This window comes from Euprymna scolopes, chromosome 18 (genome assembly GCF_053919585.1).
Source record: "Euprymna scolopes isolate OS-2025 chromosome 18, ASM5391958v1, whole genome shotgun sequence".
Classification (NCBI taxonomy): domain Eukaryota; kingdom Metazoa; phylum Mollusca; class Cephalopoda; order Sepiida; family Sepiolidae; genus Euprymna; species Euprymna scolopes.
Genome location: NC_136499.1, coordinates 73,112,500 through 73,184,588, shown reverse-complemented (window position 1 = coordinate 73,184,588; position 72,089 = coordinate 73,112,500).

The following is a 72,089-nucleotide window of genomic DNA, read 5'->3' as shown; positions in this document are numbered from 1 at the left end:
AGCAAGGATAGTACAATATATTTATTTTTATTTAATTTAATGAAAAAGTGACACACAGAGGTTGGATAACTTCGTGAAAATTGAGATACTTTCAATTTTTGTAAAATTTTAGCAATAGATAATAAACATCAATTAATATTCATCAAATTTCAGTTGCTTTTGCATGTTTAAAACGATTTCAAGGACATAATGTCGGAACAATCTGCAATTGAAAATTTAAATATTTCAGATTTACATGAATTCATAGTTATTAGACAACACTTGAGCAAGATCTTCTGAATTTCAATTTCTTCTTAAGACCCCTTAAACTTAAGCTTTAAATTTGAGAAATTTTCCAGAATCAAAATCAGTAATAGATTTAATCAAAATTAAAATAAAGATATAGAGGATGGAACGATAAAATTGTCGTCCTAGAAAAGACGATATGATTTCATTTCCGTTTGATGAAAACTGGTTTTCTTTTATTTCTTGGAGACCATCTACTAGTTGGCCACTTGTATACAAATCCCAAGAGCGATAGGAGCCTTTTATCATGTCTGAAAGTGACACAATGTTCAATGAGCGAGATTGAAAATGTGTCACTGTACAACTCATGCTCTTTACCGATCCAAGTTATGACAACAGGACCATTGCCAGCACCCTCAGAATGCATCGCTAGATTTCCATGAATAACAGGGACGTGCCCATGGTGATGAAAACAAAGTTTCCAGCCACAGTTATGGTCTTTGGTGTGGTTTCAAGTGAGGGCCAAATCATGCCACCTCACATCTTTGAAGTCAGCTTGAAAATCAACACCAAAGTGTACCTGGATGTGCTAAAGACTGTGGTGATCCTCTGGTGCAATCAGGTGGCTGCTGGCAGACCCTGGATGTATCAGCAGGACTCAGCACTGGCTCACAAGTTCAAAGAGACCCAACTTGGCTTAAGAAGGAGTTCTACGACTTTGCCCCCTTCTCTCACTGGCCCTACTCCTCCCCAACCTGAACCTGCTGGACTACTTCTTTTGGTCATATGTTGAGATCATCACCATCATGGACTCCCACAACACCAAAACCAGCCTGATCGCCGCCATCTGCCAAATATTCACTGAGCTCCCGCTGACCTCCCATAGGTGTTTGTGGAAAAGGCATGCTCTCAGTTCTAGACCCGTATCAAGGCGGTGATTGAGGCTGAATAGATGTCAGCTCTATTACATAATCAAGTTACCTGAATTGATGTTTGCAATAAAAGTTTTCAAATAAAGCTGTAGTGTTGTTTTCGTTAGGGCAACAATTTTTATCATTCACCCTGTATATTGCTGAGCACTTATTGTTGAGCACACTTTACGTTGAAATCACTTATCGATCACTTAAGCCATAGTACGCAGATCATAATGTTAAAATCACATGATCATTCTCTGTCTTTTTGAATGACATTTACGATTTATATGAATGTTTACTATATTGTCATCAAGTTTAACATTGGCTGAGTGGTTTGTTCCTTTCTAATAGAGTCAGAGATGGCTTTGTGTCCAGATTTGATTTTGCCGACTGGCAATAATCATGATTCTCTGCACTGATTATTCCGAAAAGGATGAAACACTAGTGTCTGTAGATATTAAAAATAATTATAGTAATAATTATGTCGGCCCTTTAAGAAGTCGGTTCTTTTGGTGAGCATTAATGTTGTAATAAAATAACTTGGTCACTTAATGCCACGCGTGCTGATCATGATATTAAAATCCCATGATCACTCTCAGCCTTTTTGAATGACATTTACGATTAATATAAACGTTAATTTCAACTATATTCTCACCGCGATTGACGTTGGCCGAGCACTTTGTTCCTTGATAATGGAGTCAGAGATGGCTTCATAGCCAGGGTTGAATCTTATGACCAGTGGTAATCATGACTCCCTGCATGGATGATTCCCAAAAGGATGAAACACTAGTGCCTGTAAGTATATATATATATATATATATATATATATATATATATATATATATATATATATATATATATATATGATGATAATTCCCGAAAGGATGAAACACTAGTGTCTGTAGGTATTTAATAATTATTAAAGTAAATTATTATGTCAGCCCCTTTAAGAAACTCATTTCTTATCGTTGAGCACTTTCAGTTGAAATAAAAAGTCGGCCAATTTAGCTATTATGTGCAGATCATCATATAATGATTAGATCACTCCGACAGACGTTAAGAAACATTTAAAAAATCAATGTTTAAATTTCAACAATATTTTTCGCGGTTAACGGTGGCCGAATGGATTAGGTCCTTGCTAATGAAGCTAGAGATGGCGTCTATTGCCGGGTTCGAACCTATCGACTGGTGTTAATCATGACACTCTGCACTAATGGTTCCAGAAAGGATGAAACACTAGTGTCTGTACGTATTCAATAATTATTATAGTAAATAATTATATATATATATAAGTGAAAATATCTGTGTGTGTGTCTGTCTGTGTGTGTACATTTCTCTACCAAATAACTCTGACAATTTTAGGTCTACAGACTCGAAATTTGACATAAGGGGTATTGACATTTGAGAAAATGTTTTTCATCGATTTTCGGACAGAAATTTGGCTGTTAACGGGTCAAAATTCAATGATTTGATTTTTGAGGACTCTACTAAACTCCTTTGCCAATTTTGGGTTTAAACACTTGAAATTTTAGATATAGGTTATTTGGGTAGATATTTTAGAATTTTAGATATAGGTAACTTTATAATTTGATTTGAGCCCAAAAGAATAAATGTTAAGGGGTCATAATACGGGTCAAAGTTTTAAAAAAATTGACTTCTGCAGTCTCTACCAAATTACTCAGCCAATTTATGGTCTAAACATTTGAAATTTTACATGAAATGTATTCAAACATAGGGTAAACTTTTTAATCGTTTTTTTTTTCTGCAAATTTGTTTCCAAGGGGTCAAAGTTCAAAAGATTTTACTTTTGCGGTCTCTAGCAAACTATTCAGCCAATTTTGGGTCTAAATATTTGAAATTTTACATAAAGGGTATTCAGACATACAGCAAGCTTCTTAATCAGTTTTGGGGCGAAAATTTGGCTGCCAAGAAGTCAAAGTTGACAGAGTTGACTTTTGCAGACTCTACCAAATTCCTTCACCAATTTGGGCTCGAAACACTTGAAATTTTAGATGGAGATTACTTGGACATGGGTCAAACATTTAAATTTGATTTTAGCCTAAAACAATAAATATTAAGGGGTCAAGATTGGGGTCAAAGTTTTAAAAAATTATACCTCTGCAGTCTCTACCAACTTTTCTCTATGGTAGTTAAGGATGCCTAGAAAGGCATTACGGTATATATTCACACTTTTAATATATACATATGCACATAAAGTTATGAACAGTAAGAGTCCGAGCAAAGCCAGGCTGAACTGCTAGTATAAAATAAAATCCTTTTTTCATAAAGGACGGAATGAGGCTATAATTTAAAACTTAAAAGATTCAAAATATTATTTTACAATACAATTTTAATAGTAAAGTTTAAAACTAAATTTGGAAAGAAAATAAGAAAGCGTCTTTGTTGCTACTCTTCATTTGTTGAATTTGCTCATTTGTAGGTTGGCTAAACTCTGGCTGAAAATAGATTGTATCTGCATTAGATTTGTATGTTTGATTAAACTTTCTTAATGAAATAAAATGCAAAGGGAGTTGCAGTTACTTCGAGAAAATCATTAGATTAATCACGCAGACATCAAATGATATGTCAACATAATAAAACTAATAATTTCACTTTGTTGGAAATTGGTCTGTAGCGTTTCTACGGTCTGCTAACTGTATCGACCATTGCCATCAAAACATTATATCGATGACCTAGCAACTTTCAATATCACAGAAATACAAATGCTGCCTGTTGGACGATATATTCTAATATTATCCATCTACTTATATAAATAAATATTTTTATTTTTCCCATATATTCCGAATTCTCTATAACGATAAGTGAAAGATATAGTGAAATTTAAAAATAAATAAATAATTTTATTAGAGAAAAATATCATATATATTGTCTCTGCTGATTTTTTTTCTATTCATCTCTTTTTCACCATTTTGAGCTCTACCACATTGCAAGCAGCATTATATATAAAATCCTTATATATTTAAACTAGTATGACTACCCAGCGTTGCCCTAGAGCATAAAAAAATACAAAATAGAAGAGGTTAAATGTATGTATAGCATACTTATATTGAAACTTCTACCTTTCTAGCTCTCTCAATCCGTCTCTACATCTTTCTCTCTTACCACCTTCTCCATTTTTCCACATCCACACCTCCCTTACTCCACTTTCGCCTCTGCCCAACACATTCCATTATCTTGCTTTAATCAATTGCAAATTATAATTTAATTCCTTCAACTCTCCTTTATATAATAGATAACATTGGAAATGGATGAAAAAATCAACCACCATGACGAAACCTAACCCAGTTGATAACTAGAAAATTGGTAACTTTTTTTATTTAGATATTATTCATCCACAGCAATGCTGATAACAAATATACCAATCTTGTGGATATTTTTTGTGGTTTTTAACTTTTAGACGAACATACACACATACATACAGAGAACTTGAACGCCTACTATACACTATCCTCAAGTGTCTAAGTTCTCATATATCCAGACAACGATCCTTTATATAAATAGATAACTATAACTATAGACATTTTTTTACAAAGGAATCACCACTTATCAAGGCCCAGAGGCCACTCAAGGATAAGGGTTAAAGCATGTACAATGGTCAAAAGGACAATATCATAGTAATCGTTAGAAGTGTAAATTTGGTAAATTGGATTACTTAAGGGGAACGGCTCATCAAGAACTTGTTTAAATTGGACTTGAAGACGACCCTATTGTAGTCAGCTGGAAAATAAACGGAAGAGAGTTCCACAGGTATGCAGTTCTAAGACAGAAGCTTTGTTCACGGAATCTACATTTAGGTTTAGGCATAGATAAAGAGTGGGGAAAATTATTGATAGTGTTTTCAGTCAAACTAGTATTTCTAGTGAATGTTTGGCGAGGGGGGAACATAGATTGGAGCTCAGACAAGCACTCGCCATGAAAATGACGATAAAACAAAGACAGGCTCGCAACGTCTCTTCTGTGAGAAAGAGGTTGCAGGGAAGAGAAAAGGCCATCCCCAGTAGGCTAAGAAGTAAAAGTGTTTTTACTTAGACAGGCATTCACGCGCGGTTAAAATATATCTCCACAATGAAACTTCAACCTAATTTTCTTTTATAAAACTAAACTGTGATAGTAAATTTATATTTTTATTATTAGCAACAGAATAATATTACAATTGTTATTATTTCTTCTAATTGGATCTTTTTGCTATTAAGTGCAGCGTGTAAAAATACAACCTTAACTCAAACGTGAACTTTTTAATGTTATAGAATAAGTTGTTGTTGCATAAATGTACAAAAAGTTGAAGATAAAAAGATACAAGAACATTATGATTAAATGTCAAAAGAATTTATTCCCCACAAACTTCTGAAAACAAAATACGAATCGGTATTTCACCCTCTCTCTACCAATGATTGCAATATTGCTGTTTTTTATGAGTTAGTTAATTTATAACAGGACATTCTGCTAAGCATATTGGTTACGCACACACTAATCAGCTTGCAAGGCGCAGTAATTTCATCTTTCCTCTGAAGGATTTCTTCAATTCATTTGAGAATCACGGTTGGTGAGCAAAGAAAACCTTGGAAGCAACTAGGAAAGATGTCTCTTTTCTCTCTTTCTCGTCTGTCACCTGGACGCTCCAGCATTGACAATCTTTACCTGAATTGACATGAGAATTCCCCTTTCTTAACTTTGACACCGTCAAACATTCTTCAGTTAAATAGATCCTTACGTTGTTGGGTTAAAAAAGGTTTTGTTTTTTCTTCAGTGCAACGTTTTCGTTTACTACTAATATATAGACGTGTATCTAGTATTCCTATTAATTCATTTTATGCATTTGTTTACTTTCGACTGTAACAATGAAGTGTTATCATCTTTGAGACATGTGATCTGTTTCACATGTTGGATACTCGATTTTTAGTTGAAAATACACCTGTGTTTGTAAGATTCATTTGCATATGAGGAAAACTACTCAGAACTTTGAGAAAGGCGAATTGAGGAAAAAAAACAGTTGCATTTTTGGCAACTGATAGAGAATAAGAGACGTTGGAGTCGAGATTTGCCAGCATTCATTGCAGTGTTATTGAAGTTTCGCAAATTTCCTTATGGGCTTACAGTTATTGTAAAATGATGCTCTAAAAGTTGACCAGTTTAAGGAACTTCTACTGAACAATATATTTTCTAAGTGAGTTTAATAACAACAATAAGTGTATGAATGAAGAACGAAGTTTTCAAAATATAAATAAAATTATTTACATGGGGATATTTGAATATGTAAGTCTTTCATAGAATAATAACTCGTTGCAGAATTATATCAACTGTTGGACATTCTCTCGTTTTTTGTTCTTTTTTTTTGTTTTTTTTTCATAACTCATAACTTGGGAGGTGATGATGGCTCAGTGGTTAACAGCAAAAACTGACAACCTGGATGTACCAAGTTCGAATCCAGTTTATTTCAGAGAAACACTTTGACTTAGAATGTTGGCAACTTTCATATAGTCACCTAAATGTAAGTACCCAATGTCTTTCTAGAAACCAGAAAGATATTGAGGAAATGATATCAGCAATAGAATCATATGATTCATACGAAATGAATGACCCATAAGTTTATTTATTAAGGACTTTTAAAAAGTTTGCAGCGGTTCTGTAATTGGTGGCCATTCTACAATAAACTTACATGGCAAAATGAACACTCACATAAATATGAAATGAGTTTTTTTTTTTCAAAAATGTTTTTCGATAATATAAAATGTTTGCGCTTATTCGAGATTAATTCATGTTTTAAATGACTCACAGATAAGGATTAATTCGATGGATGGTTTGTCGTTGGAAAGGTGAAGATTTATTGTGAGACGTCTGAAAATTATTCATCAACTGAATAAATTTCCATCATTTCGAGGCATAGGAATAATACTAATAAAAATAACTTAAAAAGAATAACCGACATCATCTTGAATAAATTTACAAACGTTGGAATGACAATCATTTTTTAATGCATAAACAATAGTAGTAAAATATCATTTTTAGGTTATCCCATTTCAAAAGAAACTATATCATCAGACCAAACCTTAATATAAAAAAAAAATATTTAAAATATCTATACTTACAAATAAAAAATAACTTTAATCTAAAGATTGGAGACTGGTAAATTTTTACCATAGATAGTTATTAAAATATATAGACCTGATTGAACCGTTTGCTAATTTAAAGAAAACGATTATGAAGTCAAAGGAACCAAAAAAGCTTTTGATAGATTAAAATTAATTATGGCAAAGAAATCAGTAGTCAAAATTTTTTATCTCAACAAGAACATCATGTTAACTATAGATGCAAACAAACATTGGAATATTATCACAAGAAGGACATCCAATTAAAAAGATTAACGGACACTGGATTTAATTATTCAAATATAGAGAAGAAAGCACAGATTATTGTGTGGACAACGACTAGAGGCTGACAAGTTTTAATTGAAAATAATTATTTTGAGAAATAGACATAGAACAATAAAGATTTTTTTTCAATCTAAGAAAAATGACATAAAGTCACGACATCGAGAACATATCGATGGGTAATAAGATTAACGGAATTTCGCCTTGATATAAAATATGTCAAAGTATATTCAATTCCACACGTAAATGTGTTATGAAGGTTGCGATTTTGCCAGGAGTCAAAAGATAATATACACAAGAATTTGAAGATACATTCTAACATTGGATAGTAACTGATCTTTTATCGTTAGATAGAATGTTTACGAAAACTTGATATTACTCAATACTAAATAGATAACATCTAGAATAAAAAAAAAACAGAGAGAAATTGTTCCAGCGCAGAAAGACCTTACGAAGAAATAAAGCATAAATTAATGATAGAAAATGGAATTAATTTTAATGGGGATCTGATAATTTCTTCAGAAACACAAAGAAAATTGGTGATAAATACAGTATACATGATGATACGTATTGTGGATACAGACGGCCACACAAAAACAAAAAAAAAACAACAAAAAAAAAAATGGAATTAAAAACATGGTGACCGGAATATTCACAAGACGTCAAAGAAAAAAATGTAAAATTTCTAAAGTATTAAAATTTTTACATTCCTGGAGAAGTAGAACAACAGAATCGTGCGCATATGAATCATGCATACATTATTGAAATGATTCATGCTAGTAGACACTTTTTTAAGTTAGCCTCAAGTAATCCGTGTGACAGGCAAGAGAAGTTCTATGACAAAACAGATACTAAGATATTTATAGAAATAGCAAGTAAAAAACTTGGTATCCAACAGTGCACCAGAGTTTGATAATGAAGACCTTTGTTTGTGTTTGGCAAAATAGGGTGTAAACTTTATAAGACCGTGCTATGTCATCCTTAATCAAAGTTAGTAGAAAGGATGGGCAGACTATATAAAACGAACAAAAGCATGTTCTCAGCAAAAAGAAAAAAACAGAACATTTTCTACCAAATTACTTTTAAGCAATCGCATAATACCACATTTTAGAAGAAGGCAAATGATACAAGCACAAACACAGTATTGGAAAATGAAAATCACAAGATCCTATGAGACATAGAAATACAAATGGACGTCTCATCCAAGCAAAAAGAGAGAGAAAAGTCATCGGCTTTAATAAGAAGGCAAATTGGAACTCTGCTAATGACGTTATATTCCATAAGTGACAAAATGTGGTACGAAAAGAACAAATAATTAAATCCAGTAAATGGCAGAATTTATCATGCGAAAAGGCCACAATGCAGCCATAATAAATAGAATAATAAGCAGAGAAAAGGGAAACATGCGAACCAAATAAAGCCCCAGGGCGAATGTAAAGAGCAAAATGATTAAGAAATCTCTGCGATTCATTCTGTTAATGATTTAGAACAGCCTTTACTAAATGGAACGCCAGAAAACGAAATAATGCGTGATGAAAGGAGCCAGAATGAGTTTGAAAATTTAGATGAAGATCAAATAATGTAAGGAAACGACCTTGGTTACAGTGTAGCGAAAGATAGATTTAGATCTCCCAGAAAAAGAAATACTTAAGAGAGAGAGAGAGAGAGAGAGAGAGAGAGAGAGACAGACAGACAGACAGACAGACAGACAGACAGACAGACAGGGAGACAGACAGACAGACAGACAGACAGACAGACTGGCAATTAATCTGCCTGATTAGAATAAGTGGAAACTTATATAATTCTTTCTCGAAGAATAGTTAAGGTAGATGAATCTTGATTAACCTTTTTCTTTACATAGGGGTTAACCACTTATCAAGGTTCGGAGGCCACTCGAGGATAAGGGTTATTGAGTGTACAGTAGTCAATGGAATAATATAGTAATCGTTAGTAGTGGAGATTTGGTAAATTGGATTACTTAAGGGGACGGTTCATCAAGAATTTGTTTACGTTGAACTTGAAGACAACCAAATTGTAGTCAGCTGGAAAACAGGCAAACGGAAGAGAGTTTCGAAGGTGTGCAGGTCTAAGAAAGAAGCTTTATTCGTGGAATCTACGTTTTAGTTTAGGCACAGATAAAGAGTGGGGGAAATTATTAACAGTGGTTTCAGCTAAACGAGTGTTTTTCGTGAAAGTTTGGAGAGGGGGACCATAGATTGGAGCTGAGACGAGCACTTGCGATGGAAATAATGATAAAGCAGAGACAGGCAACCTTTCACATTACGAAAAATACTAAAACTACTACTACTATTAATGTGGAAGCCTCCGTTCAGTCTCAAAAGACAACGGGTATACTTGTAAGGGTGGTTTCTCATGTAATTGTGAGGCAAGGGTTGCGCAATCCCTCAACCACACCTCTCCTGAATCGGCACTGTTTGAGTCCAGTAGCAAGAAGTCCAGAACGGCTGAAAGCAATGTCGAGATAAGCAGAGAGCACATACAGTACCCGGAATTTCCAAATTATCACCCATTTTAATACTGACCAGGCTCAAATTGGCTTAATCTCGGGGATCTAATGCATCGTGCTCGTTCTTCACAGGGAATTCTTCGAAGGATCTCTTGGCGCATCAGGATTCATTGATCGATTTGGTCGGAGTCGATTTTACTTTCGGGTTGATATGCCGCTGTCATGCTGGAAGTGAATAAATAGATTTTCATGCACGCAAAAAAAAAAGACAGACTCAGATATATCTATTCTACTTGGTTAATTCAAGTCAGATATACAAAATATGATATAAACATATATAATTGTTCAGGTGTTGATTTTTAACAAACACTATTGAATCCCAATTAGATTTCATTACTATCAGTTTTGCGGTGGTGATGGACGAGAAGAGAAGGAGTGGTGATGACTCTTCAATTAGGATTAGATTCGCTCAAAACTCAGCTCCAACTACTGATTTTTGGCGCAGGAATTTGCTTATGTACAGAGGTATCGGGGTAGGTTCGGTTGCTCCCTAGATCAATCGCCAGTAAGTGCGTCATCCTCGGGGGATTCCTGATTCCCTGCATGCACCTGCAAATCTGCAAACGCTCTCAGTTGTGTTTCTCACGATCGGAAGAGGTTAACCCCATGACCCCCTCGTCTGGCATTATGCTCAGAGGCCAGACGTCCCTGAGTTGGGGTTTGCTGGTGTCAGAAAGGAAATTATATTTCGTTATGTTTCTCAAAATGACATCAAATTGTCACTTTCACCAAACAATCGGATTTATATGTCAGTTTCATAAAGAAAAATGAAATTTGTAACTTAATTCTTCTTTTCAGCAAGGTCGGCCGCCGTTGCTCGGGCATACAATAATAACAGATAACACAAGCATAGCTGCCCAGCATTCTCCAGAGTTTCGGAAGTCTCAACTTCCCTCAGATGGGGAGCCCTACCACTCCTTGGGACGGTCATGTCACAGTAGAAACAAAATAAAACCAGGAAATAATGCACAATGTGATGAGACTAATGGTCTCTATATAAAAAAAAAATAAAATGGATAAGTACTGGTAAGTATTGAAGACTTCTTGAATGAAGCAATGCAAGAACTATGAAACTTTATAACACAAAATACAAAGAGAAAGATTATCATCAGTAAAAGTATAATTAAGATGAAAAATATTGCAACAAAAAGGTGCAAAAAGCAAAATAAAAGGCGAAACAGTTACATCGACAATTTACAAGATTGACCCCCAAATGCATGTAAATATATTAACATTACTAGAGAAAAGACACGTGAAAGATTGTCTATAATTTTCGTGACTAAACGATTAATTCCTATTTCAGTCAAGTAAATATTTTTGAGTTCAAAACAAACTGCACACTCGAGTCGGATTTTGTCGTTTATTCATCTAAGAAGCAGCAGTTTTCTTTTTTTTCCTCTCCCAACTGACAATAAAATCACACCATTCAAAACATCCCAAAACGAAAGACTTGTGTTAAACAAAACATCTGTCTTTTTTATGATGTCTGCTTAGACTTCCAACAGTGCCTAAATTTGCATACTTTATTATTTTTGTACCGGAAAGAGTTTCAGGTTCACGTGCCAGTGCTTTTCTACAGCAGGCACACGTCAATCGTGGGCTCTTATTGCTATACCTCTCCACACCATTACCTCAACACTTAAACAGAAAAATAAAATTCCTACTAACAACCGCACAAAACAATGCGATCAGAATGAACTACATAAAAACTAAGGTAGAGAAAACCCAGGATAACAGTAAATGTAAACGCTATGGATAAAAAGACGAAACTTATAAACCACATAAGTGAATGCTGCAAATTCACCTAAAAGGAATAAAAAAAAAACATAACTGAACTGTGAAGGTAGTTCACTGGGAATTATACATTTTAACATGCAGACAAATGGTACAAAGCACAAACCACCAAACGCAATATTGGAAAATGAAAATCACAACATCCTATGAGATATGGAAATACAAGTGGACCTCATCCAAGCAAAAACGCCTGAACATGATAATTGTAAAAAAGAAAAATAAATCTGATAAATAATGGATTTTGTGTTTGTGCTTGTATCATTTCCAGAGAGTTAAAGGGAATGTAAAACCAACCCACATAATCAGATAACACTGACCAACCACAGGTAGGATTACAAAATAATAAACAAAATTACATGAATCCAAGGGAACTGAAACTGCCAAGGTAAATATATAAAAAAAATTGATAATGTAAAAAGTTCGTCACATCAACATACAAACTAGTAATGAAGAATCAGAGAGGATAGAAAGATCGAGGAGACAGGGAGCACTGGAACTCTGAGGAGGCTTATTATTTACCCAAATTCCAGAGAAAACCAAAGCCTGACATCAGAAAAAAAATCAAAGATAAACAACTCTTGCAAAAATGCAAATATCGAAAGAAGTGGAAATCGAGGGAGACTTATTATCACTCAGATTCCAAAGAACACCACTTGTTGGCAGTGAGCAATCACTGATGAAAACCAATATGAGAACTCCTAATGAGTAAAATAACAATAAACACTAAAAAACTATTGGGCAAAATGTCACTAATTACACTGTCTGTCCCTTTTGTTAAAAGTAAAATGTGCCATCTGTTCTGATACTATATCTCATCTTTTCTGTTTTCAGTCAGGCAAGGATAAATCCTTCTAAACTGAGGTAATTTTGTATTTCTGTGTATTCGTATTCATATTTTTTCAAATGTTATTAATTTAAATAAAAATTGTCTTCTCAAGTCAAGCGTTTAAAAAAATTAAAATATCATGTTTTTTAATTTTTGAGATGAGGTTTGGTGATTCATATGACTTGGATTATTCAGACTACCATGTTTATATTGCGTGTTATTTTTAAAACGTTTTGCCAACGTTTTAACCTCTGACTTTCTTCAACTGCTTGGTTTTGACTATGTGTGATTTTAATTAACACTTTTATCGGGTTATAGAATGATAGACTGAGAACAATTATCCTCTGTTGATTGAATAAATGGTTCAGTTTGAAATTCCATACAGATTGCCGAGTTTGGACTTGAAGAAGGTTGGAGATTATATTAACCAAAACGTTGTAAAAATAACAACCAGAATTAGAATAGTAATTCAAATACGGCGAAAAATCTAATTATGATGCTTAAAACTAATTTGTCTTAGTTATCCTCCATTCTATAATAAAGAGCTACATGTATTTTATTTTTGCAAGGGAGTCACCACTTATCAAAGCCTGAAGGCCACTTAGAGGATAAGGGTCAACAGCATAGTTATTATTAGTTGTGGGAATTTGGTATGATTTTATTATTTAAGGGGATGGGTCAACAATAACTTCTTTACATTGGACTTGAAGACGACCATATTGTAGTCAGTTGGAAAGTAAGCCTGCAGAACAGAGTCCCGGGCAGTTCTAACAGAGAAGCATTGTTCATGGAATTCATGTTTAGATTTAGGCACGGATAGAGAGTGGGGAAATTGTTGGTAGTGTTTTTTATTTGTAAATATGTATCTGTGCCGTCACACAAAAGTTTGTCCGACAAATAAGAGAAGGAGAGATGCAAATCTATTTCCATGATGAGACCATTTCGTTTTTTCTTTTTCTGCTTTCTATACCGATTCATAGGTTTTTATTTTCTTTACCTTTTTTGCTTATTTTAAACTTTCGACTTTGAAACGTTTTATTTCTTTCTTCCTCCCTTATGTCTGTTTTTATCTTTTGAAAAAAAACTTACATAACATAAATGGAAAGCCAGTTCTTTTTTAACTTCAGCTAATGGTTTTGATCTTAAAAAGGCTGGCATTAGATTTTTTATGTTTAACCGCCACTCTTTATCTCCTAATTATCAGAGGACTAAAACTAAAGGAAACAAAGTAAAAACTAAGCAAAGTCAATGTTTGCTGTTTTTTCTTTATGTCATTAGAAATGACTCGTATTTTTTTTTTCAACTTGCAATAATGCAGCCCCTAATTATTCTAATAAAATAAGAATTTAATAAATAAAGCATTAGAAAGCACTGGGAATCAAATAGCAATTCAGACAACCCCCGCTATCTGAAATGAATTAGAATTAGATAAAAAGTAACTCGTAGACGTTTTCTTTATGTCATTAGAAATGATAACAGTGAAGCATACATGGTCCTCGGTGAGTGCACAGTGGACGAGGCATAAAAAATTACTAAGTTCAGCATTGCCCCCCCCCCATTTAGCCCCAAAAGTCTCCAGGAGACGTCAAATCCTGGTGAAAATGAACAAACGGTGCATTTTTAGACCTTAATATATGTAAATTTGAGTTCTGCACCATGCAAAAAAAGAAATGACGAAGTCCATCATTTGCTTCCACCCTATTAAGCCTCAAAAGTCGCCAAGACCTTAACATATTTCAATTTGAGTTCAGCACCATGCAAACCTATTAAATAGACATACACAGAAAATTTTGGACAAATATGGTAAAATAGTCCCAAAAATGGAGTGCTTTTATTAGCCCTTAAAGAGCCCCTGGGGCACACCCAAAAGTTATTGTGAAGTATAGACAAACAAAATTATATAGAAATCAGTTAGTTATAACTTTTCAGGAAGTTTTATAACAATCTAAGGCATCAATTTTTTTAATAAGCACAAAAGTGTCAATTTTAACCATTTTAACCCGAAAGGCACTCCTAGGGGGTCAACCGGAGTTTTCCCGGAAAATCCGTTCTGTTATTTTTTACTCATATCATGTTTAATGTTTGTGCAAAATTTCAAAAAAATTTCAAGGCGTAATTATTGAGAAAAGGCAGACAGACAAACAGGCAAGGGTGAATTTACAGGTCCAACCTCCTTTTGTCTGGGGACCAATAATAATTTGTATATGAAAAAATAAATTACTGACATAATTTTATATGAATATTAGTACAAACCCTTACAAAGCAGAATTTTTTCTGTCATTTTTAATGGAGAGTGTGCAATAGTTATCAATAATATGCTAGTAATCCTTTCATATAATCCTCACATTTTCCATATCATTTGAGTTGTTGAAAAGTAGATGATGTACTTTTTAGTTGTTTAATTTTGTTTTTTTATCTTAAGTTTTCTTAATGAAATAAGATGCAAAGGAAGTTGCAGTTAATTTACTTGGCAGAAATAATTAAATTTATCACTCAGACATCAAATGTCAACGTTATGAAATTAATAATTTCACCTTATTGGAAACTGGTTTGTTGTATTTCGATGGTCTACTTCGAGCATTGAACTAGTGTCACCAATCTATCAACCAATCGATTCCAATATCACAGTGTCACGAGGCAAGATTTCTATTTTGAACTGAAATATTTAAATGCATTTCCACAGAATTTATTTATAGAAATCGTTTTTTTTTTATTATTATTTAATTATTATAGTTATAGATGACATTAATAGCCAATAATTTTGGACATTTGTCTATCTGTCCTGAACATTGTCCCAGTCTAATAACGCTAAAAAAATAAGTGATGATAGTATATACATAAACAATTCTTTTAATTTGTTCCATTCGGCAATTTTACTCTTTATCACTTCTGCTCATAACTTCTTCTCAAGTTAGCCTTCTGGTTGGGATCAAAGTGTACTATCTGTTCAGCCGATGAAGGAGATATATTTCTAAACTAAGGCAATTTTTATTTTTGTCCTCATTCAGGATGTTCCTTTTTGGGGGAGATGGATTTTCGCCACAAAAAAAGCCGACCTTGTGTTTAACTCTGGCCTTATGAGAAGGCAACAAATAGGGACTTTATTTTGTGACATTTTGTTTTTTAAAATTTCCTTTCTGTTTTTCTATCGAACATATTTACAAATACTTATCTTAAGATCACGTACTTAAATGCATATTTTATATTCTATGTTTCTTCTTCTGTTGTCACTACTGGTTTATCATTTTCAGACTGGACTAATAAAATATAAAAAGATATAAAAGAGATAATTAAATAACAAACCTGCCTTGTTTTGGACGAGTAATTGAAAATAGTTAAAAAAAAAAAAAAAAGAAAAGAAAAAATAAAGGAGATGTTAAATTAAAAGGAAAAGGTCAAACATTTCAAATTTAAATTTATAGTGCATGAATAAACTTTGTTATTTTAACTGGTGGTCTTTTCAGTGTAATTAATACAATTGAATAAAACCTGCTGAGCACATCGCTTGATGCACATAAGAAACCACATGTCAGCATTTTTTTTATTTCCTGTGATTTATCTTTATCATATCTGTATATCTATAAAACTGAAATTATCTGTCTTTGTGTGTGTCTCTGTGTGTACATTTCCCTACCAAACTACTCTGTTAATTTTCAGTCTACAGACTCGAAATTTGACATAAGGTGTATTGAGATTTGGGAAAATCTTTTTAATCGGTTTTCGGCCAGAAATTTGGCTGTTAAGGGATTAAAGTTCAGCGATTTGACCTTTGAAAACTCTACCTAACTCCTCCACTAATTTTAGGTCTAAACACTTCAAATTTTAGATGTGGATTTCTTGGATATGGATCTAACTTTATAATTTGATTTGAGCCCAAAACAATAAATGTTAAGGGGTCAAAATTGGGGTCACAATTTTTAAAAAATCTGATCCCTGCGGTCTCTACCAAATTACTCAGTCAATTTTTAGTCTAAGCATTTGAAATTTTACATAAAGTGTATTCAGAGATAGGACAACCTTTTTTATCGGTTTTTGGCCGAAAATTTTACTTCCACGGTGTCAAAGTTCAAACGAATTGACCTTTGCGGTCTCTAGCAAACTATTCAGCCAATTTGGGGTCGAAACATTTGAAATTATACATAAAGGGTATTCAAACATACAGCAAGCTTTTTAAACTGTTTTTGGACGAAAATTTGGCTGCCAAGAGGCCAAAGTTGAAAGTGTTGACCTTTGCAAACTCTACCAAACTTCTCTGGCAATTTTAGGTCTAAATACTTGAAATTATAGATGTAGATTACCTGGACATGAGTCAAACTTTTTAATATATATATATATACATATGCATATAAAGTTATGAACAGTACATTGGGCCCGAGCAAAGCCGGGCTGAATTGCTAGTAGTATATAAATGCTAGGCCAGCATTAGTGTCATCTTTCATATATTGCTATAATTAATCAATTAGAATGAATACATGTAATAATTGACTAAGGTCACATATTCGGCCTACATAATCAACTATTTATTTATATCCCTCCCATGGCGGGATGATGTGATGCAAGGGTCGAAAAGTATGATTTGAAAACCCATCACTTGAGAGAAAGAGGACCCTAGCCTACATAAAAATGCCTGGGATGACTTACGAGCATTCCCCAGTAGGGGTTCAGGCGATTAACAATAAACTAACTTCTTCTCAAAGTGAGAATGCAAAGTCTAGATGAGTCGATCTCCTAGAACTGCACAGGACCAAAGCAATGTCAAAGCCAATGATGAAATGTGAATTAATCGATTGATGTGTTTTTAATGAAATAATAAACCCAGACAAAATATCAGAGTTAATATTTTCGCAAGAATGGGGACATTATGCTGGTTACAATTATAAAAAATGATTGTCTAAATTGGTAACATATCCAAGAATTATGAAAAACAAAATAATCGACCCAAACAATACATCAAAGTTATTATTTTTGTAAGGAGGGGGTGTTTAAATGTGGGTTGAAATTATTAAAAACAAACGATATTTCCGTAAGGAGAGTTGCGATAATGTGGGTTACTATTATGAAAAATGTTTGTCGAAATTAGTAATATATCCAAGAATCACGAAAAAGGATGAAATGTGAATAAATTGATTGATGTGTTTTTAATGAAATAAATAACTCACACAATATATCAAAGTTATTATTTTTGTAAGGGAGGCGGGTGAAAATGTAGGTTAAAATTATGAAAAATGATTGTCGAAATTAGTAACATATCCAAGAATTATGAAAAATCATAAAATATTAATTTATTAATTGGTGCGTTTGTAATAAAATAATCGGTCCAGACAATATAACAAAGTTATTTTTTTTTGTAAAGGGTAAAGCGATAATGTATGTTACAATTATAAAAAAAATAATTACCAAAATTAGTAACACATCCAAGAATTATGAAAAATGGTGAAATGTGAGTTGATTGGTGTGTTTGTAATGAAATAATTGGCCCAGAAAATATATCAAAGTTATTATTTTAGTAAGGGGTAGGCGATAACGTGGATTACAAATATCAAAAATGATTGTCGAAATTAGTAACATATCCAAGAATTATGAAGAATAAATCGATTGGTGTGTTTGTAATGAAATAAACAACCCAGATAATATATCAAAGTTATTATTTTCGTAATGGGAGGGTCCTAATATGGGTTAAAATTATAAAAATTGATTGTCGAAATTAGTAACATATCAAAGAATTATGAAAAATGATGAAATGTGAGTTAATTGATTGGTGTGTTTGTAATGAAATAATCAACCCAGACAATACATCAATGTTATTATTTTTCGTAAGAGGGGGCGATAATGTGGGTTAAAATTATGAAAAATGATTGTCAGAATTAGTAACATATCCAAGAATTTATAAAAATAATGCAATATGAGTTGATTAATTGGTTTGTTTGTAATGAAATAATAAGCTCAGACAATTTATCAGTTTCTGTAGGTGATCAACAATATTTTTCTTCTTATGTTAACTTCTGGGAATGACGTCACAGTTGCAGTAGTGAGTAGAAAGACACATGATTATGTTGCCTTTTAACGTGCTCTGGAGTTCTCTATGAATTAACAAACCTTCAGTTTTGGGGTGGGGCCGGAGAGAGTAATGTCCATTTTGGGGTGGTGCAATCTCCCACAATGTCATATTACAAATATATGGAATAACTATGGAATCATATTCCGGAAATGACATCGTTTCTCTTACTAATGTGTTGTTGGCGGTTGTGGTAGTAAGGGAGGGGGAGAACTATATTATATTGAAAATTGTAGTAAAGTAAAATTTGCCTAATGATAATTCGCATCAATGTATTTATGTAGTTATTTGGAAAACCTAAGTTATGGTCAAGAAATTATATCATTTCACTTAAAATGATGCTGTCAGTAGTAGGGAGGAAAAGAGCACAGTAATGTGGAATTTTGTAGTGAAGCAAGGGTTGCCTAATCACAAAGCTTCTCAACGTATTTGTTTATTTGTTTGTAAAGCCGGCTGAGTAATCTTCTAAAATTGACATCTTTTTTTCCAAAAAAATTTTGATTGTCGATAGTGGTGAAAAAATGAAACAGAGTAATGTGGAATTTGATAATGAAGCAAGGGTTGTCTAATCACTTAACTTTGTCAATGTATTTATGCATTAATTTTAAAATCCTGCTAAGACATCTTCTAAAAATTATAATTTATCTTACAATAATAGTTCCGTAAGTGAGGGAGGAAAGAAACGCAGTAATGTTGAGATTTATGATGAAGCAAGGGTTGCAAACTCATAACCAACACAATGTATTTATGTATTAATTTGGAAATCCTAATGATCCATCTTCTAAAACTGATTTCAATTTTCTTAAAATTATGGTAGCTTTGGTAGAAAGAGAAATTATTTCATATATGTTGTACAATACCTGCTGAGTGTATGTTAAATTGTTTCATATATGTATATAAATTACCCGTCCGAAGGTAGGTAAACATATTTTAAATATGTGTTGTAAATTACCCGTCCCAAAAAGGTAAAATTATTTCACATGTAAATTACCTGTCCTAGGGAAGGTACAATTATTTCATATGTGTAATAGCCGTTCTAGGGTAGGTAAAATATTCTTTTGTTCGAAATAGCAAATGATACATACACATTAAAAATTCCTCTCTCCAAAGAATAACAATTATATTCAAAATCAACTTCAATTTTCTCATTGTTTATCTGGTCCCGAGCCATGTCGGGTAGTCCAGCTAGTATTCATATAAAATCATAGAGTTACATGACTAATTTAATTTTTCATATAGAAATTATCATTTCTAATGACATCTTTTTTTACAAAGGAGTCATCCTTATCAAGGCCCGGAAGCCACTCGAAGATAAGGGTTAATGAGTGTATGGTAATCAATGGGACAATATCGTAGTAATCGTTAGTGATGGAAATTTGGTGAATTGGATTGCTTAAGGGGACAGCTCATCAAAAACGTGTTCATGTTGGACTTGAAGACGACCATACTGTAGTTAGCTAGAAAGCAGGGAAAGAGAAGAGAGTTTCACAGACGCACAGTTCTAAAACAGAAGCTTTGTTCATGGAATCTATGTTTAGGTTTAGGCACAGAAGTCTATTTTGAACTCTGTCAAGGAAGATGTGAGATACTCCCTCCTTGAACGTACTTGGCTCTTATACAGGTAGAAAATCGCAACAGCTATGAGATATTTACTGGAACAGTAGAATGACCCCACCATTTTCCAACGACATTGGCAATGAATCCATTGCCAATGTCGATTTAGGATGAATCATGTGCTGAATTCAAAGATCAAATTGGTTTTGCTTAATCAAGTCAAGTTTTTGAGCTATGGTCACATGTCGTTTTTTATGTTTTTGTGCAGATGTACACAATGATTGTCTTAATGACAATAAGTATTCAGATCAGAAAGTTCTGGGTGATCATATCAAAAATGGATCAGTTTGAAGTCATAAAACCTCGAAATCTTCCAAAAATTGGTGCTTAGCATACATGAAGAAGGACTGGCTTGTGCGGGAGGAATTGGTTCCTTGCAACGAAAGAAACATCATCAACAATCCTCTGGTGGACAGAAACAGAATACTCTTCGCACCGTTGCACATCAAGCTCGGCTTAATCAAGCAGCTCACTAAGACTCTGGACAAGGATGGTGACTGTTTCACTTGGTTGTGTTAGGCTTTTTCAGAATTGACCAGTTGTAGAAATCTAGACAACATTCAAAAAGTAAAAAAAATATTACCCAGTGATCCAGTTATTGTTCTCATCTTGGATATTATTGAGCTGATGTAATCTCCAATCTTCTTATCGTGATTTGCATCAAACTTAGCAAGTTGTATAGAAATTGGGAATAGAGCTCTTTATTTAATAAACATGGCTAGATTGTTCTTATTCTGTCAGCCACAATCAGGTAGATACCTTAAGTAATTCAGAATTGTATTCGTAGTATCGCTCATACTGAGTTCAAAGTGACAGTCTTCTGAAGGTTGAAGGTTCAAGCTTCAGTATGGGGGATATTCAGAATACAATTTAAATATATCTTTGACTGTGGTTTCTGTGGACACAAGCAAAAGGTGTACAACCATTGCTTTTGTCAGTCTCAATAAAAGAAAGGCAGTATTCTCTATCCATGCTTTTACTCTGTGGGACAAGCAGAGATCATGATTACTACATTTAAGTTTAAAGTTATATTGGACAAACATTCAGATTTTATGTGTTTATAAATACTTTTTACCTTTTTTTTTTTACATCGTTTGTTGCACTTTACTAGTTTTTGCAATATAAATGTCGTTTTACTTTAATATGGTTTATTACTGTAACGTTGTACACCTGTTTTTTAACAGTCGCATTCAACACGTAGACTCCATCGCAAGGAAACCGAAGAAAGGAAAAAACTCGGCTCACTTTTTTTTTTTTAACAAAAGTCTTTATATTTGGTATTTCCAACAACACATTTTTTCTAAATATTTGAACAGTTCATTTCTCTTTCTCGGCAATGTGTGAATTTTCGTCTTTGCTGTGACTTGTGTCTTGAACACATGCTTTTCCAACACCGTTCATGCCTTGAACACCTCTCTTTCTCTGAGCACATCTCGAAAACTTTTGCTTCTCCGAACATGTGCTTCTCTGAACACCCTTTTCCATCCACTTGTGCACTCTTATTTCTGCTGTGACATCACATCGCGCAGACGGCTTGGTCATTTGCATATATTATATATTGCTGTTATTAACAGCGCTAGCGGCTCTGTTATATTAATACATATTATGGGTATTTGATTATTATAATATCTTGTAAATATTGCATATAATGATGCATGAAAAGTAATTTTCTATTTTAGCCATAAATAGTATTAGCATGAGTTTATACCTTTAACAATGGTATTAATGTATTTATTAAAAAGTAGGACGACCTACAAAAACTGGGATACTAACGATCAACAACAATCTCCAACATTTGGAATATGGATAGATCAATCATGAAAACCAATAAGTTTGAGAATTATGATTTCAAACTGTCAGAAAACGTCAGATCCCTGATCAAGGGAAATAAGATAATAAAATAGATATGTATGTATGTATGTATGTATGTATGTATTATCAGAGATTGGAAAAGCAGTTGTCTCAATGCTTGTAGTGGGGGATTAGGGGCTACAAATTATGAATGCATATTATTATAAAGCATATAAGTAAACATTTACAAATTATTGGTATGGTAGAATCGAGCAGACAATTCTATATTTATCACCAAATCTACCGGTATTCTCTAGATATATAGATAGAGAGAAAGAGAGAAAAAAGGAGAGAGAGAGAGAGAGAGAGAACACGGTCATTTGGATACACTCAGTTGCTAGTAGCATTGGTAGCTTGAGTAGACATCTTAGCGTTATGCAAATTTGAACACTGTCCAGAAAGAAGTGATGAATGTGTTAAGAGGTTTAGTTTGACAGATTTTGACCTTTTCATCCAAGGATAAAATCATTAGAAAAGACAGAAAATCGGAAATGACATCTGCCTTTCCAAGCAACAGTCAACGTTTCCAGAAACTAATTAAACATACAATGTCAATATTGTGTGTAAAGTGCTGACATCCAACTCCAGATGCGGAGTTACCATAGCAACGCAACATTAATTTTAAGATTGTCATTAATATTTGCTGGCCATGTGATTATGACGGAGACGTTTTTCTTATTTGATGACGAAATAATTGTCTTGTTAAAGCGAATAATGGATAAAGAATAATTACACTAGTAGAGCAATGAGTTTTGAGTTTTGAGTAAATAAATATGATTTTATTCTTAAAAAGCAGATCCCTTGCATCTCTTTACAGGGCTTTCTATTTCTTCTATATCAATGTTTTCAATTGTATATATTAAAATATTATAATAATCATTTGTGATGAAAACCTTGGAAAACTGAAGACAACATATAATATGAACGTGTGAACGAGAAAATAATTGAGAGGCAAATAAAAAGTCAGATAAGCATGGATAAAATGCAGTTTGATTTTTTGCCTCGACAAAATACCACTGGTGCTGTATTTATTCCAAGAGGAGTAACTTGGCAAGAAGAACCTGTATTTTTTGCTTAAGTTGATCTGGAGAAAGCTTTGGAAAGAATAACAAGAAAGGTAGTCTAGACGGCATTGCTTAAACTAAGGACAAAGGAGTGGATGGTGTAGGTTGTTCAAGCAATGTACAAAAATGTCAAAATTAACAGCACATTTAATGACAGCTTTAATATTAAAGTAGGATTATACCAGGGTTCTATTCTGAGTCTGTTGCTTTTCATTTGGGTTTTCAGAACATTAACCAGTGAGTTTTGTATGGGCTGCCCGCACGAGATGCTGCATGCTGATGATGATTTAGTATGAGTCTGGAAGAACTACATTTAAGTTAAAGACATAGAAATGCTATGGAAAGTAAAGGTCTGAGAGTGAATGTTATCAAGAGCAAAGTGATGATCAGTGATGGTCAGTGTCAGAAAGCTTCCAAAAAGGAGAAATTTCACAAAAAATTTGTTTGTAGAAAACGAGTCATGTGCAACTCAGTCTTTTGTAGTACTTCTAAGCATTGGGTATAGAAATGGTACAGTGGAAGTATTGATTATAGCCAGTTTATACGCAAGACGTGTAAGGCTATGGAGATGGATGAGAACTCCAATGTGAAGAAAGTTTATTTGGATGATGAAGCAATTGGAATTGTGGAGAAGTTTTTTTTTTTTTTATCTTGGTGATACCATTGGAGCCCAGGGTAGAGCAGGTGATCATGGGATGGCAAGAATTAGGAGTGGATGGAGTAAGTTCAAGGACCAGTTATCCATGTCACAATTACCTAAAGGAACACGCATCCATGTGCAGCATAGTACTTGAGAACACCCCAACATTTCAAGCAGCTATCCCTGAGTTCGGTCTGCTGTGCTATCAAAAAGTACTTTGACCTAACTTTTATCAATAATATATAACGGCCTTTATTATTTGTCAGTTTTCAGACAAACCAAGCCTGAAGATGAGACTTCACCACCAGTGTTCAATACCGCAAACTCCAAACAGGCTAGCCAAAAGGTAAATCCTTCAAGAGCATAATAGGGAAGGAAAGGGTTGCAAAGTTGATTGACAATAGTGACTGACCAGAAATCAGTGTTTTTCATTGTACCATCATCACCAGAAAAAAATACATACATCCCTTCTTTTTTTGTTTTAAAAAAATTGCGACACTGAAATAAACGACTTACTTGTTCTTCATATCCCTGCAAAGTGAAAATGATGTAAACTACAGTTCAATTACACAACACTGGGCTAAATCTCAAACTTGGTGATGTATTCAGATCATTTTAAGACATTCTGGTGATATTTTCTTTTAAACATTTTGTTAATATTGTTATTGATATTCAGTTCAATGTATGTATCTAGTTAGTATATGGATATGTTAGAATTAGCTTGGGCAAATGCATAAACTTAGTAAATAGATTAGTAAGGTTATGAGATTATTAAGTTAAAATGAAGCCAACAATTAAATTGATTAGGTAATTCTCCAAAAAAGTTCGACTTATCTGAATGTGATTCAGGGAAAGATAACAGTTAAAACAGAGTAAAGTCAGGGAAAACATTTATTAACAGCAAGAAGAGTAAGGGCATTTCTAATTGTTTTTTGCCAACAGAATTTTCTCAAAATGAGCTTCTTGCTTCTAATAGTTTGTTTTAATGTTGATGTGTGTAGCATGAAGTTTTCATGGAGTCAATTTAGAGTTGCTATCTGAGCTGATATGATGTAGAACTCAAGATCGCCAGTCATAAAAAATCACCTTGATACACCTATAAAATGTATTTTGAGATTAAAGACTAAAAGCTGAATATGGATCATATGTATATTGTAGGTACGTGCAAAATGAATGACCGATCCCTAAAATGCATAAACATTTTGACCCCTTCCTTCATTTAAAAATTCATCAAAATTCAGGAAATCAAGTAATTTCAATGAAATTTACAGTATTATTAATTAACAATCACAGAATATAAGAAACCCATTATTTTTCTTTTAAATTTTAATGAAAATGCATTAGTTTTGTCAACAAAAAGCACCTTTGCTAAAGTTAAAGTTTTAAGTACTAAAAAAGACGCATGAATTTATTTTTTTTACTTTTCATTTTTATAAAAATGAAGCATTGTAGATGTTAAGAATTAAAAAATCATTTACAAAAAAAGTCCCTGTAAATGAAATCAATGTATCACGAAGAAAAATTAATTTCTCGAACTATCGATATTATCATTAATTAAGCATTGTTGATTCAATATTTTTACCTAAAAAATAATATAATTGAAAAAAATATTTCATATGATTTTAACGATAACAATTCTCATAAAAATTTTTGAATTTTCCGAATGGGCTTGGGGGAATTGAATCCGTACGGTATTTATTATGTTTGCGCAAATAAAATCCGTATTTTTGATTTCCTGCAGGCCCGTGGACTTTTGGCAGGTTTGCAGATGTGTTAATGAGACACAAAACCGATTGACAAGATTTATCTCGAGCTTAGAGTTACTTCCCTTGTTTATGCTTTCGTTTCGATTTATTTTATAAAGATGGCCGAAGATTTTCACTCGCTAACGCGATTAAATTTGTTTTTTTTAATAATTCAGTAATATTCAGGTAATTTCGAATACATAATGTGGAAACTAACTGTGTAATTTATTATAAAATCAGTAGAAGCCATTGTTTTTTTTATCTGAAACCCCCATTTATCAACTACAAAATTTCATTTTGATAGTGTAGAAGCGCCCGATTTTAATCCACTTTTATTCGATAAATTCACTAAACGCACTTTTTTAATTCATCAGAAGACGACTCATGGGAGTTGAAAACGTTCGTAGCTATGGGGAATTTTTTTTATGCCCGAACAAAATGTTCAAACATTGGACATCCATATATGTTATCAACAATTCCAATTTAAATAATTTAATTCTCACAGCGGATTCAAAAACACTGATAATTCAGTCAAAATGAAAGGCTATACATCTTGCATGAACCACATTATCAGTGATTTCACTCAGATGGACAGTGTCACGGAAACAATATGTATGCAGGCCAATTTAATATGTATATATGATAAAGACTGAAAAGCTAGATAGATTTGTCGTCGCTGAGCACAACAATTGGACAATTGACAGACTTGTCATCAGAGTGCGGTCATTCCCTCTTATGATACTTTTGATTGGTTTTACGCGGGGCATGATAGGCTCCTTCATGCATGATACGGTTTCAGCAATCAGGGAAGAAAATAGAATATGATGGCACATTTGATCTTTCCAGAAGCGAATGTGGAATTGACGACGAACAAGTTGATTATTAATCTTGTCAGTTGGAATAAATATTCGACTAATAGTGACACAACTTTCGAACCTCTTTTGCCACTTACTGTCACCATGACAACAGTCACTTACTTTTATGGTTGCAGATTGGGAGCAAAAGGTTTCAGTAATTGCATCACTATTGACCCTATCAAAAGACGTTAACGTGAAGTTAATCAGAGTTCTGAAGTCCAAGTTAGGATATATATATATATATATATATATATATATATATATATATATATATTACTAAAAGAATACCCGTCATAGGACAGGTAAACAAATGTTACAACAGTTTTGCAGCACTTTAATGTAAAATTTTGAAAATTAAAATCAAGATATAAGGAAATATAAATTCAGTTCCACTACCTATGTATATACATGCACGAGAAAAATACCTGTCCTTCAACGGATAAAATTAATTCCACGAATAGAACAGTTGTGCACCACTTTTATGCTCCTTATGAAGATTAAAATAAGCATATGTTACTAAATCTTATGTCTAGAATCCTTATTCAAATTTTGATCAAAATCGATTACTTCGTTTTTATCTACGAGAAAGGTGTCTTAAGAAAATCGAAAAGATTTTTCAATCGATGTCTAATGACTATGTGTTGGCTATTTGTGCCATGTGTGCCAAGAGATCATTTTTTACACCTGCATTATCAAACGTACTAAAAGGTCATTTGAGTGTTATTATACAGCTAACTTAGGCCGTGAGAACTGAAAATAGTTTTGACATAAACTTTCACCTGCAGAACAATAATAATTATCAAATAATTCTAAAGGTTGGTTGGTTGGTTGTTTTTGTTTTACGGCATATCAACCCTTTTCGGGTTATTTAATGCCGAATCCAAAGATTTTGAAGAAAAAAATTTTAATAGAATATATTTGTTGTTTTCAAGTCGGTTTCTATTTAACCCATAGTTGGAACCCTAACAGGTACTACCACTCCGGGTCAGAGTGGACCTGGAAGCAATGGTAATTAAAGGGTGGCTCCACACTCCCCAAAGCCCGCAAACTGGGGCCTCACCACTGGATATAGTTTAAGGTCATATCCAGGACCCCCATTGAGGGACTTTTACCTTCTGCAGGGAGGCAGTCGGTGTATTCTAATGCCCCACCGACAGGGCCTAATTCTAAAGGTCATTTGAATAAAAATGATAACTTTGACATCTGGTGAATAAAATAAATAAACTTGGAATTTTCAGAAAGAAATGTTAAAAGTATGATGTTTGAAAGGTGATTTTCGGCAAAAGGTTATGCAAATGTAATCGAAGTCAGTTAGTCCAGTGAATTACGAGGGCCGAATAAAACCACGGCCACCGAAATATAGAAGGCCTGTTAACTGAAAAATGCCTACAGGCAATGTAGGTAAGATTTGTCGAACTGTTACTGTCGATACAATATGCCGGCATTTTTAAAAAGAGCATTAAAACATGTTAAAAAAGAAAAGAAAGGAACCCAATTCGATTAATAATGAAACTGAACTTTATTCAATATTAAATATAAATATTATCTATGTAAAATTATGTAATTTTAAAGCAATATAGAATCTAATACTGATAAAATTGAATTATGAATTTAGAAATAAACGATTAAAGAAACATAAAACAAACAATTTTTGGCCTTCGGGACAAGATCATAGTGTAGAAGTATCTGTTCCGATGCTACAATTCATCTTTTCTGTCTTCGGTCGGTGGAGGAGAAATCCTTCATGACTGAGACAATTTTTATTTTTGTTCCTATCCAGAGTACCCCTTATTGGGGAGATGGATTTCCCCCATAAGATTATATGTTGAAATATTTAAATAACTATTACTTTAAATACAGAAATTATATTTAAAATTTTGATTTTCTGTTCTATGTCCATTTTTCCCCCATGTTTTTCATCAAAATTTATAGCATATTTTCATCAGTTACATGGTTATGAATCTTATATTCCGCTATAGCCTTCATTTTCATATCAGTGCAGAATACATGAATACGGAAATGAAGTTCACATAACTACTAAAAGACAATCATACTATAATGTGAACATTGGTTAAAAACTAAGAAAATATAGTAAACATCTACAGGTGGTGATGAATTTGGAAGGGATATTATTATCATTATTTCACTCACTAGGAATTGTTACACAGGCCATCATCAGTAATCGCTCACTAGCAGTAACCTGTGGTATTCGCTGGAGACTGCGTGACAACAAGTCTCCCCAGATTTCCAATGTTTTCCACCTCTTGATCACTCGTGCAGATGATTGCACGTTATCGCAACAGCCGTTTGCCATTGATTTCTCGTTGACATTGGTGTTTCCTGGGGTTTGGATGACAAAATGCCTTCCCAAGGTACCAGATTTTAACTGCACACTTCCAGTTGAGGTCTGGTTAGTACTCTCCCACCTCGGACTTTTCATCCTCCTTGATCCTTCACAACTAGTTGGTGTTGCGCCAGTCGATGTCATCTGCAGTTTGGGGGGGGGGGCACTTCACGGGGAGCATGGACGTTTTCATTAGTTCTATGCTTTGTATGTTGTCAATTCTCCCTCTGATTCCAATTTCTCTTAGTTTTGTTTTTATGTTTTTCAAAGTGTTCCATATGCTCCTACAATCATTGGTATTACAATAGTTTTATTTGTGTCCAGTATTCCCTTTAGCTATCTGACAAGCTCCATGTATTTGCTTAGTTTTTCTACCTTTTTGGTCTCCACCCTGTGAACTGCTGGAATGGCGAAATTTACTATTTACCAGGATTCTTTTTTTTTTTTGGGGGGGGGGGTGACTATTATCACATCCGGTTTTCTTGATGAGTTTGCTTACGTGTACATAGGTGCTCTATAGGATTTCATGTTTTATTTTCCAATACTGGATGTGATTTGTAGGTTTGCATTATTATTATTATTATTATTATTATTATTATAATAACACTATTATTATTATTATTATTATTATTATTATTATTATTATTATAACATTATTATTATTGTTATTTACTCACTTAGGAGCCAGTCATTATCAGTGATCGCTCATTGGAAACAAGAGGTGATGTCTCCTAGAGTCTTGGTAATAACAAGTTTCCCCTTTTTCATTTCTACATCTTTCAATAACCATTGCAAATCACAGTTGTGATTGTATTATTATTATCATTATTATTATTATTATTATTGTTAGTAGTAGTAGTAGTAGTAGTAGTAGTAGTATTGCTTTTACACCAACCAAATATGCTTCATGTAATCATAAAGAATGCAAGTGACAGCAATTTTCCTCAGCATGCCTATCTTTAATATTATCCTTATGTGAACTCACGCCATCAAGAAATGGCTGACATTATTCACTGGAACATGATTAATAAGAGTCCCTTCATTGATCACGGATACTTCGTATGTGTGCATGTGTATGTGCGTATATGTGAGTAGGTGTAAAACAAAGAGAGATAGAAATAAGGAAAGAGAGATTCGTTTTATTGTTTCGTTTTATGCAATAATTATTGGAAAATATTAATTGAACCCGAGTTGCTATTTTACTCATAACTGGAGAAGATTGTCCATACATTTCCCAATGGTATGACAGTGTCAGGGAACACAACAGATCTGACTGGATTTGAAGTCAGCTTTATCCCCAGGAGAAATATGTGGAGGTTGAATGTAGAACACATGAAATGAGAAATGATATGAGAATATGATGGATGTGGAATGTGGATCTCAAAGACAGGCTTAGATCTGATGACCCAAGAGGTAGGTTAAATCTGGGCAGTATAAAGGGATTCGTGCAGGTTGAAAAAATGGATGATAGTTCTTGGGATAGTAAATGTAGAATAGTTGAGCTAGCAGGGTTAGTTGGCAGAAGAAAGAATACATGGACAGGAGTTATAAGGAGGGATTTCAGAGAAAGAGGGGCAAATGAAACCCTGGCCAGAGATAGGTTGATTTAGAAATCAATTATTTAAAGTCGTCTAACACTTGCATGTGAAATGGGTGTTAAACCATGAACAATACACTACACGCAGAGAATTATACCGACTGACTCTACGTGAAAGGAAAAGAATAAGGAAGAGGGTAAATATAGTAGACTGTGGAAAAAATACAGAAAGTTGGATAACTTCAGCAAGAAACAAAGACACCATCAAAATGAACAATACAGGAAGTTGTGATACCAGAAATAAAAAGATGAGAAAAGAAAAATAGGAAGAGAAACTGCTACATGGACGGTTCATAAGAATGACAACAGAAAAGAATCACGAAAACACGTGGAAAGGACACTTGAATAGAGAAACGGAATTACTACAGAGAGCTGCACAGAACAATGCAATTAGAACTAACCACATCAAAGCTCAAATAGATAAACCCAGCAAAACAGTAAATGTAGACCGCAAAGAGATACAATGGTAAATCACATAAGTTAATGCAGAAATCTAACCTCAAATAATTACAAAAATAAATATGACTGAGTTAGGAAAGCTGTACACTGGGAACTATGCAAACAACTTCATTTTGAACATATAGAGAAATGGTGCAGACGCAACGTGAAACAGTATTGGAAAACGAAAATCACAAAATCTTTTCGGATATTAATGTGCAAATAAATAAACTCATCCAAACAAGGAGACCATAATAGTTAACAAGAAGGGAAAAAACTGTTTGCCGTCCCAGCAAACCACAGGGTAAGGAGATGAAAAAAACAAACAACAAATAAACAGAATTGCTAGAGAATTCAAAGGAATATGGAACATGTAGAAAGTCAATATATTACCAATAATTGTAGGAGCACTAAGAACAGTCCTGAAAAAACAAAAAAACAAGAGAAATTATAATTAAATTAGAGACTATATAATAGACCGCAATGATTAACAGTTAAAATGTTATGGAAAATCCTCAAATGTAGAAACCAACCAATATAAATTATGAACCCTAATCAACTACATGGAAGTTGCAACTGAAATAAAACAAAAACAAAGAAGGAACATCACGTGAACCAGAGGGAACTGAAACTGCAACAAATCTTATAAACAGCACCTCCTCCCTATTCTCCACCTCAAAAGATGGCACCAGCTACGGCTGATGCTACACTAATTAGTCATGGAGACTTAAGGATGGTGAAAAAATCGAGGATAGAAGTGCACTAACTGGAACTCCATTGGAAAGATGCAAAGAGTACTGGGACCTTGGGGAAGCTTATTGCCATCCAAAACCCAGAAAAGAGGACCAATGGTCGTAGTTAGTGAGTAATCGATGGTAAGCAACTGTTCTGATAATGCAAAGTAATTTGGAATAGTGATCAAAAGAGGTGGAAATTACTGGAAATCTGGGAGGTGGGACGTTGTTGCTCAAACTCCAGAAAGCACCACCGGTTATTATGAGCAACCACTGATGATAACCTGTGTGAAAACTTTTTATTAATACATAACAATTCGTATAACGTCTGCTTCACATGCTGGCATGTGTTGGACGGCTTTTAAAAGTTGAATTCTAAACATCTGGATTGGTCTTTATTTATCCCTCTTCTTCACAAATCAGTCCTTATCACTTCCTTCCATGTTTTCCTTGACAACATCGAGTCAACTGACCCTGCTGCTACTACAGCTACAATTTGATAGTTCTTGGGTTAGTAAATTAGTAAATACTACTAGCAATAATAATTTTTTTCTTTTGCCAAGTTCATTGCACAACTTGAGATCCTGAGAGAGAGAGAGAGAGAGAGAGAGAGAGAGAGAGAGAGAGAGAGAGAGAGAGAGGGGGGGGAATAAAGATAGCATGTGAAAACGTACATAGGATAAACCTAAAATATCATCAACGACCACATGCATGCATGTACATGTGCTTATAAAAGCATTAGATAATTTCTAATTAATTTCTGTAATATAGCAATATGTTAACAATGCTATGATATAAATAAAACCTTGCAATGTTATTTATTGAGTTTACCTGTTGTGTGGGTTTCATGACTCATGCAATCTTCTAAGAGGAATAAATTAACTTTGTTATTCAAATATTTTTCCACTCTGGACGTGATTCAATTAATGGATATACATACTCTTTGTGGCTGGCTAATGATTGTCAAAATGTCGATATGGAAAAGCTTTATATTCAATATTTTAGGCATGAAAAGCCATCCGAAGGCCGGGTGTAATAAAGTTAAGGACATTATTATTATGCTTAAATACAGTTTTTAATAGTCTTACCACACCCCCTGCAGGATCCTAGAATAAAAGTCGCTCTTTATAGACCATTATAAAAATGGCAATATAGGGTTGAGGGGTGTTAGCACAGAGACCTTAAATAATCACCGGACAACGCCGGATGTATCTTCTGGTAAAAATAAAAATATTAAAGAATCAAATGATAATAATTCTGAAGAATATTCTCACTTACTTCTTTTTGCTTTTTTGACTAATGGTAATATTGGGTGCAGAGCTTGGGGTCATAGGCGTTCTTATTACTGGACAACGCCGGTGGTCGTTTTAATAATAAATAAAAATGTTGAAGAGTCCCTGCCTTATTTAAGAGTTCTTGAAAACGTTGAGAAGCGTATCTGTAATCTTGGTGGCTCCACCTTTTCTTCTACCCTGCACCTCTCTCGCAGACGTAATATTGCTAGCTTCAGTCTTTTCTATAAATACGATTACAATATGCATTCTTTAGAATTGTTTGATCTTTTCCCGGCTTCCTTTGTTCCAGCTCGTTTGACTCGCTGGTTTAGTAGTAATCACCAATTTGCTGTTTTTATACTTCATCATAGCGAAGCTTTATATTCCAGTATCTTATTTCCAAGAACTGCAGGCTCGTAAAATGTGCTTCCTGTTGACTACAATAGTATTTTCATGACTAAGACAGCTCCAGTCTTTGCGATGATTATCTTTTATTCTGTTTCGCTCTTTACATCGTTTTATGCCTTGTCTGGGGTCATTTTCTTTTATATTTAAAAAATATTTTTTAGTCAAGTTACAAAAATTTGGAAGAATATTTTTATCTTGTTTTAACATAGTCTTCACAATGTTATTGTTACTTGATTTTTTTTATATTTAGATAGTATGCGTGTGTATGTACATTGCATAAAACTAAAATACCATCAAAGGACACAAATGCCATAATCATCATCATCATCATCATCATCATCGGTTAAACGTGTGTTTTACATGTTGGCATGTCTTGAATTGCTTTAAGAAATTGACTGCCAAACTAACCTATCTCTAGTAAGGTGTTTATTTATCCCTCTTTCAGTTCCATCCTTAGCATTTTCTCCTATGTTTTTCTTGACCTTCCACCGTGAATTGATTCTACTATCTCAACTATTCTACATTCGCCGAAATCTTTCATTCCTCTTTTCCACGTGGCCATACCATTAAAGTTTCTTATTTTGTATACATATCTCCATACTGTCCAGAACTAAACTTCCGTTTAATACAGAGAGGGGGGAGGTATTTGACCCTAAATGAATCAACATTTTATTGGAATTCTTTTTAATGTTATTTAATTCTCAAGAAGGTAAAAACTTTCTCAACAAAAACCCTACCCACTTTACTCTCAGTCGCTAAAAATGTTCTTATATTTTTCTTTATTGGTAAAATACAATGCATTAACGGATATAATTTTATCAAAAAGATTGGAATTCTGTTTATATTTGTTGAAATGTTGGGTTCTAAATATGAGGTGTTTTCTTTTTTAGCCAATGCGATTTGTTATTTGCGGGACTGAAGAGATGTCATTACAATTAAATTAATTTTTGTTTTAAAGTTGTATGCCTTAATGTCATCAGTCTTTTTACATTTTTTCCACAGGTTTCAAATCATGAACTGCTTCAATCATTTCCGATTTGTCCTGTAAATTATAATCGGAAATATTTGAACTGATATGGATCTTCAGCTTGAGAAGGACCGTGATATTTCTGTCTGGCGAACGATAACACATGAGGTAAGCTACATCTTATTTATTTAATGTTAGACATGTTTTAGAATCCAAATCATGTAATAGAGTTTGATCAAACTGTAACAAAGATTCTAGGCATAAGGTTTAGTAGTATCATGTCAGGAATTCATCTCTATTTTCGCACACATTTTACTAATATGTTTTGATTGCTTTAGATTATTTCGAAACTTCTTGTTTCCAAATGTACAGAGAATCAAGTTTTACCCTGTAACGTCATACTAAAAAGCGTTTTCAAACGGTTCATATGCTGATGGTTCCACGGTAAAATCAATGCATACAGACATTTTTTTATTATTTTAAACCGACCAAAAGTGTTTTCTCTTAAATACTAAAGTGTGTTTCAAGAGTCCATGAGATTTTGTTAATATTAATGTTAAACAATCCAGAAACTAATTAATGCGATTGAGAGGTTTTTGCATTTACGATGCCTCACCTCATTCGACTATTCACGTGCATCTACTCACTACTATTCTTGGTGCCACTCTTTAATGAACACTTATATATTCTTTCTTCTCCCCTTTTAGAGCGTACTTTATTGATGTAATGAATATAAGTACATCCGGGTCTTTCCTCCTGCAATATTGTGATTGGCTGGTTAAGCCATAAATACTGGCTGGTGGAGACATTTTGAAGAGACGTCGAAAGGTACACAAGCCTCGTGCTAAGAGCTCATGACTACGATACTCTTTCCGTACTGCGACATATTGGATTTATTATTCGAAGACCACTCAGCTACTTCAAACGATATATATCCCTTTCTCGGAATTATATCAGCGGCGATGAAAAGAATTCAAAACGAATTTACAAGTTAGAGAAAAAGTCTAACGAAGACCTAATCAGAACAACAAGTTGAAATAAAAAAAATAATGAAGAATGTTAGAAAGACTCGTCGATACTTACAGAAAGTGAGTATTTTTTTTCTTTTCAGTTTTTTTCTTTTTTTTAACGTGACGAAGAAAATATAAAAATACATTCATTCAATTCTCACAGAAAGTAAGAACTTACCCTTTCCCCTGCTGTACGTAGAAAAGTGATTGCTACACAAATTGGAGTATTTTTTTCTCGTGGATACGTTAGAAAAAATGGAACAGATAGCGAAATCAACGGAAGTGCTTCAAGAAAATTTATAACAGCAATTTCAGCGATTCCAATAACAACAAATCCAACATTAATAATAAGAGAGGTTTGAAAAATTATTCAAGCAACAGGCAAAAGAAAATCACTTTTGAAAGACATATTGTCACGACCACAAAATCACTAAGTTTGAAGATTTTTTCAGTGAAAGAATCTCAAAGTCACTATTGGAATTTAAATATGACCCAGATACTACTGGTTCGACATTTTTAGCTTGTTTCCGCTTGTTTGGAACGATATTTACGAAAAGATGCGAAAAATGGTCGGGCGAAAAAATATCATGCTATTGTTGTAAAAGTCGGGAAAAGATGAAAATACGAAATACACGAATTTAATCTTTCAAAAAAAAAAATCGTAGGATGCATCATTTAGTGAAATTATAGAAATTTTGTCGAAAATGTTCGATAAAAAAGAAAGCTTGTTTCATACACGATATAAATGTTTAAATATCGTGAAAAATGAAGACCATGATCTCATTACGCATGATAGTATGGTGAACGCACAGTATGAGGCATTTTATTTAATAGAATTATCGAATGATACGTTCAAATGGTTAACGGCGCCGAAAAAATTAGAACAAAAAATCTTAGTAGTATGGAACAAAACGCAAACGATACGCTACAAAAGGTAGTAGAATAATGTCTAATAAATATCGAAAAAGATCAAAATCGGATTGAAGAGAAAAGCATATAACGGATACAGACTGTAAGACAAAAGTTGAATTCAAATAAAGAAAGAAATGTTATGTGCAACGTGTGTGATAGAACGCATATGAATAAGACTGTGTCTTTAAGGATAAGATATACTTTAATTGTTGGCGTGTAGACCATAAAAGTTCATATTGTCTAACGAAACAGACAAATAAAAGGAAAATCGTAGTTGAAGGTAAACGTAGTTTTGTCTAAAAACGAAAACGAGATGGGTAAAATAGAAAGTACGTAAATATATCAAAAAATGGCAGACCGTAGAATTGTTACTCGATTCATAAATTGATAAACTAATAAACATGTGAAAATAGGTTGTCCACTGTTAAGGAACACAGAAAATGCTTGCCAGAGGAATATCTGGTATAAAATTAAAGTTCAAAAGAGAACGAAATGTTACAATTTCGTTCATGGGAAAAACTTATACATCGAAAGTATATGTACTTTCTCGTTCACAAAATCTTTTCTGACTGGGTTGTACTGTTCAACATATAAGAATTCATTCTTTCTGTAACAGTTAGTGTCGTTGATAAAAAAAATAAGACGAAACAAACAAAAAAATTATTACGGGTTTGAAAAGCGAATTCCCGCGCATTTTGTAGACGGACTCGATCTGTGCACAAAAACGAAAGTTCACTTTCAATTAAGAGAAAACTGATTTTTAAGATAAAAGAAAAATATCATTTTCGACACTAGATTCAATAAATGAGGACTTAGAAAGGTTGGAAAATGGCGTAATTTCAAAAGTCAATTATTCGCGTTAGGCATCGCCAACAGTATATATAAAAAAGGAAGACTGAAAAATAAGAGTATGCGCTGACTTTTGACTGGGTTGAATAACTGTTTGAAAGGCTATGCATATCTCCTACCATCTGCAGAAGAGATATTCACGAAATCAAACAGTGCTAAAGTATTTTCAGAATTGGATTTGTCGCAGGCTTACCTTCAGGTTAAAGTCAGTGAAGAATGTTTGAAATACTTGATAATAAACACACATAAAGGAATTTTCAAACTTAATCATCTTCCTTTTGGATTGAAGGTAGCTCCAAGCCTATTACAGCAAATAATGGACATAATGTTGGCGAGTATAGAATATGCAATCGCATATTTAGATGATATTTTGATTAAAAGGGAAAATGATACGAAACACAAAATTCATATTAGAGCAGTATTTCAGAAAATTGAAGAATACGGATTAAAGCTAAGTTCTCAAAAATGCGAGTTCTTCTTAAATAAGACAAAATATTTAGGGCTGATTGTTGACAGTAAAGGAAGAAAGGACTGAAGCTATTAAGAATATGCCTGTACCTGATAACATTGCTGAACTCGAGGCTTTCTTGGGATTAGTAAGTTACTATAGCATATCTATGTTAAACATATATGATATGAGAGCGGCGTTAAATAATTTGATCAAAAATGTACAATGTGGATATACTCTGAAAAATGAAAAAACAAAAACGTTAAAAAAAAAAAAAGAAAGCTGTTTGATAACATTGGAACATTTCGACCCTGTGCTTTCACGAGGGAAGAGAGAATGCCAAAAAGAAAAAAAAAGAAAGAAATATAAATATGTATATATATATTTATATTACATGTGGCAGCACAGTCCTGAACAAGCTCATCCACGCAATCCCGAACACCTCGGATGGTTCGTCGCAACATGATCCCAAGTGATACAGTCGACTTAACATGACATGAAACAACAACCCCAAACAACACCAGCGATCGACACGACACAATCCCGAACAACACTGTTAAATTGCAACGCCATGATTCTGAACAACATCGTCAATCGACATGACACGATCCCGTACAACACCTGTTACCTGCAAGGGCTGTCTCTTCCCATGTAAGTAAGAAGACATACTAGATAAGTGAAAATGATATGTAAGCAAGTGTTAAAGATAATGGAGAATGGAATATAAGAAATTAAGTCTATTGTTAATTCTATTAGAAATAGTTAAATATTGTTTATATCAGAAAAAGATTCAATTGTCAATTCTTTAGAAATTTAGATATTAAATATGTCAGTTAAATGAATGCACAATGCGAGTTAATTTATATTGTATAAAAATAGGTTAGAACGAATTGAGGATTCTTTGTTTGCCAAAAGTGTTTGTACAAACATATGTAAAACCACGTGAAAATTAGTCACGTTTGAAAACACACTTCTGACATAAACAAAGGAGATTTCCCAATATAGGAATCAGTGGTTGGGAGTTAGGGAAGTAAGTTGGAAGACAGGGTTAAGAGTCAATAGTTGATGAGAGATAATCAGTTGGAGAGGAGAGCCCCTTAGAAACAAAGGGTAGAAGATTAGACCATGTGGATCCAAGTTTGAATTCCTGACGTCACCGATCGGTCAATTGAATAAAGAACCAAATATGTTTGTAACTGTTTGTCTCATCATTCCTTACAACAAAAAGGTAAATGTGTTTTGTAATCATGTATAACGAACTTTGTGTAAATCCTTCCAAGTTATGTGTCCTCCCCACCATCATCATAAGTGAAGTATCCGCTCGTCTCTATAAGTACATAAGAACTGTTGTGGCATCGTATCATGCAGTCTGTATTAATATGAAACCGCCAAGAATTGTCACAGTCGTCGTCATGATGTAATATATATAAATGTCTTCCTATCAGAATTGTCATCACCATCGTTATATATGTGCCCCCAATATGAGCCCCTGTTATATAACAAACCATCAATTGATACAACATGATTCCAAACAATACCGTCGAATTGATACGCCATGACACGATCACAAATGCAGTAATGCAGAACAATCTTTTTCAACTGCCTTAGAATGACTTATCAGCTTGTTTTTATAGACATTGGGTGAAGCTTAATTGTCGCTGTGGCTAGGATGGATGTAGCTCATTGATAGACATTTGATTTGCAATCGAAAGGTCCTGGGTTCGCTTTTCGCCACAGTTAGACCCGACTCATACACTGGCACACAATGCTTGTGTGTTTCAGTGTATGTTCGTCGCACTCCTCCTTGATCTCAAGATCACGCAAATGACAATGTTGGGGAGGCCGTTTTCTCCTAATACTTTGCCTTAATAGTACAAGCTCAGGAACTTCCTCAGTAGTGCCTTCGTCTTTCGCATCATTAAACTCTTCCTGCACTGGATCCTTAAAGGCATCATCTTCTGAAGAGCTTTCTTCATCTGGTTGTTTGTACAGCAGTGAGGTTTCGTCATTTGATGATGAGATAATTTTATCACTGATTACGCAATTATGTCAGCACGCTGGGCGCACATTGCTTATGCGGTTTGGTGTTCCATCAACTGAGATCGAGTGTTGGCTATTGATTTTTGTCACCGTTCCTGTGCTGAACTGCATCGTACATTTTCCCTGCAGATTCTTCATTGAAACCGCATCTCCCTTCTTATATGGATTAGCAACTGTAGTGTCGGACACCATCCATACCCTTGATACAGATCTTATAAGATGCCACCATGGCCGTCTTGTCGTCTTTAGGCGTAACATTGTGCCAGTACACTGCCTCTAAGATTGTGCACCTTGTTCTTGCCACAATGTACTTTATTGTGCGATGGAACCTCTCGATTATTCCGTTTCTGGAGGGTACAAAGGGGCACTAAAATCAAATGTGCACCCTCCACACCTGTGTAAACTCAGAAAATATCTCTATGCAAAACATCACGCCATTATCTGTGAGCAATTCGATCTGTGGCTCCCAGTATACTTTCCAACTGCTTAATGATGCTAGCAGAATCCTGTTGGCGCAATTGCTTCAAAATGGCAAAACGTCTATCAACGTCAAGTACAATAGAGTGCAGAAATGGGTTATATCCATAGCAACCCTGCTCAAGGTTTCCAGAACATCGAGCTTACCTGGCTTCCAATGCCCTGGGGTTGGATCTATAAACTGGTATTCTTTGCAATCCCCAACCACTGCCCGCACTTCAGTTTCAGTTATTAATGGGTTGACTAACTTCACAAAGTACTATGTCCTCTTCACACTGGGATATACACTAGGCCAATGAATTGTCTGTATCTGAGACAAATGTTGTTCTGCGGCCATGGAACACACAAGTTCTTGGGGTTCTGTCGCTTTATGGATCTCATTTAACCATCGCTGTCGTATCTGAGTAAATTGGTCAGCTCTATTATCATAAGACTTAACAAGCCCTATATCGATTGCCAGTGCATATTCCAAGGTCAAATCTCGGAGAGGTGACGCCTTATTATCATTTTAAATGCTGCTTTCGTGTGCACTCTCATCTGTCTGGACACGGTCTCAGTTATCCACTAATATACACAAGCAGAGTCCGTTCATAAATGTATAATTTTGGCTTTCCACTGCAATGCAAGGTTGACACTTTATAGCACAGCATCAAGCTCAGCTAAATTTATATGCTTCTTCTCATGCACTGCTTGGAGGCAGCTTGTGTCTTCCACCACAAAACCATTGCTTTCCACAATCACGCCTGTGGCAATGAAACTAGCGTTCGCCCACACTGTAACATCTTCTCCACAGATGCACCAGTCACCTTTTACTGGATCGTCCTGGGTTACTCTCAGACAAATGTTTTTGATCATCCGTGCTAGAAGAAGGTCTCACACTTTGTCATCCAGTCGTCATTATATTTGCTCTTTGTTTTACAAATGATGTGGTGATATGTAACCAGAAACACGCCAAGAAATGGCCAGTCAGTTTCCTACACACTGAAAATACAATTCAGTGAGTATGTCTTTTGGGCACTGCTGAAAGGTCACTTCCATGCCGCCATAACAATTTTCCGCACTCCTCCTGGACACATAATCCCAATATGTGTGAACCTAGTCTCAGCTGTTCTAGTGTCTTGTTGTCCAGACCAAACTTCTCCAAATGTTTCTTGACACGGGTTGCAGAACACACACGTTAATTTACAAAAATGTCGTCAATATATGAAGACGTAGCTGCGTTTATGGTCTTATCCTGGCTGAGGACGGTATTAAAGAGCGACGTTAAACCCAAATCCGAGGTGGGTAAGACAATATTGCTGCTCCTTGATATTGACTGTTTGGAACGGCCAAAGAGATCTGTCAACATGTACTTGCTAATAAGCTCGATGTAAATCCAGCAATGCAACGTCTTTCACTCTTCCTTCTATTTCTCAACATAAGCAGAGGTTGGTCGCCAGCCCATTTCCACGATGTGATCCACTTCCGAGTGTTCTGGTCATACTCTGTGGAGAAATCATGTTTAGTAATGGTAATAGCAGCAAAATTGGTCTTGCTGAAATGTGGAAAAGTTACCCCACCGGCACTAGACACTCCTCCCAGACGCTTGATTGCATCCAGCCGAAGCAATAAATCAAATTCCAGTAAGTATCTATCCACAACTAAGTTTTCTATACTAATGCTCCATGTTGCACCAAGATTCACTTGCACCATTCCTATTCCGCAGCAGTTTAATATGCTTCCATCTGCTGTGAGCACAGGGGGTAACTCTCCTCATCCATTCCTTGCAACACGACTTGCAGACTAGTAATTGTGTGCATTCAACATCCACTAGAGCTGTACATGGTAGTCCATTGATGTGAACAGTTATAACCAGCAATGCGCCATTTACACCAGTTTGGGAGATGAGATTGGCGCTGAATTCTCATCCTCTTGCTTGTTTCCCATGTGATATTTTTCCAAGGCTCATCACACTATACAATAGACAATCGCTTACCCTATGAGTCCCTTACAATTATAACATTGACGTGAGGTATCCATTTCCTTAGGTGTGATTTGTGTCGACCATGCAGCTAATGCAGCTTGCTCCGGATCTCCCATATCGTTCTTTAAAATGGCATGAGCACATAACAATCTAACAAATCTTGTAACAAATCTTCTGCATGTTCAGGCAATCCAGCAATGAATGCACATTGCAAACATTGATCTGACACACCACCAAACAGAACCGCAAGCCCACGTAGCCCAAAAATATGTCGACCATTTCACCCGGTTGGAGGCGGTGTGCTGCAAACTGCTTCCATGTAGCGAAGGGATCCAAAGCAAATGCTGTGTACAGCATTTGCTTTATACAGTCAAAATCCACCCATTTTTCCTCACTTAATTGCTGGTACATGGCATATGCGCCACCCAACAAGCGCATTGGATTGATGCGCTCGATGCACTGCACCCCACTCAGCTAACATATCAGTTCAGCTTTCTCCAACCACCACTATTGACGGTCCAGATTCACTGCCACCAAATGCTGGTATGAGCTTTGGGTAAAAGGCCATGATGGCTGAAATAGTGTGTTCTTTCATGAGGGAAGGGAGAATGCCAAAAAAAAAGAAGAGAAATAGAAATATGTATATATATTTATATTACACATGGCAGCATGACCTTGAACAAGCTCATCCACACAATCCCAAACTCCTCCGACGATTCGACATGACATGATCCTAAATAATACCATAAACTTGATACGAAACGATCTTGAACAACACCATCGATTAACACGACATGCTCTTGAACAACACTGTTGATTGACACAATACGATCTCGAGCAAACCATCGATCCACACGACAAGATCCCGAACAATACCGTCAAATCTATATGCCACAACACAATTACAAACGCAGTAATGCAAAGCAATCTTTTTCAACTGCTCTCGAATGATTTATCGGCTTGCTTTTTGCAGCTATTGGGCGAAACTCAATCGTTGCTGCAGGTAGAATGGATGTAGTTCATTGGTAAACTTTTGATTTGCAACCAAAAGGTCCTGGGTTAGCTTTTTGCCATGGGTAGGTAGGCCCGCCTCATACACTGGCACACAATTCTTCTGTGCTTCTACGTATGCTCATCACAGACCTAAAGAAGAAAATCATGAAAGCAGCGGATGCTCCCAATGAAGGTCGTACTGTTTCACAAATTCCAGAATGGATCTACAAAGCCAATAACACATGTCTCAAGAACGTTGCTTCATGCGGAACGAAAATATGGTCAAATTGAAAAAAGAGTTTAGCAATAATTTACGCTGTAAAAAATTTTCATAAATTTGTATATGAAGAGAATTTATTCTGCAAGCAAACCACAAACCGTTGATAACAATTTGGGGTTCGGAAAAAGGTATATTAATGCACACAGCAAATCGACTACAACGTGGGGGTGTAATTCTCTTGAATTATAATTTTAAAATAGAATATGTACCGTCAAAAGGATAGGTCATGCGATGGGTTATTACAATTGATGGGTTATTAAAATTAATGGGTTATTAAAATTAATACTTAAATATTCAGAACCACTCGAAGAAACAGTAATAGCGGCGCTAAGAGACGAAAGTGAATTGTGAGTTTGTTATGCAATAGGATTGGAGAACTTTCGGTTACGCTAGAAAATGTGAAAACAGCAAACAGAGAAGTATGATTTCATTAGTAAATTGAAAAAGCAAGTCGAGTAGAACGACAAAAATAAAAAAGGAAAGTGTGTGTTACATTTTTCTATATGTGACCATGTACTGCTTGCTATACGTAGTTATACCGGCTACTCTGCAGAAGAGATTACTCAAAGAATTCCACACTGTGTTCCAGAAATTTCACGAATAAAATCGTTAATGGATCAGGATATAGAAATATTGGTGAAACAATGAAGGGCATGAAATCTGCCGGTAAAAAATCAGTCATGGACTTGATTGCATCTTGATTATGCAAGGTCAATAACTGCATGATATTACTTAGTGATAGTTTCGCAAAGTGATCAGAAATTGTTAAGTGTAGACATCCGACAGCAACAAATATGATAAATGTACTTAACGAAAGTTTTAATCGTTTTGGACTGCGAAAACTTTAGTCAGTTACAATGGAACCCATTTCACAAGAAAAAAATTTAAGAATACTGCAAACTATTGTCAATTGAACATGTGACAACGTTAGTTTACCATTCAAGATTAAACAGGATGGCACAAAAATGTATGAATACATTCGAACAAACTCAGAAGAAGAATAAAGGAGTGGACACATGAAAGAAGTATTCATAAGTTTTGGGCAGTTTAAAAAATCACGCCCAAAACGAATACAACGTCACGGTCATTGCTCATAGAGTTAATATTTGCGAGGAAAACACACTCTGTATTTGATAGGCTGTTGCCTATTCTGGTGAAGATAACCTCAATAAAAGATAAATGACTAAAGTCTCTAGGCCAGGGGACAAAACTTTAGGGTTGGAAGAATGTTTTGGGAAGAGAGAATAATGACCAAAAATATTGAACAGGTCATATATGACATAAAAGAAAACAAAAAGACATTGGAATCAGTTTAGACCCAGGCATATTACAGAAGTCACGGAAAGTACCGAAGAGATACCAATGGAAATACCATATGACTAGTTCGAAATTACTTTTCTAATAGAGGTATCCCTCAAAGCCATAAATACCAATGGGATAAAGGTCACTACGGTAAGGTTAAAGTAAAGAAAGACTAAAAACATAGTTAATAGACAATGCCCAGACCCTGAGAAGAGAAAATAATAATGCTAAATTTCATGGGAAAATTTAACTCAAGGAGAGGTGATATAGTGAATATAAGTACATCCGGGTCTTTCCTCCTGCAATATTGTCTGGTTAAGCCATAAATACCGGCTGGTAGAGGCATTTTGAAGAGACGTCGAAAGATACACAAGCCTCATTCTAAAAGCTCATACTTTGACTACGATACTCCTTCTGTACTGTGACATACTAGATTTATTATTCGAATTGAGGCAGCTACTTCAAATATACATATCCTTTTCCTGAGATCATATCAGTGGCGACGTAAGGATCCAAAACGAATTCTACAAGTTATATCACTTATGTTGAACTATTATTAAGGTTTTTACACTTACATGGGACAGTCACATTTATGTCTAAACATAGTCAGGTACATATATGTCTTGCTATTGACAGCTACACTCATATATATAGTATTCACTTCGCCTACAATTGAACTTTGATCATTTCAAAGATTTCAGTGATTGTATTGACCAAGTATACTGATAATAATGCACACTATTGAAAACAGTTCAAACTTCGTATTGAATAAAGAAATGTCTCTATGTTAATTACATGATAAGATTAATTCACATCAGGCTGTGTGTGGTCATAATGCAGCATAAATCTTAAATTAATTGTAAAAAATGTGTTGACATTTTTTCAAAGTTTTTAATGTTTAATTGGAAATTGTAAATTTTTTAATTGTTTAATTGTAAACAAATCTATTCAATTAATTTAATAATCCAACAATCCATTATAATTAATTTATTCTTCATAAAAATCTAAGTAAAAAAACCTTAAATATTGACTAGTATTCAATAGGTTTTAGTATTATTTCTATTTATATTATGTATATTCAGAAATAATTCACAATTTAATTCACAAAAATCAAAAACCAAATTATTTTTTAACCCTAAGGATTCACCGTTTATCAAGACCCGAAGACCACTCGAGGATAATGGTTAATGAGGTTCGCAAGTGGATGATGAAAAACACATCGGAGAGGATTGAAAACAATGGGTTAACTTATCAAAATTTGGTTGTTTAAGTAGACAGCTTGATAAGAATTTGCTAATATTGGATTTGAAAACGAGCCAGTTGCACTTAGCTGGAAACAACCTTGCCGTATGGACAGAGTTTGGAAAGAAACTATGTCCGTAATTTGCGAAATAATCCCCCAAAATTAGAAAACAAATTAATATTTGAAAAATAATTTCAAATAAAAGAACCTGCAAAAATTAGTAAACAAATTAGTACAATGTATTAATTTGCCACCGCTTTAAAAATTAGATAAAACTAATCAACAAAATTTGCCAGCTATTTGAAGAGCTAGCCACTTGGATATAGCCCATTTTTAATAATTTTTCATTAAACTCCCCACTCGGCAATATGTTCTCACTCAGGCAATACTAGTATATAAAATTATTATAAATTCTGTTTGTTTCAATTTAATTTCAGATTTTCCTGCAATAATAGGTTTGTACTCTGACTAATCCATCTACAAAAACTGTTTGGTACTGAATATAGATGAAGCTTCCCAGTCAAAAGAAATTCTGCGACTCTAATTTTGGAATTAATTTATTCCAACATCCAATCTACAGTTTATCGCATCGTGTAATCTCAGATCACACCTTTCTAAACAGCTTAAAGCGCTTAAAGGAAAATCATTATCAAGAGAGTAAAGAAGCACTTGAAACTTTTTGGTAATTATTCCTGACCAAATTATGAGAGAACGATTTTTTTTATCGTGGAATAATGCTAAGAGTTTATGTGTGTGTGTGTGTGTGTGTGTGTGTGTGTGTGTGTGTGTGTGTGTGTGTGTGTGTGTGTGTGTGTGTGTGTGTGTGTGTGTGTGTGTGTGTGTGTGTGATTTCAGGGTTATGAGAAGTGTGTAAAGCAAAAAAAAAAAAATGATGTTTTTGATATTTCATATTTTATTTTAATATTTCAAGTGGTACTCCGCTCTTGGTTACAAAATGTAGTGATGAAAAACGATGAAAAACGTTGGAAAACTGGAAATTTGTTTTTGGACTGCGTTCATTCCTGGCAAAATCTTTCATAATAGTTCACATGTATTTTCTTAACCGTTTGTAAAAGAGGAATGCATTTTTTATCGTTTATTTTTTTTTTTTTTAATTTTTGAACTCATTAGCGTTCGTTTCAATCGGTATCAACATCAAATCGCAACTGATTTCAATATGTATAATAAACTATCATGTCGTTTGGAGTTGCCCGGTCGTAAAATACGCATAAATATTATATTTTGATTCATAGAGAAACTGACACAAAGGCATGCGAGTATTATGTTTTTTTCTAAACAGTTCACTTCTTCTAAGTAATAAAAAAAATAATCGGATGAGATCGAAACCAAAACCTGAAGTCAGTGAGTCAAGTACAATAACTATTAGGCTAGCTTGCTACGATCGTTAAAAAGTGAAAAGTATTTTCAAACCTACTTATTCTTAACATAAGGAATCTGTTATATGAACGATTAATACATGTGCATTCATGAAACAGCAAATAGATAAAAATCCGATGATCCCCCTCTCCACGTACCAATTTTTATCCTTTAACAGCACTTTTTTCCGGATGAAAATCAATTAAAAAGTTTTCCACATGTCTAAATAACCTATATACCAATTTCAAGTCTGTGCATAAAAAATTTGTTGAGTATATAGGTTGAGAAGTGTCCTCACACACACACGCACATGCTTACTTTTATAGATATATAGATGATTAGAAACTGAAAGGAATATGTAAAATCAAAAAATAGTATAATGTATAGTATAATATTAATAATGATAATTGTCATAATAATGAGAGTAGAAAGAAAAACAATAGTAAATATAGTAAAATAATAATATCGATGATGGTTACAAAAATGATAATAATAATAAAACACACACACACACACATACACACATACACACACACATATACATATATATGAAGACTTTGAATGCAAAACGCGATAAACGTCATTTTTAAAATTACAAATAAATACGCAAAGTGTTTTATTTTGACACCCATCTACACCCCTAAATAATCTTTTACCTAATATTATACTGGAAACATTAATTTTTGTTTTCATTTAAAATAAGTTATTAGTCGACTCATAGATTTAATATATTCATTCTTTTCTTGTTATATCTTACAATTGAGGCAAATAGGATTTATCGCATTTCTGCATTCGAACTTTCCATATATATATATATATATATATATATATATATATATATATATATATATATATACTAGCAGTTCAGCCCAGCTTTGCTCGAGATCTATATACTGTCCATAACTTTATGTGCATATGTATATGTATATATTAAAAGTTTCACTCATGTCCAAGTAACTCCATCTAAAATTTCAAGTGTTTAGACCAAAAATTGGCGGAGGAGTTTGGTAGAGTCTGCAAAGGTCAACTCTTTCAACTTTGACCTCTTGGCAGCCAAATTTTTACCCCAAAACTGATTAAAAAGCTTGCTGCATGTCTGAATATCCTTTATGTAACATTTCAAATGTTTAGACTCAAAATTGGCTAAATAGTTTGCTAGAGACCGCAACGGTCAAATTTTTTTTAACTTTGATCCCTTGGTAGCGAAATTTTCAGCCAAAAACCGATTAAAAAGCTTGCTCCATGTCTAAATACACTTCATGTAAAATTTCAAATGTTTAGACCAAAAATTTGCTGAAAGGACAATTTTTTTAAAATTTGGATTCCAATTTTGACTCCTTAACGTTTATTGTTTTGGGTTCAAATCAAATTAAATAGTTTGATCCATGTCCAAAGAACCTACATCTAAAATTTCAAGTGTTTAGATCCAAAATTGGCGGAGAAGTTTGGTAGAGTTTTGAAAGGTCAAATCGTTGAATTTTGACCCCTAGACAGCTAAATTTCTGGCCGAAAACAGATTAAAAAGATTTTCCCAAATCTCAATACCCCGCTATATCAAATCTCCAGTCTGTAGACTGAAAATTGACAGAGTAATTTGGTAGGAAAATGTACACAGGCAGACACACACAAACACAGACAATTTTTCATATATATATATATATATATATATATATATATATATATATATATATATATAAATCTCAAACTTAAACCTTGATAAAGAAGGGATGGTAAAAGATTTGTGTATGTTTATTTAACTGTTTTATTAAATATAAACAATACAAAATATTTTATTCTTTATGTCCACCTTCTGCATCCACAACTTGCTGAATGTGAGCCCTAAAAGCATGATAGTGTTTGACAGCTGACTCTTTCTTGATAGCGCAGAATACTCGCTTTATCAAGATATTTTTGGAAGGCCACACTGTTATGAAGGCGAGCATGAGAGACTTTTTACAACATCGCCCTATAACCAATAGTCAAATCTGGCGAGCTAGAGGGCTAGATATTTAAGGGTACAAAATGTGGCAATTCTCTCTTCAAGAAGATCTGCACATGAGAAGGTGCATGATCCTGGATAAATATCACTTTATTGGGATCATAGTTCTTAATCCAAGGAAAGAGAACTTCTTCCAGAATCTTCAGATTTTCCACCGTATTGATCTTCAGGTCCACTTCAATGAAGTGAGAGAGCATGACTTTCCCATCGCTGGCAAAAGCTCCAAACACCATGACAGGGATGGGTGTTAACTCTGCATTACTGAAGGAATACCAGAAGGGTCATTGGCAATAATTCGGGTTTCTGTGGATAGAATCGTCATTTACCATGAACTTTACCTTAGTTCCCTACTGAAATTAAAAAGACCGCCCCGCAAATTGAAAAAATATTATCAATTAAGATCACAGAAAAGAATAACTCTGTCGTGTTCAACCATATGTGCTTGAATAATGATGACTGCAACGTCTTGTCAGACGAGTGCCACTCCCTCAGACATTTAAAATCCATGAGCCCAAATGTCTGAGGGAGTATCTATACAAATATGATGTTACAGAGTCTTAGCTTTGTACGACAGCTAAGTCTCTCTCTCGGTTCAAAATGTTGAGATCCAGCAACAAGCAAGAGCAAGATAGCCAGCAACAAATTAAACTGCAGACCAGCTTAATGCGGGTACTGGTCTTCCGCTTTATGGTTTTTTAAATCAGAGATTTGCTTCTCCTAGAAAGGTTGCCTTCACCACGGCTTATGGGAGACCTCTCTACCCCAATACACATATACACACACACAAATATACACGGTGCTAGTTGGCCGTTGACCCAGAAAAAGAGTTCATTCGCCCTTTGGAAGGTCTTGTTTTAAATCCTTCAGGGAGACTAGCCGCCCTCCTCACCAAACAAGTCTGGTGGGGGAACCAGTTTAGTCGCCGGTGACCCGACCATGAGGCAGGTAGTACTGGGTTACATGGTACCAGTAGCATATGACATGACATGACATGTGCTTGAATAACATATATATATATATACAGTGCCACGCAAAAGTATTGGATACAGTCCATTTTTCTTCATAACTCTAATTAGGGTTCAAGATTTTACCTAAAAGTTGGTCAGTATATTCCTATTACTATTCTAACTAATATTAGGGGTAGTAATTACAAAATTAAAGTTTAAAAGGTTTATACAGGGTGACCCAAAAAAACGGGCCCCAACTCTAATTAGGCCTTGTTTCTTAGTGTTTTGTCCGAATGAAATGAAATTTTGGTCATAACTAGTTTATTATATTCAAAACATCACATCAAAACACTAGGGTTTTTGGCCTTTTTCCTCCGTTCTACAGCATATGTTCTAGATGGCCTCCATTTAGCTTTTGTTTTTTTCAACTAACACAAAAATATTGGATACATTGATTTAATATTTGGTTGCATAGACTTTATTGCGTTCAACAGCTTCCAATCGCTTTCTATAGTTGCACACATGTTTTTTGCAAAGATATGCGCCATTCTTCTTTGCAGAACTGTTTTAGTTGTTGAATATTTTGTGGATTCCTCTTGTGAACATTAGTCTTCAATATTTTCCACAAAGTTTCAATTGGGTTGAGGTTTGGAGACTGACTGGGCCAAATAAGAACGTCAATTCCATTATTTCTAAGTCATTCTTTGGTTAGTTTGGCAGTACGCTTGGGATTATTGTCCTGCTGAAACACGAAATTGCTATTATGTCCCAACAAGATTTCTGGAGGTTTTTCTCCAAAATCTCCCTGTACATACGTCCATTCATTCTACCACTGATGATTTCTAGTTCACCAGTACCTTTGGATGAAAAACACCCCCATACTATAATCGAACCATCGCTAAACTTTACTGTATGAATGATATTCTTTTTGTTATAGTCGGTGCCATTTTTACGCCATACATGTGTTGCTGTTTCCTCCAAAGATTTCGATTTTCGTTTCGTCTGAACAGATTACCTTGTTTCAAAATTCTTGGTGTTGTTCCCTATATGTTTTAACATAATTCAATAATGTTTAAGCTTCAATAATGGAACTTTTCTAGGGGATCTTGATACAAAACCTGCACGATTTAGAACTCTACTGGTTTTATCCTTGCTCACATTAATCCCAGTTTCTCTGAGGTCGGTTTGAATTTCACCACGAGTAAGAAAATGTTTTTTTGTACCTTTCTGCTTACCCACCTTGATTTTTTTCATTTAATTTCCTTGGCCGACCACATCTTGGAAGATTTGCAACAACTTCACCAGGATTTTTAAACTTTCTAATAACGTTTCCAACTATACTAAGTGGTAGATTGTTCCCTTGATATTATTCGATACCCTTTTCCTTCTTTGTGCTTATTAATGATTTTTTGACGAATGTCTATTGACAACTCTTTAGTTTTAGGCATTTTTATAAATGAACTGGTTGACTTTGAAGGAGTGAGCCCAAACTGGAAGAATTTTATAAAATTATTTTAATATAAAGCTCTCTGATTGGTCAGTGATAACTTGTTTGCATTATTGCAACACGCTAAGCAAAAGTCATTTAAACTTATTTCAGAAAAATAATTTTTAAAAAGTGTATCCAATACTTTTGCGGTTGTTAATTCATATTTTTCCTTAAATATAAACTTTCTAAACTTTGATTTTGTAATTACTACTCCAAATATAATTTAGAATATAATAGGAATATACTAACCAAATTTTAGGTAAAATCTTGAACCCTAATTAAAGTTATGAAGAAAAATGTAATGCATCCAATACTTTTGTGTGGCACTGTATATATATATATATATAAACTGTCAATCGCTTTATTGCAGATTAGTAGAATATCAATATTTCACTAAATATACGGCACAAAACAAATTAAAATTGTACCATCAAAGGGCTGCTTTAAGGTTATTTATTTCCCCAAATTTTATTCAAATTCATGCGATATTCACGAAGTTATGACATTTTATTTATTATTAAGCAATGTATACTGTCCACCGCTTTATTGCAGATCTCTTAAAATGCAAAAAACAGCCGATTGAAGGTTATCAAAAACAAAGGATTGTTGCTGGACTCGCAGAAGGATTATCCATCAAAGATTTAGCTATGGAACTGGAAAGGGGTCCAAGAACTTTGGCTTCATTCGTGAACAACCCCAACACCAAATCTCAAAAGGATAAGGGCACCAGGAGAAACATTTCAGATCGTGATATTCAGAAAATTCGTAGGGAAGTCAACCAAAACCCAAACAGCTCCAGTGCTTCCTTTTTTGCAGTAGCTAGAATCGCACCAAGATCCAAGCAGACTTGATACAATGTTTTAAATAAGATGGGACATCAAACCTCTTCCACGGCCTTCATTGAGCAAATAACATAGAGAAAAATGAATGGGTGGACACATAATTACATAAAAATGTATTTCCAACGTGTCCTATTTACGGAGGAGGGTTATATTACTCTTGACGGTCTGGATGGATGGACCAAAGTTTGGAATTCGAATGGAACTTTGACCCTTCTCAGAGTTCATTGCCAACAAGGAGGGGGAAGCATCATGTTTTGGGCCGGAATCATTGAAGATAAGTTGGTTGAACTATTCCGAGTACCAGACGGTATACAGATTACCAGCAATGCATACACGGCCTTTTTGGATAATCATTTATCGCTATAGCTAGATGACTTAGCATTGTTATGTTGCTTTCAAATGGTTTTTATGCATAGCAATGCACCATCTCATTCTGCTAGGGCGACTGCAGCCTTCCTTGAATCTATGGACTTCGTTGAAGAAACCATAATGACCTTGCGACCATGTTCTCCAGACCATAACCCCATTGAACATCTCTGGTCAATATTGAAAAGAGAGGTTTATGAGGGAGGAGAGCAAATTACTTCAAAGGATGTCCTGTGGAGGAAAATAGTTTATGTCGTCAGAGCTATAACTTTTTTCAGATCAAACAAGTGACTTCCTCGGTGGACAAAAGGTTGTTTAAAGTTATTTTTTAAAAAATGGTGGATATGTCGAAATAATTTATTTATTTGAGGCTTAGCAACTCGAGTGTGCTTTTGTTTATTATTCTTTGACAGAAAAGTATACTGGAAAATAAAATTTTCATGATTAGACATTGTATTTTTGCCCTACAACAACCTTTTAAGAGACCTGTAATAATGTGATGGACAGTGGAAATGTCTTGATAAAGAATAAAATGTCAGCTTCATGAATATCGCATGAATTTAAATAAATTTTGGGAAATAACTAATCTTTTATTAATAATAATAATTTGTTTTTTATGTATATTTAGTGAAATATTGATATTTTACTAATCTGCAATAGAGCGATTGACACAGTGTATATATATATATATATATATATATATATATATATATATATATATATATATATATATACAGTAAAACTCCTTTCATTTGAACTTCTTCTAAAGTTGGACTTTCTCTCATTTGGGCTTCTTCTAAACTTGGACTTTCTCTAAACTTGAACTGTCTCGTCATTGAAATTGTATTAGCATATTTGGTGCGGAGTTGCACTAAAACTGTTTACATGGTTTAGTCAGATATTGCGCAGAAATGTTAATATTGGTACTACGTAATTAATGTAGATAAGCTATTGATAATTAATTTACACTAACTATATTTTTTTTCAGATTGCTATATTTAAAATAGTGTAAAACAACTAATCACAATGGCTTGCAACTCTAAAACAAAACAAGTGACACTGACTTTATTCGAAAAACGTCAAATTATAGAAAAATTAGATGCTGGAATTGAAAATAGCGTTATATTGGAGATTATAAGATTGGAAGAAATACACTGTTTTACATCAAAAAGGAAAAGGTGGAAATATTGAAGGCTGCTCCTTTCTCTCCAAATAAAAGACATGTCAAAAAAAAAGGACTCTTCGCAGACCAAAACAAGTTGAATTCGATCGAATATTGCATGAGTGGTTTGTAGCAAAACGGAATGAAGGTGTAGGCCCATGTTAATTTCTAAAGCAAAATCTCTTAAGGAAGAGTTGAATATCGCAGAAGATATGAAATTCAGTGAAGGCTGGCTTAGGAGCTTTAAGAGTAGACATGGTATAAGACAATTAACAATGTCAGGCGAACAACGGTCTGCTGATACACACGCAGCATCCATGGGCATGGAATATGTGCCTATATTAAAGATAGCTTTCCATGTGGTAGGGACATCTCCAGGGAAGATCCTAACTTACCCTATATGTGCTTCCGGGTTGCTTTAGCTCACACTATGGCATTTTTATTTACTCTCTATCGCCCCCACAACAGCGGAGTTACTATCTTTAAAAGCATATCTGAGAAAATTGACCAAGTCCTATCTGCTTATCCTTCAGCTAATATTCATGTATGTGGAGACTTCAATGTTCACAACGTCGAATGGTTGACCCACTCAAACAAGACCGATGATGAGGGGAGGTTCTGTCATGATTTCTCCATTGCCTATGACCTCACTCAAATTGTTCAGGAACCCACCCGTGTGCCCGACAATGACGGCCAGTATGCGAGCCTACTAGACCTTTTTCTCACAACTTGCCCTGAACTATGTTCAGTTTCTGTTCTGTCGCCTCTTGGATCTTCCGACCACTCTGTTGTATCAATTAAGATAAAAATGAAATGTAATAAGTCCCCAGACGTACCTCTCCATCGTACAGTATATCGATACACTAAGGCTGACTGGGATAGCTTCCGTACATTTATAACTGATCTACCTCTGCATTCCATATTTAAAAAGGATGTGTCCTCTATAGTATTAGACCTGACGGAATGGTTAATTGTAGGTATTGACCGTTTCATACCCTCGAAAAAGTTCCAGCAAAAACCTAACAGCCAGCCATGGTTCTCTCCAGAATGTGCTGCTGCCATTGCGCACAGAAATCACTTTTTCCACTGTTTCCAACGTAATAGATGTATGGAAACTAAAGCCGCTTTCAGGACTGCCAGCAACCATTGTAAGAAAGTAATAAAGAGCGCAAGATGGTTGTATGCTCAATCTGTTAAGTCCAAAGTAGCTGAGCAGCGGCTTGGTTCCCACCAGTTTTGGCAAATAGCAAACAGAATTCTGAACAGAAGCGTGTGCTCCATCCCAACTATCATCAATGGACCTGAGGTAATCTCGTCAGCATCAGACAAAGCCAAACTCTTTGTCAAGAACTTTGCAGCTAATTCTACCTTTTGCGATCAAGGCCACCAACCCCCAATATTTCCTCCTGTATCTGAAAACACACTATGTGATATACGTATATCTGTACGTGATGTTGCCAAGCTAATCAAAAACCTTGATTCCAGTAAAGCAACTGGCCCGGACGGTATTCCAATTATAGTACTCAAAAAACTTCAACCTGAACTAGCGCCCATACTTACAAAACTATTTAAACGTTGACTTAAGGAGAATAGTTTCCCATCTCCCTGGAAAATTTCATCAGTATGCCCTGTATTTAAGAATTCAGGTGATCGCTCATCCCCCTCTCAGTACAGGCCAATAAGTCTCCTGTGCGTCATGAGTAAGTTGCTGGAATCTGTGTTAAATACAGAAGTAATCAACCATCTCAACAAAAATAACCTTCTTAGTGACACTCAATATAGTTTCCGTTCTGCTAGATCTACAGCAGATGTGCTTACAGTTATATCTCATAGGATTAGCAAATCTCTCGACGGAGGCAACCTTTCTAGGGCAATTGCTCTTGACATATCTAAGGCCTTTGATAGGGTATGGCATAAAGGTTTACTTCATAAGATCTCTAGCTATGGTATAGCTGGAAATGTCTTCTCAATTATTAAATCATTTCTTTCTGATAGGTTCATAAGAGTAGTAGTTGAGGGGCAAAAATCAGAAGCCCACAGTATTAATGCCGGTGTCCCTCAGGGGTCCATCCTGGGCCCAACTCTTTTCCTGATCTACATTAATGATCTTCCAAATCACATCCTTACATCATTTGTAGACATTTATGCTGACGACACTACCATTTATGGTAGCACATCTAAGACAGTAAACGACCAAGTTCTCTCCAATTCTCTCTCCTCTAATCTTGAGCATGTAGTACAATGGGGAAAGGAGTGGCTGGTTACTTTTAATGCATCTAAAACCAAGTTTCTATCTTTACATCATCAACATTCTGATCCCCATCTGGCATCAATTGAAATGAATGGCTCTCGTCTTCAGGAGGCCTCAAGTTTTGACAAGCTTCTGGGCTTGACCATTACTCCTGATCTTAAATGGAACACGTACATCAAATCTGTTGCCAAGACCGCTGGAAAAATGGTGGGATCTTTCTATCGATCCAGTAGATATCTCACTGCTGATGCAATTCTCTATCTATATAAGAGCCAGGTACGTCCAAGGATGGAATACTGTTGCCACATCTGGGCAGGAGCTGCTAGAAAGGACTTGTTCTGCCTTGATAGAGTTCAAAATAGACTTTGTAGCCTCGTAGGAGATGTCCTTTTCTCTTCCTTGCAACCTCTATCTCACAGAAGAGATGTTGCGAGTTTGTCTCTGATGTATCGTTATTTTCATGGCAAGTGTTCGTCTGAGCTTCAATCTATGGTCCCCCCCCCGCAAAACTTTCACAAGAAACACTCGTCTAGCTGTAAACACTATCAATAATTCCCCCCACTCTTTATCTGTGCCTAAACCTAAACGTAGATTCCATGAACAAAGTTTTTTTATTAGAACTGCACGCCTGTGGAATTGTCTTCCGTTTTCCTGCTTTCCGGCTGACTACAATATGGTTGTCTTCAAGTCTAATGTAAATAAGTTCTTGATGAGCCGTTCCATATAAGTTATCAAATTTAACAAATTGTCATTACCAATGATTATTATATTGTCCAATTTCTACTGTACACTCTTTAACCCTTATCCTTGAGTGGCCTCTTAGTCTTGATAATGTATTGATACCTATGAAAAAAAAAAAAAAAGAAAAAGTCCAATGTAAACAAGTTCTAATTGAATCGTCCCTCTAAGTAATCCAAGTTACAAAATTCCCACTGTTTACTATGCTAAAATCACAATGACTAATGTATACCTATTAACCCTTATCCTCGAGTGGCCTCTGGGCCTTGATAAGTGAACACCAGAGGATGTTTACAACGCTGATAAAAGTGGCGTAAATTGGAAGTGTTTACCTACAAAAACAGCTGAATCCGAGGAGCAGAAAATAAAAGGATTCAAATTAAATAAAGAAAGACTAACAGTGATGGTATGCGCTAATGCTTCTGGAACTCATAAACTTAAGCTTCTTGTCATCAGCAAATCAAAGTGTCCCCGAGCATTGAAAGGAGTTTCGCCTTTCCAGTATCCTATTATTCTTCACAAAATAGACGGATGAATCAACAGTTGTTTAAAAAATGGTTTTGCAAGAATTTGTGCCAGTTGTCCAGAGGCGTTTTCTTGAATTAGGTAAACCTGATTCAAAGTACTTGCTTCTGTTGGACAATTGTAGAGCACATCCTCCTGAGTCAGAACTAGTGTCATCTTGCGGGAATATTTTTGTGTGCTACTTACCACCTAATGTGACTTCTCTCATCCAACCTATGGATCAAGGGATTATTTGGAACTTAAAATGTTTCTACAGAAATGATTTCATGATGAATATGATAAATAGTACCGTGAGTATAAGCGATTTTCAGCGCCAATTTTACTATCAAAGATGCCATATTTTCTTTTGCAAGTGCATGGAATCAAGTTCGAGAAAGCACATTAACAAAAGCATGGGGTAAATTATGCCCAGAGCCAAACTGAAAGAATCAGAGAATACATCTGGTCTAGAAAAAATTCTTTAAACCAACGGTTACCAACCAACCACGTTGTTCTTAAATCACTTCATGCAAATGATGTTGAAATGTGGGTGCAACAAGATGAGGAAACTACTGATCAATCAATCGATGAAAATAGAAACTGCAATGAGACTTATTCAATGAATAACTAAAAAAAACTGTATTTTACATAAATGTATGATTTCTGTAGATGATAACTTAGGTAATAAATACCTAACAAGTAAGAGTAGATTTAATTTATTTTCAATGTTTTTGTTCCTGGTAATAATATTTAACAATTCATACTTGCAATATATCGTAAACTCAACTTAATATATACTTGAAGTATCATATAGCAATGAATTTCATTTACTATTTCTTAATTCTTAGAAAATTAAAGTTAACTGCAGCACATTTTTTATCATGAAAATTGAACAGTATCTTCTAATTTGAATGAAGCGGATATTCAAATTATAGGAGTTATACTGCATATATATATATATATATATATATATATATATATATATATATATATATATATTAAGGTGCCAATGAAAAACAAATTTGTGAAATTGTAAGGTCTTATCTCTTAATATTGTTCCTATTAATGTACGGAATTAATAGCAAAAATTGTTTCAATATTTTTATATTCGCAACTGACTCAACTCAATCATTTTTTGGATTTGGTATCAATGTACTATATATGATGAAATATATGCGTGAATAACACAGGAATTTGAAAGAATTATTCTTTATAATGTAGAATGAAAAATCATATAAGACTGCATTTTAAGTATATTGCATAAGAAAAATATGGCTTTATTTGGAAACATGTTTTCATTTCAAATGTTCAGAACAGTCAGTGTACATTTTCGCAAATCGAGAAACTCCTATCTGTGCTTTTCAATAACTTGCAACAAGTACTGATTTTGGTCTTCTTGGCAGGGAATTGATGAGTGGAAATCTTGGATAAGGGTCAATCCACGTTCTGCTCCATCTTGAATGACTTTATCTATTTAACACGATTAGCATAATCCTGTTTAAATTGCCATGTTGCTGTATGAAATTTCAGAAATTCTTGTGATATTCCAAGTGCAGAAAAGAACCCCTTTGTGTTTCAGGTGACATATTCTTGATAATCCAGTTCCAAGTTCAATTCAGTCATCAATTTTTTTCCTGGATTGAACTTTGTGTTGTAACTCATTTTTGTCAACCATTAACTGCTTTGATTCATCACAAACTTGACCGTCAAAGAATACGAAGTCAACAAGTTTTTCATTAAGACACCATAAATGACATGTAAACACTTTCAGTGCTGCATTAACAACAACCTTCTTGATGACTTGGTAGTCTGAAGCTTCTGTAATAGAAGTAAAGCACTTAATGGAGCACTAACTGCAGAAGGGCAAGTAAACCAAGTCTTTATTTTTTTTTTATTATATTTTCACCCCAAACAGGGCACATTGCCACTTTGTTGTAGGGGGCTAGTATCAGGGATATAAGCATCAGGGATACTGTGTAGGGAGTTGGGCAGCAAGATGTCGGTTCACGTTACACTTGAACTTCTGCATGTCAGTACAGTTGAGGAAGCAGAGACCCGGGGAAGAAACTACTGGAGTAGAAGGCTCTCTTACATCTGGGGATCTCTACCGTGAAGGGGTGGGATTTAGCTGCTTGTCGGGTTTGTCGAGGGTATTTACGTCGAGAGGGCACAAGTACTTGCAGTTCGTCAGAGCATTCACTGTTAAAGTACTTGTAGAACAGGCAGGGGGATGCAACATTTCGTCTATGGGACAGAGGCTGAAGTTTAGATGACAGTTTAGGACCTATCAGATTGGCGACTCTCTTTTGAACCTTGTCTAGGAGCGAGAGGCTAGTGGCAGATGCACCAACCCAAATATGACAGCAATACTCCATACATGGGCGAGTGGTGGCCTTATAGAGGTATAGGATATTTTCGAGCATTAGTAGCTTTCTAGTACGGTAGAGAAAACCCACCTTCTTTGCAGCGGTCCTGGCAATATCTGTAAATACACTTTGATAGCAAACAAATTGAACTGCTGCAACTCATCTAATTCTTTTTAAGACAATCTGAACTGGGATCGAAATATATCTTTAGACAGTAAAAGACTTTTGCCATCCACCTAGCTCAATTATAGGCACCTGGTTTTCATATATCCAAGCTTGACAGTGGCTGATCCCTAAAAAATAACAGGGCTAACTGTAGAAATTCTTTGTAATCATCATGTGAAGATTATATTGATCAGAACGTTGTGAGAATAACGCTCAAGATGTAGTCTAAATAATCCAAATAATACAAGTTTTAGTGTGTTTTGTATGACTAAAATAAAAATGAAAGAAAGCCTTAGGTGACAAAAGCTTATTAACTCAGCTTTAGTATAATAATTAGCAATAACTGATCCTTCACTCCACCCTGAGCAATAATCAATCAAGTTGTTGACTTCTTTAAAGCAAAGAAACAAAACAATTTCCATTTTACATTTTGACAATTTGGATTAAAACAACAAAGATGGTTGTCATCTTTGTTGTTTGATGCATTCCAATGTTGAGGTCATTTACTGTATATGAACATTGTCCTGTTATATTCGAAGAAAACGATAACAAAAAGATCATTTCATGGGATCTCTTTAAGATTCAAAATTGAGGGATTTAATTTTGTATAAGTATAATAACGGAACTGAGTTCCCTAATACAAACTGCTTGTATATTGAAATTAATAAACGAAAAGGTAGAACAATAATTAGTCAAATAAAATAATTATATATTACTGAGTAATTCATAATTTATAATAAGGCATAAAGCTACTTGATGTAAGGAGCTAAAAATCTACTTCAAAGTTAAAAAACTTGCCAACAATAAGTATGAAAACAGGAATTCTTCATTGTCGTAAGCATTGCTCATGGAATGTGAGGACTAAAAGACAAAATAAGGGAAACGAGTTACGAGACTTCTGAACGTATATTATATATATTATATATACTGAAAATGTTTCTCATATTTTTGACGACGTATGGTTCTATTTGTTGCTCATAGGTCGTAAATCTGTAATTTGCACATACGTGCTTCACATATCATGCTAAACACGCACTCTCCGGCTGTTCATGGCATTAATCTTTTATCTCATTCAAAGAGTTAGCGATTGGTTGAGGAGAAACAGAAATTTGCATAGACATTTTCTGTAAGAGACAAGCATATAAGTTTCTCATTTCTGTAAATAAATCATGTAAACTGAATCAGTCTCACTAGAGATAAGAGAATCAAAATTATAAATACTACTGCTACTACTACTACTACTACTACTACTACTACTAATACTACTACTAATAATAATTTAATAATGGAGATTTCGTATCTTTCTGTTTGAAGTTGAAACTATAATTTTTATTAATATACTATTGTACATTTCAGTTCGAAATTCAGAGGGGAAAGTAGCGTAGTAATTTTTCTGTTGCCATGAGACCATGCTGCCAAGTATTATTCTCTCCTTAAAGAAGGTATTGTAGTACATGTAGTATATGTTTGTTTATCATGAGACCATCTTCCCAAGCATTATCTTCTCCTTTGGGATCGGGTAGCGTAATAAATGAAAGGTGAGAAATTATATTGTTCACCCTTAACTCCGTCAGTCAAAGCTGAACAAACGTGATCTTTATAAACTTCCGGACAAAAATTTTAACCACAACATAAGCTACACAAACTCTTTAGCAGAAACGCTGTGAAGGTCAGTCACTCATGCTCCAAACCATGAGATCAATTATCATCATTAGATCGAAGATATAAACTTAAAATAGCCTTGCAGACAACTGGCAAACTGTATAAAGGCTGAAGATAAAATCTGTTGTGTATGAAACAACTATTACGGCAGACTTAGTCATAGATAGATACAGAACTGCTTTCAACAAATATTCTGTGCATACCATACCTTTGCTTTGTGGAATTCTGATCAACACTTAAAATAGATAAAAAATGATTATACAAAAGACCAAGTACAAATAGAATCAAACAGAAAAGTAGAAACGTTAACTTAAAAAAAACATTGAATGCATATAAAATGAGGTAATTCCATACCTTCCGTTTTACAATTACATAATGTGGGAAACATCAACAAACTAAGATAGAAAAAAGAATTTATTCAATAGAAAATAATGACTAGAAAATAGAAAGGCACACAGAGATTGTTCAACTGTCAATTATCTTTGATGACAAAATACGAACTGCACAAACCTTAGTTCATAGCAGAAGAGAAACTTTCAAAAATGTTTCTTCTGGCTTTAGAAAAAACACATTCAGAGTTGTCATTACTGCCTGAATAATTTCCGTTTCTTTGTAGTTCTCTGATGTCAACGTCTTACTCTGAGGTGTCAGCATCTGGTTGTCCAGCACATACTTTTTGGCCTTCTCGTACCGGTATTCTTAGTCTCTTTTTCTGTCCATCGACCTTGCCCTCAAGATCTTGTCCTCCATTTTTTGCTGCTTCTTCTTCGTCTTTGTGAAGTCACTGCAGACATACAGCTAAGGTCAAGCTCTCTCGATACTGCCTTTTGATGGCGCTTTGTCTGTTGGCATCATTTTTTCTTTCAGGCCTAGCCAGCATAGATCTCAAACTTCATCATGAAGAAATCATTTATAGTCTTCTTCATTAGACTTGGCGTCATAGTAGATGTTTGAAGAAGTGAGGGTGATGTGAAAGGCACATCTGCACTCGATGTTGAAGGCACAAACATAACATCTGCGCTTGATGTCTGACTGGATGTGGGCACCAGGTAATCTGAGGTGAGTGCGGGTGCAGGGCTTTCAAACAGTTCTGCAGAATTATACACAGAGGCTGATATCTGTGTGGGATCCTACACATTGTTGACCCTTCCTTGATGTTGTCTGCTGAGTTAAACTATAACACAACGAAGACCCGGCCACCTTCAGTCAAAGATAACACGAGGAAGACCATAGTGTTCACCAGTACACAAGTGTAGTTTTGGGTGGTTCCGAATCGAACACCCACGGAAGTCCAATAGTGCAGTCTCGGCCACTTCTATGATAACAGGGATAGTGTGAGATTCCAGTAGTTCTTGTCTCGATGGTGGTTTGAAGGTGAAGGACAAAAAACATAAAGAAAAACAAAAGAAAAAAGTTCAAGTATATGACTCGATATGCGTTGCGAGTCGGATGCCAGTCATTAGTTTAGCTTCTGTTTCCTCATACTTGCTGTTCGCTGAAAGAGATTACTTTAAGTTGGTATCTCTTACCTGCAAGTAAATCATAAGTTCTATAAGCGATGAATAATGCAAGTTTGGGTTTCGTTTATATGAATTAATTATTAAAATAAATTCTGATTACAAGAAAAATGTTATTTTTTTTACAATTATAAACAGGAGAAAAGTAAAATAAAAATATCTGCGATATATTTTCTTCCACCAGCAGTCTGCTTAATAGTAACTTAACGGGACCTCGGTCAATGAATGGGTGGGAGCACAGGGGTAGTGACGAGCCCAACTGCGACTGTTCGACTACCTACTGCATCGGATAACTGACTCTAAAACCGCTTTTAAAGGAAGGGGTGCGTGAGGTTCTCATCCAACCAATCCCGGTTCCTTATGTCATACTCTGATTCGCCTTACCTACTAATTGGCCGCATTATCTCTGAATATTAATTAGGTGATTTCTTGACAGAACCTCAAAGTTTTTCATTATCCGTTTTCCCATGCCGGCCAAATCTCAGCTTTGACCTTAAAAAGACAAAACATGGTTCGATAACACACAACAATCCTAATCACAAAACAATGTTACCATTAATGTTCCCAAAATTGTTTTTGTCCTTCATGTATTTTGTATCAGCAATCAAATCGGTTTTAACCAGTAAAGCCATTCACTGGTACCCCGATTTTCGATATTTGTCATCGGAAGGTTCGAGCTTGAAAATGATACCGATCTAGCGAAAATCCGTGACCTCTGTCGAAAGTTTTTGCGAGACATACAAACACAAACATATACATACATACATACATACATACATACATACATACATACATACATACATACATACATACACAGTTTCGCTTTTATATAAACCTCCACGATACATACACCCCAATTTTTTTTCTTTTTCATCCTCGGCCATCCCAAAAAGTGATCTTGGAGCAACTTCACTATCCTCCCCCAACCCTATTTTCTTTAATCTTGCCTAGAATCCAGACCCATGTAGAGAGTGACCTGCTCATTTTCGGCCCACAAGCTGGAAAACAGTGGGCGTTCTACCAAGTAGAGAGGGTTGGGAGGGTCTTACTAATATTTTGACTTTATTTTTTAGACTCCCCACCCCCACCCTAAAGCCAATGAAATAAAACAAACGATTTTTATATAGTTCTATGTTTACCAATTTATTTATTTGTTTTCTTTAAAAAAAAGAAAATCACACACACGCACACGATATAATTTGAGAATCTTAAGCAGTGTGTTTGAGATATTGTGGTGAATGAAAACTTTAGCTAAGATCAGCATAGACTAGCAAAGGTACAGTGACGATGATGACCATAGACACCCCTCTCCAATTTGTTGAGTGATGTTGTGCCTAATATTTTGTTTATCATCGTTTTGTTCTTTCTGTAACTCTTCAGAGTAAATAAAACATATATAACTCAAACAAAGTCTAGAAAGAATCCCCCCACCAGCGTTCAATCCCCTAGAGTCCAAATAGAATAGCCAAAAGGTAAACCAAACAAGAAACCAATAACGCCCTGGTGTTTGGAGGTGTGTGTGTTGGGGAGGGCGAACTAGATCAAAACGACCCTGTTTAAAAAAAAAGTTTTAGTATAAAGGTAGGCTTGAACTCCGAACCTTTGACGCGGAGGTGGAAAGCAAATGGAAAAGAAAACCCTGCGACCTAACCATCTCGACCACGGGAATAGATGAAACAACGTGTGTTAAGTTGACGTTTATAAAGCGAAATTAACAGGTGCGACAACGTTAAGTTGCGTGATGTTTGACCTAGTTTTGCGCTGGAAGCCAGATTCTGTTTTCCCCACTACGCGGCGATCAAAAAGTATCTCGAAAATAGCTTGTAAAAGTCGGGTAAATTAAAGATAGCTGTGACCTGAGTTCCTTAGTCGTAGATATTATTATTTAGACAGCATATAAAAAGTTTTAAGAAGGAGCGAGCCAACCGAGAATCACGGCCACGAAAGCCTTTTGTAGACATACACAAAAAGCGAACACACATACATACATACATACATACATACATACATACACACATTTTCGCTTTTATGTATATAGAAGATATATTCCCAAATGGTCACTCATCTAAGTATTCACCAAGCGCAATATTGTAACGTGAATGAATCTCAGTCTCCAGTGATGAATTGTGTCTTATTTAATCAAATTTTGATCTCGCAATTGTTCGATATAATTTGATTAGTAATTTCTTCTCGGTTCCCAAATCAATATTGCCTACCCCTCAGAGCAGATTGATTATTTTCTTCCATTTTTTTTATTTCAAATATCTTATTGTATGAGTAACGAAAGACATTTCCTCATTAAATAGAATGTCCTAAATATTTGTGTTGATTTGTTACTAGCATTTCCTTCAGCTTCAATACGAATAATTTTTATGAACGGTTCGGAAATGCATACACTTCGTTTTGGTTTGGCAAAATTTGAGTAAAGTCCAACGGTTTTGCTATTAGTGACGCTTCATTCATTAGCTATCTCAAGATGATATACAGCAGAAATGAAATTACGGAAGCTCGAACATTTTCTGAAGCTTACTATCTTCGTAAAAAAAATATAGGGGTTATTTCTCTTGCATTCAGTGATTGAATGGATAAGAATGTTTGATTCGAATTACTTGGATCCAGGATGCAAAGAATTTGATCAGTAGTATGGTTATATAATAATATTAGTGATTGTTAGAGAGCATGTAGCGTATATGTCTGTGGATAATAAATATATATTTATAAAAAAATGATTATATATAAAAAACGTTATAGTTTGGAAAACGTAGATTCCACATATACATTCATTATGGTCAAACTACTATCCAATATCTGATGTAGGTTTTGGGCATATTATCAGTCACTTCCATTTGTTATCATAAATTCTTACAATAATTCCTTAGAGAGTCATATTAAAAAACAAGTCATACTTACTGATAGTAGCACGCTATTTATTCACTAATTATTTTCTCTTCTCCCTAACTCCAATGACACTGGGTACTTTTCTAGTTTTGACACAATTATTTTTACATGAGCGTTGTCCGTGTTTACTTTTTATCCTAATACATTCAACATTAGCTCTTTTGTCTACCATCCTTAAAATAAGCGCCTCTTCCGGTCAATTCTATAGGTTGTTCGCATATGTTTATCAGATTAAAAGAATATATCAGAATAAGAGAATTTCGAACAGTTCAAAACACTTAAACAAACTAGCCTCATCCAACAACAGATAATGGTATGATTTGAACCTAACAAGATCGACTTCACTTAAGATTAGTTTACATTTACAGTTAAAAGAAAAAAGATTCCAGTCCAAAGTTTGTATAATTAGCTCTTTTTGGAACATATTAAAAAGGAGAGAGGTGCTTCTACAAAACCTGACCCTAATCAGATCTACTTTTTTTAAAACTGACCCCACGGAAAAAAAAACATTGCAGCATTGCTTTTAACCAAACAAACAATTCTTATTCTTTCTTTTCCTACTTTGAATTCGATTTTTTCTTACACATACAAATCCATTATTTAAACAAACACAGATACAAATTTAGTCCTGCAGCATATTTTATTTACACACTGCACAATTTAAATCTATTCTGTATTTTCACTGAATAATTTCATAACACAATTATGTAGCATGTTTCATAGTTTTATTTGTTTTTATTTGAAAGAAAAATGCATCTTATTTAGGTTTACGGTATTCATTTTACATCTATCAAGTAGTCTTCATCTGTGGCGTCAGCTACAGTAATGGCTACAGCAACGTCAGAGTAAGGGAACATCAGCTTAAGAAAATTTCGAACAGTTAAGAAAACTATCAATAAGTATATCACTCCAAATAGGTATTTATGCAAGATACTGACCGTGCTAAAATAATAACGACGGCTTTTTGTAACTAGTAAAGACTTTCAACTTATATTTTCAGACACAAACAATAGCGTCTAACGTTACATTTAAATTGAATATCATAGCTAAAAATAGCATGATACAAAGTAAAATCTACACTGATGCTATTAATCAGGATTGCATAAAATGGAAAATATGTTACTAGTGCCCGCCAGTGTACGCCCCCGCCGAGAAGTGACAGTAAGCACTTAAATATCACTATCAATCATCTTTATAACCGCGGCAGTAAAAACAGTGCTCATCAGTAACTTCCTAAAAACACCAATGACCACTAATGCTCGCCATTGGGGACAGACAATTTAATTTTGGAACAGTCCAATGAAGGCCCATACTGGTCGTGGTCGACAGCTGGGAGACGACAATAACAGAAAGGCATTCAGTATCTATCAGTAAACACAAGTAAGTGCAAGTAATCGCTTCAAAATATCACTAACTTCCAGAGATCATGAATGTCATCACAAGTATCCTGTGACGGCCAGTGCATGCCAGTGGCCAACGATGCCCAACAGTTGAAGACAGACGATTTCAGTTTGGAGAAGTCCAATGGATCTCGATACTGGTCATGGCTACCAATGACTGCCAGTTGCAAATAATCGTCCCGAACTAACACTAATCGCCAGTAACACCCAGTGCTGAAAATGACAGTCAGTGGCTTCTGCCTGCTAGTTGCCACTGCCAGACTATGCCCGACAATGAAAGTCAGATGATTTCATATTCAGTGCTGACAACTATAATTTCATTTGTTTTCCAAAGGGGGGTGTTTACCGAATCTGATCCGGCTTTGTGTCATACTTCCACTGGGCAACGCCGGTACACGAGTCCTGCTAGTATATATTAGACTACCCGTGACCCGTTGGGTCAGTATGTTATATTAGCTATGGAATTCATGTATGAGATTGACACTTTTGACGTAAAGAAAACAGTTTTTTTTTTTTTTACAGTGGCCGCAGTTTTCTAGCAGAGCTAGACTTTCGCAACGCGAAAATGCGGCTATAATGTCAGGAACCTAGCACCAATTGGTCATTATTTTTATTTTCAAATACAGACAAAAGTTAGTTTTGCATTAACATATATTGTTCCTTAAATGATTTATATGTTTTGTAAGTAAAAATAGTTAGAATTTATTATATATAAAAACATTTGTTTTCCTTTTTTAAAATAGTAATCTATATATATATATATATATATATATACAGTGATGATCATATTTATTGGCACGGTAAAATAAAAGTTAAATTTTGTCTAATAAATTCTAAAAAGGGATTAAATTAAAGAAAATAACAAAGTATATTATGTATTTTTAACTGGCCTTTCCGATGCAGCAATCGGATTTTAGAAAAAATAAATAACAAAGGAACAACAAACATAATTGCAAAAAACCCTTGTTCAAAATTATTGGCACGGCTTTGTTTTTCTTTTAGTATCAGTATAATATCAATCAATTTCCGGTTTACGTGCTTTCTGAACTTTTTTATAGCCATATTATGCTTGTTTAACGCTAATTCAGTGAATAATTTTTTTCAGATAATTTTTAGATAGCGATTTATTTAAACTATTATAAGTGACTAAATTATAATTTTCAATGGCCATGGTTAAAACTAAGGAACACAGCGAAGACGTCAGGAAGCCTGTTGTAGCATGCCATACCAATGGGGAGGGCTATGATAAGATTTCAAAGAAGCTAAACCTTTCCAAATCCACTGTTAGAGCCATAATAAACAAGTTCAAATCGCAAGACCACGTTATGAGTTTAGAGGGTAGAGGGAGAAAAAGGATTCTTTCCCCAAGAGATGAACGGAAAATTGTTCGACAAGTAAAACAAAACCCAAGGATCTCTGTTGGGGAGATTGTTGATGAACAGAGCACCTCTGGAGTGAATGTATCTCGACATACAGTTGGTAGAGTTTTGAAGAGAGCTGGTTTAAAAGCATGTCGTCCGAGAAAGACTCCCTTATTGAAGCCTATGCACCTGAAAGCAAGGCTAGCCTTTGCAAAACGTCATATTGATAAAGATGTTGCATTCTGGAAACATGTTCTATGGACTGACGAAACGAAAATAGAGTTATTTGGCCATAATAAAGTGTCTTATATTTACAGAAAATCTGGCGAAGCTTTCCTGCCTAAGAACACCATACCCACAGTGAAGCACGGTGGATGCAGTTTGATATTTTGGGGATCCTTTGCTGCCTCTGGACCAGGGCGACTTGTTAAGGTTACAGGTAGCATAAAAAAGGAAGATTATGTTAAAATATTGGATGAAAACCTGAAAGACTCTGCTAAAGAGCTCTCACTTGGTTGTCGTTGGTGGTTCATGCAAGATAATGACCCAAAGCATTCGGCTAAACTGACTAAGAAATGGCTTGAGGACAATCATATTAATGTTTTGGAGTGGCCATCACAAAGCCCAGACCTTAATCCAATTGAAAATTTATGGAGAACATTAAAATTGAGGGTAATGCAAAGGAAGCCTAAGAATCTTATTCAATTGGAGGATTATTGTCAGGAAGAGTGGGCTAAAATTACTACTGAAGAGTGCAACAACTTGGTTGTAAACTATGAAAAGCGACTGAGGAAGGTAATCAAGGCCAAAGGCTATACAATTGATTATTAAATAAATCGTGCCAATAATTTTGAACAAGGGTTTTTTGCAATTATGTTTGTTGTTCCTTTGTTATTTATTTTTTCTAAAATCCGATTGCTGCATCGGAAAGGCCAGTTAAAAATACATAATATACTTTGTTATTTTCTTTAATTTAATCCCTTTTTTAGAATTTATTAGACAAAATTTAACTTTTATTTTACCGTGCCAATAAATATGATCATCACTGTATATATATATATATATATGGAATGGGAAATGAAGTCACAAAACTATATATTGGTGGATATAGGTTGGATCATTTATTCAATAAGGGAAGACAAACAATTAGTTGGGCGATAGAAGGAACTCTTTATGCCAAGGCATTTTGAAGCCTAATGCTTCTCATCAGAAGAGTAGAGAAGATGCTAGGTAAAATAGTGGAGATGCGCCGTCTAGCGTGGGGTTCATTAGGAACGAAATAGATCAATTAAAATTATAGATGATGTTGGGGGAAGCTTTATCGAATTCTAAATAAAGGAGAAGCGTATTATATATATTATGATGTAAAAGGGTGTATGGGGTCTTTACCATAGTCTTAAATGTATGGAGTATATGTTTTAGGGTTAAATTGGGGTATAGCGTGGACGTGTGGTGATTCTATTTTAACGGTGTGTAAGGTGTCTATTATCTACGGACGGGCATTTTTGACAGGTGCAACCGAGACGACAAAACAGCAACTATAAAGTAGTGTATAATTTTGGGTGGGGTAGTTGTAAGGCTATAATATTGAATTTAAGAGCACGGTATATGTTAGGTACTATGTTGCAATATTTCTAAGTTTTCTTTGTTATTATATACAGGGAGGGGGGTTGGGTATAAGGGGGAGGTGGAAAGATAGGGTGGCAATGTCGTTGGATGTGTCTAACAGGACAAAATAGATTTTTGGATGTAGATGATTGGCGCGGTGAAATAATAGGGGGAAATGTATTATTAGCAATAACAACAACAACAACAACAACAACAACAATAATAATAATAATAATAATAATAATAATAGCAATGATAAAGATAATACCAATGACAATGGTAATGACAATGATAATGATGATAATAGGAACGATAATAATAGCAATGACGGCGATAATATTAATAATAATAATAATAATAATAATAATTACTAAAAGATGAATAAAATTAAGGGGTACAGACAAAGGGAAGGTCAAAATAACATGAATGCAATTAAGGGGTAAAAGATGAGGGATAAAGTGAAATATATATATATATATATATATATATATATATATATATATATATATATATATATATATATATATACGTTTTATTTTTATTACCGTATCTTTCTGTTAAGTTACATTATTGTTTCAGCTACCCGGCCGTTTTTTGGCCGTTTTTTGGCCGTCTGTAGCTTCCTCAGACTTTTACAGAAATGTTCGTTATTATGGGATGAAAGAGTGAAAGAGTGAATGAGGTCATGGGGGGCGTGCGAGGAGGGCGGAAGAAAGAGAGGAAGGGAACAAGGGGGAAAGTGGGAGGGGGCGCTTGGTATGTCGGTAATGTTTTAGTTTTGGAGTTTAAGGAACTTGGGTAATCTCCAAAAATACCGTTAGGGCTTACAACATGGCCGCCAGAAGAGTCACGTGATCCGGTTGATCCAAAACATGAATCGCCGTATTACGAAACCGGAAAACGCAAATTTAAAGCGAACTTTGACAAACAAGCATAATAATTAAGTACAAAAACAGTTTTTCAATATCATAATAATAAATAATTTATTTAGAACGGTCATTTAATTTGTTTCTCAAAGTTTGCCTATTTTTATAACAACATTATATCAACAAAAAATTAAATACAAACAAATTGTGATTGTTTGTCAAAGTTTGCCTTCAAGGCTGCGTTTTCCATTTGCACGATTCATGTTTTGGATCAACCGGATCACGTGACTCTTCTGGCGGCCATGTTGTAAGCCCTAACGGTATTTTTGGAGATTACCGGAACTTGTGTGGGAGGGTCTGGGAAGCAAGAGACGGCCCAAAAAACGGCCGGGTAGCTAAAACAATAATGTAACTTAACAGAAAGATACGGTAATAAAAAATAAAACGCATATTTGCTCTACAACAGTATTGAGCACTTTCTTCAGTTTTTATTAATTACCATTTCCTATATATATATATATATATATATATATATATATATATATATATATAAAGTTTCTTTAAATGGGGGCAGAGTTAGATAACTAGGGTGCATGCACACGAGAAAACGGTACAGGGGATTAGAATAGTATATACGTACGCATACATATACACACGTACACATTCTTATATATATATATATATATATATATATATATATATATATATATATATATATATATATGCATCCACACACATATAGATATATATGTGGGATTAGCCGGCAAAACAAAAGAGTTCGGGGAACATAA